This window comes from Aphis gossypii, chromosome 2, assembly GCF_020184175.1.
Source record: "Aphis gossypii isolate Hap1 chromosome 2, ASM2018417v2, whole genome shotgun sequence".
Taxonomy (NCBI): Eukaryota; Metazoa; Arthropoda; class Insecta; order Hemiptera; family Aphididae; genus Aphis; species Aphis gossypii.
Window position 1 is genome coordinate 49,655,569 of NC_065531.1, and position 72,089 is coordinate 49,727,657.

Genomic DNA, 72,089 nt, shown 5'->3' on the forward strand with positions numbered 1-72,089 from the left:
ACTCATACTTTTTACTTTTTACACTGTTCATCGGCGTAACACGCTTATGACAGTTTATTTTATGAAATAATTGTTTTTTTTTTACTTAAACAATAAATTGTTTTACTTTATATTATAATAATACGTGTGAAATATTCAATTATTACCTATCTTTCTCGACTCAACATCTCAAGACTGACGACAAACGTGCTACGTCGTTTAAATAATTAATTGTAATATTGTGTTCAACGTGTCCTGCACGGCGATCACTACAAAGCCAAAAACGTTCAATACAATGTTTGGCTTGTCTTTGATAATACTTTTTAGAAAATGTTCTGTTATTTTAAAGTGGATCTCGAGGAAAAGGACCCATAGGTCTACATGATTGGGAAGATATTATATTTTTTTTCAAATCATCAGTTAATATTGTATCTTAAAAATTACCTAAATCAGTATTTTTTTAATATACGATTGAGAATCAGATGTTAAGGGTATATCTATTTCTACTTCTATCACACAAGTAATTGTAGTTTCATTTGTAGTATTTTCAGAATTTTTACACGGGTTATTTATATTTTATGAAACTAAAAAATTTGTAATTTTAGGAAGGTTTAGCGTTTGATTCCGCAATTTCTTTTTGTTTTCGTTTTTTAGCTGCCCCACTAGTACTGCTCAACATTTTTAGTCTAAAATATAATACCTATAATAAATATTTATAATTATGTACGCGCAATTTATATATAAATTATAATATGAACAAATGTAGGTAATTTCAAAAACGGTTATTGCAATAAATACGTAAATTTAATGACTAAAATAAACTACCTATAAATTATAATTATATTAAATAATTATACTTACAATATTTTTAATAATTAATTGTAAAACAATAATTTTTAAAATATTATTATTATTAATTAACATAACTCACGTCTTACAAGTAATAGTACAAACATAATGTACCGTAGTATCATATTATAAAGTGATGGTATGGGATTCCGCAATGAACTGTACAATAATATAATATTAAATTCCTATAATATACTAACATTATACAAAACGTATAATCATCAATCAAGATATTTACGATATGCCGATAAATGATATAATATGTTCTAATTCTAATGACAATATTTCTACCTGTTTCATGGACAATTTATTTTTATACTCTTTGTAATATAAAATTTTATAGTTTTATCGTAGTATATAATTTATTATAAAACAGTTTAAAATTATAAACAACATTTACAATTTTAAACAAAATATTAAAATTCTAGGGCCCCTTTTGGACCTTCTAGGCCCCGGGCCCCGGTGCAATGTACACCTATGCAACCATGGTAATTACGCCACTGCTTTAACATCAATTAAACAAAATATACATGATGAACCCATTTGGGTTTTTATTGACGAGTCGACTGATGCAGATGGTAGATATGTGGGTAATATTATTGTTGGTAAACTTAGTTCTGAGCCTGGTAATTCGTTTTTCTTAAATTGTGTGCAGTTAGATAAATGGAATCATAAAACCATTGCTAAGTTGTTTAATGATTCAATGAATTTATTATGGCCCCAAGGAATAAAATATGAAAATGTATTTTTATTTTTGTCCGATGCCGCTCCATATATGTGTAAATCAGGTAATGTTCTGAATGCATTTTTCCCTAAACTAATTCATGTCACTTGTTTAGCACATGGTTTTCATCGGGTGGCAGAAACAATAAGATCAAGTTACCCTGACCAATTAATAACAACGGTTAAGAAAATATTTCTTAAAGTACCAAGTCGAGTTTTAAAATTTAAAGAATTGTACCCCGATCTCAATCTATCTCCAGAGCCTATTTTAACAGGATGAGGTACGTGGTTAGAAGCCGCTCTGTACCTATTATTGTGAAAATTTTGAAAAAATTAAAAATATAATTTCAAATCTAAATACTGAAACTACCACCGCTATCGATAAAGCAAATAATTTGATGGAAAATAATAATTCAAAAAATTATTTAATATACATTTCTGCTAATTTTGGTTTTTTGATTTATACTATAAAACAACTGGAAACTAGAAATATGCCCTTATCATAAATTTTATGCATGAAGAATCGCAAAAGAAATTAGAAAATGTCAAGGTCGCATAGGAAATGTAGTTAGTGAAAAATGTAAATATGTGATAGACAAAAATCAAGGACTGAAAGTCTGAAAAATTTAAAAATAATTAGAGATAAGTAAATATAAGTATATTGGTACTTGGAGTACCAAGGACTAAATCCAACAGAATTATTGAACGTCGAACTCACACCACTAGGTATAGTTAATATGAAGTATGCTAGCATTACATCAGTCGATGTGGAACGTTCATTCAATCAATATAAAAACATTTTATGTCCAAATCGCCGCCATTTTACATTTATAAATCTTACAGAATATGTAGTTTCACATTGTTTTATGAATTAGATAAGAGATGATTTTTTTATATATATATTGTTATTTGTATTCATTTTTTTGTTAAGCGGTTATTTTATATTTTAATTTTTTTATTACAATAAAATCCGTTCCTATTAGTGATTAGTTTTTAAAAACTGGTTTTGCGTAAAAATTTCCATTTTTTCGTCACTTTTTTGTTTGTTTTTTTTTTTCATTTTTTTGGTAAACTACTGAAAAATGTTTGCTTTTGATCTTTATTCCGCACTAAGGCTATTCACTTTACCATCGGAAACCACTCCCCAAGTTTGAAATTGAAGCATTATTTCGACAAGTTATACCTACTGTAGGTACACAGACAAAAAAAAACCGAAAGTACATAATCATGATTTTCACAAACCATAAATTAATTTTCCATAGCATTTTGGAATTTATAGTAGTATAATTGTATTAAATAATAACCAATCAAATTATTCAATTAAAACGTTTATAGGTAATACAATGTATAATGTATATAAATATTATAAATAAATTGTTGTTCTACAAAATGGGACTGGCAGAATTATTGTCCGCGGTAATAAATATGTTGTAAATGTTTTACGAGTAAGTTTGAAAAGTAAATTAAAACTCCAAAAGAATAGGAAATCAAACTTACGTAAACATCGAAGTGTTGACGAAACTTAGTTGGTCATCTTTTATGTCAAAATGTGCAGTAACCACATCGCTACCACCAAGAACAGCTTTCTTCGTCCGTTTTCATTGCATTTTCAATTGAAGATATTGAGATATTTTATGCAAACAAGCTGAATGAAACGGAATATGCGTTTAAAATGTTATATACAGTAAAGAGCTATTTAACAACTTTTACGTCTATTTTTTTCTGCATTGAAATTATTACAGCCATTAATCATCACCGACGAATGGCGATGATTGATGGTTACCATAGATGAAAGATATTTTAATATGATAAAATATCTGCAGACCATATACTATAATATTATTATATTGTTGCGATATTATTATTGGCCAGATTTAACTAGTAACTAATAAGTAAATTATTTTAAAACAAATCGCATTTATTATCTAGTAAACAGCTTATAATTAATCTACATAATATTTTGAATACATTTCGCTGTTGATGGTAAATAATAATACATGAGATTTTGTCTTCGTGTAATATTTTTGGAATAACTTATAATGAAATAGTTTACTATAGTTGTTTTTTGTATACATTTTTGTCTATATTTGAATTTGGTATGTATCAATATAGGTAGTATATGTGTTGTATAAATTGTGCAAATATAATTTTGATATTTTCAAATAGCAATAAAAACCACTTATGAGGAATTTTATATGAAATCGCTAATATTTTTCTCAGAAATAAGTCTTATTATATAATGTGTAAATTGAATATGAGTAGAATTATAATAGTGTATTGTTTTACAAATTCGTACTTTAGGAAACGTGTAAGCATAGTTCGGCGTATAGTTTAGGCAATATTTTTACATAACTGCAGTGTTGTAGGTTGTCGGTATTTATTTTATCCATACATAATATTTTTGTTCATCGTAATGTACATTGTACAGTGTACACACTACACACAGCTAATAATGCAAATAACTAATAATTGAACTAATTGAAGACAAATTTGTTTTATTATTATTGCTGTTTTCAAGTTCATAATGATTAATAATGTTTAATAAGTCACTTAAATTCCTAGTATTTTTAAATTAATCGGGAAAAACAAAGAAAAAATTAAATAAAAACGGGAATTTTTACGCAAGACTAGTTTTTTTTAAATTCAAACATATTTATTTGCTGTACCCAACTTAAAACAAACAACTTTAATTATTAAAAATTTAAAAAAATTATTTAATATACTATATCTTATAAGAAATATAATTTTCAAAATATTTTTACTGACTATTGACATCTGAGATTTGAAATATATTTTTTTTTCCTATAAATAATATTAAAAATGTATTAATAAATTAAAATTCTTGAAAATTTAATACAAGATTTCACATTAGTTGTTATTGTATCTGTGTAAAAAATATAAAGTTCCTTTTGATTGACTAATTGTATATGCATTTAATTTGAAGTTCGAATGCTTACAACATTTTTAAATATCAAAAAAATTACAAACTACAAGTATTTGGTAGTAAAACAGTTATAAAATTTTTTAATTTTAAAATTAAGGTTTTAAAATGTAATATAATGTTCCATATAAGTATCTCATACTACCATAACTAATAAATCTAAACAATTATACAAACATATTTTTTTTTGGATTTTTGAAGTAGTTCAAATTTGAAAAAAATCACGTATTTAAAAAAAATGAATAATCAAGTTAATTATTTTGTTGTAATTTAAAAATATATTCGTGAGAACTAAAAACATAAACGTAAATTATAAATTTTCATATGGTTGTGCTATGACATTTTCAAAATGTGTATATTAATTTTGATTATATTTTTCTGCATTTTATTTTTGTTTTATAGTTTTATAAAACATAGCATATTATATAGGCTTCAAGTTCAGTAGAGTGTAGTTAATAGATTGAGTCAACCTGATTGTGACATATTATACAAGACTATATAGTATATAGTCTATATAGATTATAGTACTGCAGGATTATCGATAAAACTAGATATTATTTATTTATTTTCATTTCAATGTTGTTTTGGATAGTGGTCTAGAGTATATTGTTTTCTTTAGTACCTACTTTATGCGTATAACAAATTTCAGAAAATACTTGCATAATGTAATATGGTTGCAAGATCGTACAAATAAAATCCCATCACACGTTTTCAATCTACATATTTTTTTAACATAAATTAAATCGAATAGTAAATAAATTTTTGATTAAAATTAATTAGTGATAAGTGGTTAAAAAGATATTGAAAATTATTTTTATTTTTATCATTGAAAAACCAACTAGGTATCAACTCACATAATATTAATATTTCAACACTAAGATTAAAGTTAAATAGAATGGTTTTTAACATAAAAACAAAATACATTTATTTAATTATGTAAAAGTGAATAGTAATTCCTACAGAGGGAGGCTAAGTAGTATGCTATTTTGTTATTAATGTATGTTATTATAAACACTTATATTTTATTAAGTATAATAACATGTTTAATATAGTACTAAAATATCTAATAAACATAAATCAAATTATCCTGTACTATAAGATATTAGATTATATTGAATTTAAAAATTCAAATATTATTTGCCTACATCAATAAATTAATTACATGAATAAATTAGTATTGAACATTTTGTATGAGAGCATAAGTAACGAAAGTAGTGCACACAATCAGAATTACTACTACGAAGAATAATTAATAACATAAATAGTAATAATAATAACTTATGTATTTTGTTTGAACCATACCCTTAACAACAATTAAAAAATAAAATAACTAGAAGGGATTTTTAAGAGAATTCCTTTTTAAAGAAACCAACTTTGTTCTTTATTTATTTCACTCAACTGAAAGATGTTATAGTAGGTATGTAATTTAGCATAGTTTGGTAAGAAAAAAATAAATACAATGGTTCGAGTTTAATGATTTTCTTTAATTTTAAATTCAAAAGAGAAAATAATAATCATAATCATACGATAAAATGAGAATACTTAAAACAATGAATTTAAACAAAAATAATAAAACATAATATTATGCAATACATATTATTTGTTTAAAAAAATCTTATTTTGACTAGTTTTACACAAATTTTAATAAGAACAAATTTGTATTCAATTAATATTTAATACAAAACGTATAAAAGTTAACTTACATTGGCTTATATGTTTATACAATATACAAAAAAAAAAAAAAAAAATAAAATAAAATATAATAATAATTAAGTCTATGTATTACAATGATAAATGATAATACATATTTTAACTAAATTTAATTTTGAATTTTGCTAGATTCAATGTACATATACAAAAAAAAATAAAAATAAAACAAAAACGTCTATATAAATAAATTGGTTGCTTTGTTCAAGATAAATCAATGTATTTTTTTTTCAAATAACAAACGTTAAAGTTTTATGTTTTGAGCAATTTATCACATTTTCTCATATAATAATCATTATTCATTTGGAATTATAAATTATTACACATACAAATATATAGAGTATATATATATTATTATAAAGAGTAGTTAATTTAAATTAAAAAAAAATTACAAGGAAAAAAAACATTCATATGTGCAGATAGTTTTCAAAAATCAGTTCATATTATAAATACAACGCTGACACGACAATATCATAAATCATAATTTGAATTCGAAAAAAAAAATGAAAATAAAATATTAATAATTATAATAAATACGTTTATATAAGATACACACGGTGATAGTGTGAAGAGACTACAACTGTATATAGAACGTCTTGGGGGTAGAGGGAGGAAATAGACGAAGAATCGCATATATAATATAATACATCTCATACAAACGTATTACGTTCAACATGTTGTTATAATATTTTAATAGTTAACGGGCAGGCTAAAACGCGTATAATTATCGAGTTTCGAGCACGACGGAGGTCGTCCAGAGTCGAAACCAATTCGCAGCTCGTCCGTCGACGAAGTGAAGGAGAAAGACGTCGCCGGCGGCGACGGCGGCGAAAAAGATGATAACAGTAATAATATTAGTAAAATAATAAGAAAAATAACCGTGTGATAATAATAATAATAATAATAATAATAATAACAATAAGGTCGTTGCTGCGGACTAGATGCGACGGCGGCGGCGGAGTTGGCGGGCCGTCAAAACAGGTCGGAAGTCGACAGCGGAGACGACGACGACGACTTGTCCATCACCGTTTGGGCGGCGGGCCCGGCTCGGTGAACCTGGAGTTTTCGTATCCGCGACTGGACCGTCTCGCACTTGAGTTCGCTGCACCTGGCGTATCGGCCGCTGCCGCCGTTGGCCTTGATCTCGCGTATCACCACCACGTTGCCGTTTCGCTCGCGCATCAGTTCCAGTCCCACGCACCGGTTGTCCCGGGGTCCGGACGCGGCCGCGGCCACGCTGGACTTGTCGTCGAACACCCTGAGTCGGGCGGCCGGCCGACAGTCGCCGCACCCGTTAGCGAACTGCGACATTGCCCGGGCCACGGCGCCGCTGCACTCTTTTGGCCATTTCCTGCGATCGCCACCGGAAGTGTCCCAGACATTGAAGCACGACGCGGACATCTTGCCCAGTCTCCGGGTCTGATGTAACAGGTCGGCGGACGTGGGCGATCGACACCACGATGACGAGGAGGAAGAGGAAGAGGAAGACGATGATGACGGTTGGTCCAACGAGTCTTCCAGCGATATGATGCTGGACCGGTCGCTGCTCGAATCGATGGAGAACTCGCTGACGGTGTCGCTGCTGCAGTCGCTCACGGACGAGGTGTCGGCGCTGCTGCTGTTCGGTGTCGACGAAGTTGACGGAGCCCTAGGCCGGTGGTGGTAATCCGGGTGGTGGAGCAGCTGTGACGACGGCGAAGGAGGCGGCGACGGTTCGTCCACCACGTACACCCTGCGAAAGGTGAACGGCATCATATCGCGACCGTTGACGCGAGCCAGTCCTCCGACGGGCATCGTCTGCGTGCCGTTGGCCCGACTCAGCGTCCGACACGACGGTGCGGCGGCGGTGGTGGCGTTCTGCGTAGGCGATGGATTTGACATCCGTTGGCAGCTGTCGGCCAGTTCGCGGTCGAGCCGCCGGACCAGCGTCTCCATGTTGTCTTTGAACGACTTGCGCCGAGATGCGCTCATCGCCGGCACGGGCGAGTTGTCGCAGCTCTTGGACAGGGCGGCAAACTTTTTATGTTGCTGCTGCTGTGCTTGTTGTTGTTGTTGTTGTTGGTGTAGGTGGTGGTGTGGTTTTTGTTGGTGTTGTTGGTGATTTTGCTGTTGATGTTGCTGGTGCTTGATGACTGACGTCGTCACCGGGGTGGTGGTTCCGGCAGTGACGTGGTCCACGACGTCCGAGAGGGTGTTGGTCACCACCGCGCAGATGGACGAATCGGACGCATTGCTGCTGCTGCTGCCACCGTCTTGTCCGTTGAATATTCTCGAAGGCGTAGTACACGCCACCGAAGTCATCGTCTGAGTTCTATGAAACCAACCGTGTTCCAAACAGTCCTTGGCAGTGAGGCGATCCCTGCGAATCGTAATAACATCATAAATTAGGCGGTGCGTTACATTGTAGAATTTGCATTGTTTTTGGGTTTATGCGGGGATGAGAAGTATACGAAAATTAGTTTTACGGGTTTTTTTTTCGAAACGTTTTCCCTTTAATGTTTAAACGACCTGTTTAGATATAATATATATTGTAGGCGGTTGAAGTTGTTATACACTACAAGTTAATTGAAAACGAAAATGGTCGATATTTCAAATCGATAATACATAGATGTCAGGACAGGAATATTAAAGTAAAATAAAATACGACCGATGATTTCAAGGAAATAACATGATATAATAGAGGGACAATTTTTAAAACAAAGAGTTGTGTGTTACCTATATGTAATTCCAATAATATAAAAATAATTAATATTTAATGATAGATATTACATTTAATATTCCAACGAATTTCCACGATTTAATTTAAGAAACCGAGTAATAATGATTTGAAATATTAATTTACTTTTGTGAAAAAAGTAAAATATAGCAATATATGTGTGAGCCTATAATATAATATTATCACATTGAATGATTCAAAATAAGAACAAAAATTGGATTTTTTAAACCAATTAAGATGTCATTTTAAAAGTCAATTTTGACAATTCCCCATAAAAACAAAAATAATAACTTGTAAATGTCATGTCAAGTCGATTCTATATATTGAGAGGAAATTCTGTCGGAACAAATCGATGACTTCACTGTTTCGTAACGTATTATTTTATTCCAATTAGATGCTTTTTTAATTGGTCAATTATCCATAAAATGTTGTATTTCTGTTGCAATTGGGTTAAAACAGCTTTTACACGGAGTACAAGAACAAAGTGTACCTACTCCAAATCATATTACAAAAAAACAATTTTCAATTAAAACATTGCACGTATTGATAGTTACATAACCTCTCAGAGTAAACTATATGTATAATTGTATAATATATAACCGAATATACGTGAATGGATACTAATAATTACGTGTATCTATCTGCTTCAAATATTATATTAGGTCGAGAGTACGAGTATATCATCGAAACTAAGGACGGGTGTACCTGTGTATGTGTGTGTTATGGAAGAGTTCATCGCGGGTTAATAATGTTAATATATAATAATATTATGGGCGTGTTATGGTATGTATATATATCTACGAGAGACGACCAGAATGTTTTTTCTTCTCGAATCGACAATATTATTGCTTAGGTATTCTCCGTATGTTATTATCTATTATTTTTTTTTTACTTTCTAGGCACATCGTGTCGATTAACAATATTGATCACAACACATTTATATTTTATACAATATGTATATATTCACTCCAGACAACTAACCTGGGGTTTTTCACCATCAGCTTCTTCATGAGATCAATAGCATCCTCAGATATATCCTGAAATAGATCTTCAGGAAAATCGAGTTTACATTGTGATATGTTGCAGAACGTCTCCTGTTTGGTGTCACCGCCGAACGGCGAACACCCGGTTAACAGGACGTACAGTAGGACTCCAATGGACCTGCGATGAAATTCAATAAATTATAGCGGACTGTCGATAAATCATAAAGTTTTCATACTATTATCGCGTAGTAGCTTCTAAATATTATATAATACTATATGATAAATGCAATAGCATGTATTCCTTACCACATGTCGGTTTGCACGTCGATTGGTTCGTAGTTTAACACTTCGGGGGCAACGTAGTCGGGTGTGCCAAGTATTTCTCGTACATCGGCCCCTTCGCTCAGGTACCTGGATATGCCAAAGTCACATAGTTTTACATCACAGTTTGGGAAGTCGGCAGTCAGTACAAGATTTTGTGGCTGTAACACATAATTATACAGTTAAAGTTAAGATAGTTAAGATTATTACATTATATTTTAATATTCAATAAGCAATTGATAGCAACAAATAATTACATTTTTAAAAGAATAATACATTCTCAATCATCTGGGAGATATGAACTTATTACCTACTTAAAAAAATTATTTGAACACAAGGGATGGTTACAAAAGCCGATAAATACAATTCTTCACTTTTCTACTCAACTACACTTCTTTGAAACACTTATAACCGACTAACATAAAATCGTATATATTTTTTAATTTTTAGGGCGGAGGACCTGCTTACATTTTCATGTTTCATCGATTATACTCGCAAACCATTACTCACATAGCCAAACCTGACGGTTAATGGTTATTCTTACAGATTATATTCAACGAAATTATTAAATTGTTTAGAATAAACATTGTATACTAATTAGGAGTATTACTGTAAACAATATATTATATATGTTTGTATATCAGACACACTCGAACGAGACAGAAATCACGTTGTGTAAGACAGATGACGATTAAAATATAAATTACATAATTAACCTGCGTGAGATTTACACGATGCGAATCGTTAAACAATGGACATTTATACATACGATCGTCACGTTAAAAATAGATTCGTTTATGAAGAACTAGAAAAGGCAAACTTATCTGGTATGAGAAAAAAATGAACCGTCAACACGGTAATCGTTCGAAGATGAACGCCGTTCGATTTATCTTGTCGGAAAATGCGACTCCTACGGCCTACGTTAGCGACGGTCGGTCGTTGTTTTTGTTATTACTTATTAAGTCGGATACTTAACACATGACGAGTGAAACAAATCGAACGAGTTTTTACCAATTTATTTCCGAAGCAATTTACTGCATACGGTCAATACACGATAACTGTAAAGTATCTTAATTTTCGTTTCTTGCGTGAGCATCGCAACTAGGAACCTATATTGCGTTTTGAAACGCATTATGCACAGCCGCACAGAGTCATCTACCGAAGCCATCTTTACTTGCGTGTAAATAACCGACCGAACGAGGAAATCTACGACGAGAGCTCGTCGTAAACATATTATAGCATTGATGAGCATTCTGCGGATGGGAAATTGCGATTATCAAGATAATTACGACATTATGCAAATGCCTGAAAATAGCTGCACAGAATCACGGGTTTTTGTTTTCTTTTTGTTTGATCGTACAAAAATATGATATACATTTTATATCGTAGTAATGGTGAGTGGTCGGAAGGCCAAAGGCGGTTGTTATTGACAGCTTTTGTCATTTTAATTAATAAGACCAAAATAAATAAATTAATAAATCAAACGGGTACAGCCACTTACTGTCGAAAATAAAATAAACACAGTTTCAATGAAAATATAATTAATATTTGTATGTAAAATACATTAGCTTAATATCTGATATGTTTTTAAATCACGCAAGTTGTGATTTGAATATGTTGAAACTTGAAACGTCAAGATTTCCGTGTGTTATGATATCTGAATATGTACCTACTCGAATACTTACATACATTAAGCAATGGTTCGACGACATCTGGGAAAGTTTACATATAAGGATGGAGACGCCGTTATACAGACTATATAATATTATATTGCAGTATTGTACTAGTGACACTTGTACAGTACGTATACTGTAGTTTTCTAGCGATCCAGTCCGAATTCCAGACATCACCGCGCAAACCTGTCGTCGGCGCTCGAGTTATTGTTTTAATTGCTTTCTCGGACGAAAAAACCCATCGAAGCGTGAATATTAAAACATGAGAACCAGGATGCGTCATTAATGGGCAGTACTTCCATCGTGAACATATATATAAATTCTAACCCCGACAACAATGCCTATATAATATACCAATCGTTTGCCTGCACATCAAATTATTATATTAACATAGCTGCGTCGCAGGACAGAGCTCATATCCTGCCACAGTTCTCATCGGTACTGAAGGTATATATTATATGTATATAAGAATAGGAAAGGAATAGGAGAAAATACAACGCTCCGGTTTTCGACTGATTTTTTTCACTAAAATATGCCCTTGTACACGTCAACGATACAGTTTAATATTAACACAGAAGACTGCTGTAATAAACTGTGTAATGAATTGGGATTTAATTTTTTCCGTGACTATACGTCAAACTAATTCGTTTACACCGTTTATTTCTTTGGAAGTCCCGAATAATCACTAGTCTTATTAGAGTTAAATAAAAACTATAATACATCGTTCGTATAAACACAATCACTTCTATTGAGTGAGAACTCGAACAAATTGTCCATTATCTGCGAAGATACGGTGAAAGATTTTTATATTTATGCGGGGTTATAATGATAATGTATTCATGTTATAATGAAGTTGTACGGGGGGAATTCGTTTACAGCGGCACAGGTCTCTCGCGTGCGGTTAATTAACAAAACAAATAACGGGCGACTAACGCGACTTGACAACTAAAACGTCGACCGAACCAGCTGCACTGCGGACGTTAAACTATATACAAGTAATTTTGATCGTCTATAGCAGAAGGAGGAAAACTATATTATTATACTATGCCTATAATAATAATTAGAAAGAAGACAACTAAAAAATTAGTACATTATTATATTAAGCTATTACGTAAATAATATATTAATTATTACGGTATTCGAACAATTCTAAAAACATAAAAGTTGATACCTATTTAATCGGCGGAAAAGAGATTATATAGAAGTTTAAAAGTTTTTGTCAGTCAGATAGACGTTAATTAGAGCATAATGGTCTTGGGAATATAAACGTCTGTAATTAATGACTATTAAAATTACGAGTATTCTCTCGATATAAATTTCCCAGGAAATACTAATTGATTTGTTGTGTTCATTTGAAAAGTATTAGAAACGAATAGTTTCCCATACAAATCACCCGATAAAATAATAATTATATAAAACAAAAGTAAAGTACCATAAAATATAATGACAATTAAAAGTCTAGTATATATACATTCTTTACATTTCTTTTAGGTACGTATTTTAAAAATGGGATGCATTTAATATTGCATTCATTCAATATTACGACGCAGCTGCAGTCATTTGTGCGCGTGAGATAGTATGACATGTTCAAATAATGTCCAGTTTTGACCCATTTCCGGTAATAATAATATTTTCAGTCAAAAACTGAGTTTTATACGTATAAATACATAATATTATTTAAAACACCATATTGTCTCTGGCTGCGAGGTTTATGGATGTCGTTTGTACACTTATACACAAACGTGCACTTTACAATACTCATTTCAACATCCTCATTCATCACCAGTCCCACACATATTGTAATAAGAATATTACATTAATACAAACAAAAGAGAAGGGGGGGAGAATAATATTTATCAGCTGACAAGACGTCCGGTGGCGATATAGTTGTAGAGGGGGTGGGGAGAAGAGCGACGCACTAGAGTTTTACAGTCGTTCGTATCGCTCTTATAGTTTAACGGATCCTGTGGTTTAACGATTTTATTATAGTGAAATAAAAATAAAAAAACAAACCAACACGCATAAACAACCTATACGGTGAACCTAAATGTACAATATATTTAAATAATAATGATTTTAGTAGCTATTATGTTACGGTAGATTATATGTATGTAAAGAACGGCAATCATGGGTGAGGGTATATTATTATTAGAAAACGTAGTTCCAAGGAAATAATTTTGTCGTCTTATTATTATTATTTTTTATAGTCGACTTTACCTTGATGTCTAGATGTGCGACGTTTATGGTGTGCAAGTAGTGCAACCCATCAAGTATTTGTCGCATAAGTCGGGCCACCTCTGGTTCAGACGGTACTTCGTCCCTGTCTAAGACCATTTGTAGCTCACCACCAGGCGCTCTGAAAAACGAATGAAAAAAAATATTAATAACAAAGATATGGTATATAATAATTTTAGATATAAATTCAAAAAAAAAATATATCGTCCTAAACTCGGGAGTTAAAATTTAATATTGTGTTCAAATTACATTATTAATATTATATTATTTAATTAAAATTTCTTTATTGAAAGTGCTATAATTTAAATTGAAATATATATTATATACAATATAAAACGAATTTAGAATAAGTGGTTTTGTTTAGAGTTTTAAACTATTAGACGAGTTCGTGTATAATATTTTCACTGGAAATCTCGTAAAATAATTTTAACCATTATTCACACATTAAACCACGCCATTATATTAAATACACCCAGTTTTTAGATTTTTACCAACCTTTTTAAACCTATTTTTCAAAAATATATAATATGCATAATATATGCTGTGGGTATGTACTATGCGCACATAAAATATACAACATAAAACAGACAATAAGCGCAATTAAAAAGTAGACCAACGCGGTTGTTGTGTAAAAAATTTGTACGTATTAAATATCATTTTTTTCTAAAGAATTTAAAAAATATATTCACTAAAAAATTATTTTGTATCATTAGATGATAATAATAATTTATAGGATAATGGTCATTGGTGATGTGACTTATCATTGCAATTTGTAGTAATACTGCGGCGCAGAATAGGCAATATAATGTATTTTAAAATGATGATCTTATATTTTATGATAAATATATATAGCAACAATAAGGCGATAATAAAGGACAAATAATAATAACATAATATTTTGTCGACTTGTAGTTGACATAAAAAAATACAATAATAATAGTACGAAAAAATGATGTGTCCGAATCTGAACCAAACAATACAATAGTCACGTACTTATGGGTTTATATATGAATATAGTATACGTACGAATCACGTAAGTATAATATAATATACTGTAATGCAATATTAGAAAACTTTTTGGTATTCGACTAGTAGTTGCGGTGTTTATATAATAGATCGGATATAATTGGATTTTTTAGATCGGTATAAATATTGACATACAGGCATGAGCATAAGAAGTTTAGTCTAAAAGACTAATTTATTGTTTTTCAACCATATCATTTTTTTAGACTTATACACATCAAAATAGTCAAAATCGAGAATATTTAATATGCAGAATTATTTTAGGTTTAGATTTTTAGTTATAGGATGGTACGTTTTGAAAATTCCATAAACAAAAGTGAGAGATTATTCTAAGGTTTGATAAATAAATGGTTTGTACTATTATTATATTAGAGTGTGTACTTACAGTTCTAGTAATAATATCATTTCGGTACTGGTTTCGAACACTTTGTATAGGTTGACGATGCGGCTGTTGTATGTGCACGCTTCCAGCACGGCTACCTCGTGTAGGATTTCGGGTCGCAGGTCGGCGTTCCGCCGGCGTTTCCGCAGGAACTTGGCTGCATACTGTTTGCCGGTTTGTTTGTCTCGACACCTCCTGACCGTCGCATATTTGCCCCTGAGTAACGAAAAAAAATCATGAACGTTAGTTTACAGTATTAATAATATATTATTTTCCATAGTTATATGATAATTTAACACGCCAGTGCGCTAATTTCTCTCTAAACGATTAATCAAAAACCCAAAATCAACAAAACGTTGAGCATAGGTACCAACATTATATTAAGGTAGGTACTTATAGTTTTAGGTAATTGCGTATTTCGTCAGTAATAGGAAACACAGGTGATAACCTACAAAAGTTTAATTATAATAATACATAATGTTGTTATACTCGATTCGTATATAATAGTTATTATAAAAATATATACCACAATAATGTTCACGCCCGCCCAAACATTATTGAGCGCCCCCGACCGGATGTCGATTTCGTCATTGTTGTTTAACTTTGAAATAATACAAAAAAACCGTAATAAAGTACCTATAGAAGTAAGATAGCGGGCGATTTGCACAAGTCACAGCGAAAACGCGATTCGGACGAGAGATATACACAATATATTGTAATATACAGTCGCGACGACAGGAAGTTTTCGCGCGGGACATAATGAAGGGGCCGTGGCCATATGTAATAGTATATAATAATGTGGCACACACACCTTTTTAAGACAATGATTGCTGGAGAAAACGCTCGCAAATTTAAATTGGACGTTTCGATTGCAAACCTCGGACGCGCCTAGCCCAGTCGTTTGGCGTTATTTACACCGCAGCTACACCTCAGAAACGTATGTACATAATAATATTATGATATTACAAATCATACGATATTCGACGATTTTCACAGCGATTCAATCATTCGATCACGCATATGTACCTATAATCTATATATAGATCTTTTCATATACGTTATTTTACGACGTTAATTAGGATACGACGGCGCAATGGTTTAAAACGGGAAAACTCGTATACAAAGAAACGCCACTCACGCGCGAGTCAATCCGATTTCCGCGGACGTGCGTATAATACCAGTTATACATACATAATGTATATGTGCCTAATGTTTCGTCGCCATCCTACTCGTCCAGTTTATCTTTCGAAACTCGCACACATCGTTCGTAAACGGTGGCGGTTTATGCGCAACGGTGAACGTAAAATAATAACAATAAATTAATAAATCGGAATTTGCGAAATTTCTCGAGCGACGAGTGCAGCAAAACGTCCGCGGCATTGCGACACGTATATCAACGCACCGATGGCGCCAATCAAGGACGCTTTACGAACATCCTACTACACACACACGCATATATGCGTGTGATACAATAAGTAATACAAATATAGGAACAGGATATGAGTACACTCGACGACGATAAAAGTTGGCCACTTTTGGAAAAATGCCAGTCACCACAAACTTTACGTAAAAACGCGTAATAATAAACGGTATATCGGCTTGTTAAATGTAGCATAGTCATTCATGTATGCTATTTTTGATCGATTTAATTTTTTTTTTTCATTTATTTGATAAGATAATCGATAAATTATTTTATGTACCCTGCTGGTTTGAAATAACACAGTTTAAGAATATCTTTTAAATAAAAAAAAAAAAAATCTTCAACGAGTTCTACAGAAATATATGTAGCACTGCCCGTTTATTCTCTTCTCCAGAATCTAAATCTCAGATATTACTGTAAGTATAAGTGGTCGTTGTAAATTGTCCAAGACGATAGTCGTGAAAAATATATCATAATAATAGCAGTCATAATATATAATATATACAAAGACGATGTGATAACCGCTACTGCTCGTCCAGCAAACATAGTTTGTGTATTATTTTGTTATCGCAAATCGTGATTTTTATTTTTCCGCACGATATTGAAACGGTACATCGACGAATGAATTCTCAGGAAAATTCCTTTTGCTAATATGTACAAGAGGTAGGTACGTGTCGTCATAATATATACATGCCTATGGTGCGGCAGTATATACGAAAACGCGTTATTGTCAGCGTTATAAAGTTGAAATATGGACTTTTTCACACGTCGGAGTAAAGGTAGATACTACCTATAGGTAATTACTCGTTGCCGTTTCGTCACGCGTTAACCCCGTTTTACCATTGGAACGAAGTCTTCAATTTTTATATAGATATATAGTCATAGTATATCATTTTGCCTCAGACACATCGCGGCACATGGAAAACGAGCATAATACATTAGGTGTATATAATGTATAGGTAATAGGTATATATAATAATAATAATAATAATAAAACGGAATCACTTATCCGCACTGAAGACATGATTGGACCCAGCGATATTAAACATATAGGATCGACGAGATGAGAGGAAATCTCTTCGCGATTTATAACCTTCGCGGTATCGGTACAAACGCGCTTGAAAGTCGTAAAACGATCGATGCGACAAATTTATTTTTTACCTCGACACATGTCAAGGTTGAATTTGTTGTTAAGTACACCACCGTTGTATAGACGTAAAATGGCATGCATTGCCATTATAATTTTATCTATATTTATTAAATATGATATTTAATAGGTAAACGACACTAATAACTACAGATAGGTACTGCAGACAAAAAGGCACACGAGAGAAACTGAACAACATCAAGCACTTTATGACCCAGGTTTAGGAAATAATAAAAAATAATAAAAATTCTTCTCGTTTATATTGACGCAGGAAATGCGTACGTCGTTGCACCTATATTATAATTTATGAAACTGAATGCACACTCGTTTTTCGATTTAATTTATACTAGAATATAGATGCGCCTGAATAATATCCGTTGATAATACCGAGTGGTGTCCCTGCAGTGGTTATATTATACGTTAAAAATATTTTTTATTTACAACAATAGCTGGACCACGGACGCGTAGAAAACGTACTTTTGGTCTTTGGTTGAAAGTTGACTTGTATATATCGTTTTTAACTTTCTATTTGACCCGCAAGCATAATATATTATATATACATAATTATGTTATAAACACCTCGGCGAACCGAACCGACCGTGTCGCAGATTGATATCGCCTCCTATTATAAGACAATAAAATAATGTGTTAACGTGTGTATAAATGTTATTAGGCAGAAATGCAGAATAGTAAAATCGAATGCAGGCGTATACTTATATATGCATAGGCATAACAGTTATATTCAAACAAGTATCGTTGTTGAGAAAATAATATAATCACAATGTACATATATATACATTAAACACTCACAAATCAAAAGCGTATTTTTTTAACACTACATAGTACATATGTTATTATAAAATATGTGCGATGGAAACAATCGCTAACGAAAATACTTGGTTGCATACGCACTTACATATTATACATTACATACACATATATATAGATATACTTGCAGCATTATAATAGCTGCGTCTCTGCAAGCGCCGCAGTGAAGATTGGCCGCACAAAACAAATTTATATGATGATCGAATAATAATAATAACACACGTACCCGGCCAAATTTCTATAGAACACACATAATACACGCGTACGTATATTATATAGAAAACGGTTTATTGTGCAACGTTGCATTGTCACCGGATTTTAAACTGTATATATACACTTTCACTGATTCATAACGTTGCGTTGATAAAAGTACAAAAATTTGTTTTTGTTATCATCATGCAGGGTTTAGGTATAATATTATGTGTAGAGTGTATTCTTACACATGATAGTATACGTTTTTTTAATTGCTAAGTCGAAATCAAATCATTTATGCATTCACATATATACTGTACAAACACAAACATGTGTGTGTACAGAAGCGAAAAAAAAGTAATTTCAACGCAGTTGTGAATGCAACATGTTTTTAACAACGCCACCCGCATAAAATATTTTTGACTTGAAAACATATTGTTATTATAATATTTCGATTGGAATATTATAATGGATAAAACAACAATTTAGCCCCGGATATACCGACAGTAGAAACGACGTAGTTAATTACGACGACCATTGGGCGTATAAAACAGCATTAAACCGTATAATACACGAAAAGTAATTTTTAAGCACACATAATATTTACAAGAATGTAACGGGCGTGATCATAATACATGTATGTATAGGTACGGTTTACGTAATCGGTAGGATTCATGATGATTTATTTTTTATTTTTAACAATATAAAATCATGATTGGTATTACGCGTTTCTCCGAGCATATATTTATCATAATCAATTATGCAGAAACGAAGACGTGATATTAACGAAGAAAAAAACCGATTTGACGTGTTAATACTTAATACTATTGTGTAAAAATTTATCTCGATATTTATGCACAATATATACAATGTGTTTAAACCAATCATCGGACTAACGACGACTTAATCGATCGTTCCGATCGACACACTGCGTCGCCCCTGTCTACTATAATAATATTATAACCGGGTTAACTACAATCGAAAACTTTGACGGACAAGCTACGGCGTGCACGTCCGCCTGTGCAACGCGGAATTAGGTCTCGTCCGTATGGTTTTTATCGCTTCGTGTATACTTTCTAGACGAGAATGTCTCGGCGGGGCCGATAACGGATAAAGAATGACATGATGTATGGTTGCGATCGTGGTAGCTGGTATTATAATATTTTACTTATACTCAATAAAAACTATAAACGAAAGATGGCTGAGTGATCGAAAATTACTATATCTGCTGGTCGACCACTGAAAATCGAAGCGCTCAACATCAAATCGGTCATCTATGAGTAGGCACATCACTATATAGGCAAACTCGGTTTAAAAATGGGGTGGGCTTTATGTTTATATTACATTTTGTAACTTTATGTAGCATTATTTTATCTTATTTTAAATTCAATAATGGAAATACGATTAGGTATTTATATCCACAGATAACCTTTAATCCGGTCTAGATATAGTTATCACATAAGATTTTTATCGTCCAGGAAGACTTTTATTATTTTTGAGCGGCCTGTTTTCGGATATCCTATACATATCATATAGCGGCTGTGTCGTCTATTATAGTATACCTATATTTGCTGGCTCACAGACCGCGAGTTCGTGACAGTAATCATTAAAAAACGACCTTCCCAAGACGCGCGAACTATATAAACATATATCTATGTATTATTGTCATTGCTATTGCAGTGACCCTCCCTTTCCACTGTCTTGTACATATAGCAAACAGGAATACGCGCGACGACAAAACGGTAATGTTAACGCGCGTCCCGCATACGCAACTAGGCGATGAGGTCATTCAGCGTTTAGGTCTGTCCGAGAGGGAAAGAAAACGATTTATTATTATTAATATTATTATTATTATCGTCATAATATATTATTTACACACACGGCTGTTGACCGCGTTTCGTACGGCAAATTGAGTCGTCTGATGACGACAGTCACGTGTTATTTTATGTGCGCACTACTATATTAATAATACTGCTATAATATTTATTAATATTATCGACATTGTCCTTGCCCGGACGCGAAAAAAATATTTGTGTTCTATTTTTTTTTTTTTGCTCTACCCGCAACACCGGTGGTAAATAGAAATACAATAATTCTATCATTATATGCGACCGCCGACGCCAATCATTCAGTCCGATTGTGCAAACACTGTCATCGTCGTAGTTGATTTCGTTTCTTTTGTTGTTGTTATTATTATTTTAATCGCGACCGCCCACTCCTTTGCGCAATAGTATACTGACAGCACGACAGTAAATGAGGCGGGGTGCAAGTTGCACAGGGACGCTAGTAGCAAGTAGTATAGCTAGAGTCCAGAGACTTAAACGCACTCGACCGCAACGAATTATAAAAAAAACACCACGGGTAAATTTGTAGCTTTTTAATATTGTAATGTCTAGGTCTGGGAAAGGGAACTGAACGTGTGATCTAAATATTATAATACACAGAAGCCACATTCAAAGTCCAAACGATTTTATGTAATCTCCTGAACAATTAGATTTAGAAAATGCATAACTTACCTATGTATAATTTTTTATATATACTAAACCACTTATTAAAATGAGAAAAAATAATGTTATTTAAGCATAACATGTTCTTGTATTGAGGAACTCAAAATATAAAACTATATGCGTTCGAATTTGTTAAGTTATTTGTACATATCGATTAAGAATTTCGTTTATAATTAGTCATAAACATTGAATACGTAATAAATAGTAGACGCAAATACGTATGACCTGCCGAACACAATAAATACAATTTTAAATCTACATTAGGCATCAACACGCGTTAACCAAACGCTGCAATAACCACTATTTCATCATATCATATAGATTAAATTGTTAACATAAACGCTTAATGTACCTAATGTAGAAACACTAGTACATTTTCAATTTAATATTAACTGTTTTTACCGAACAAAAAGGTTATATAATGTTATGATAGTATACAAAACACGAGCATTATCCACATAAAGAGGTTAATGTTACATAGAAATTCTAAAAAAAATTAATGTTTTCTTCTTCTTGACCAAATATTTTAAGTCTCTAACCATCTCGAGGTCGCTATATTGTAGTACGAAAGGGTACCTACGATCCGGATGCGTTGTTGTGCTACATAACCCATAGTTGAAATCAGATTAGACACCTTAAATAGGTTGATATTATCATTATCGTGGTATATCCAGTGCATATATACAGACGGGACTAGAGGGCAGATTTTTATGTAATTACATATAGTTTTACTATTACTTGGGCGTATGTTACACTGCGCATGTCTGATAATTATTTTAGTTCCATATCGAACGCCACCATACAAAAATGTATTGATTTTTGTCTGAAGTGTTTGTAGGATGTTGACTTCATACATGAGAAATACAAAAGTACTTACATTATAATATACACACGTATATCATTAAATTTAATGCAAAAACAAATTAAGTTATTAAAGGACTCTGCGATTATTATATAGTCTCGGCCTGTCGGGTGCGTTTTTATATAACAGTACTATATATAATATATGTACTTACACGAAGTCTTAAAATAATTCTATAGTTAATTATTTCAATTCTATTCCTTGAACACGGAATTATATTGCATTAGTTGAACGATAATAATTAGATAATAAATGTTAAATATACCATAACGATTTTTAATTTAGTTGAGATATAAAATAATTGCGTTTAATACACACGACATGGCAATAACGGGAAACGGCTACAGCAAAAACCAAACGAGCCAATTTTAATAACAATAATGAAGATAATATATAATAATTGGTTAACGTTATACGATTATAGTTTCTCGCACGTGGACGCAGCAGATAAGGCAGGAATACAGTCGGCGCGAAAGGTCGTTGTGAAGTGGGTATTGTGTATGGAGAAAAAATATACAATTTTCATTTTTTTTTCAAATTGTAAGTCACCGTTGTGCACCCCCACAGATATATAAATGCATGTTTGCATTTACGCGAAAAATGCAGCGTTCGATTACAAGATTGTCACATTTCAGATTTTCGTGTAAACATTACAGTACATATATATATATTTATATCCTCACGTATTTTGCATTGTATAAGTGTGTATTGCTGTACGAAAAATACGTATACGCGTTAAAGAGAGAGAGAGAGAGAGAGAGAGATGACAGTTATTGTTCAATCATTCTGCACAGTGCACACACACACGAAGACTCTAGTTTGTACACGTAGATCGCAAATATATATATATATGTGTTTAAGAAAGAGACTTGCACGTCCGAAAGGACATCGGACCGTCTGTTGTCGGGTCAAGGACACTATATGCTGCTGCCGTTGCCGATGCGGTTTCCAATGGTCGCACATCGCCGCCGTCGCCACCAGGACGTTGACTTTACCCCCTGCTCCGCTACCACCACCACAGCAGCCACCGTCACACTTAAACTTAAGATACCCTCCCACTACCACCACCTGCTATTATTATTATTATAACGATTTTCGATCACAAACAATAATAATAACATATTTTATTAAATTATATATACATCACAGTCCTATACAATTTGTAATACAATCATAAATAATAATACTTATGTGTTATAGATACTACTGTGTACGAGATGTCGTATAAGAAATATCAACGAAGTCATCATTTTATATTATTAATTTATTATGTTGATGTGTTTTCGCCCACATGGGTTATTATTTTACAAAACGTATGAAGTTGGGATGTTTCTATATTCATGTGAGAGGATTAGATTACGACCATGCGCGCGTGCCGTACAGTCTAATTGAAATTAGTTGCGAGCACCGCCGCAGGACACAGCGAGATGCGCTACAGTCCGGAAACGGCAGCGGCGCGCATCTGAAAAATTCCCGGTCGCTGACATCACCCGCACTCACTATATTATGCATAAGCATCACTATTACCATAATAATAAAATATATAATATATCTCCCCCTACTACGCCGTAGTCATCAAACTGCGTACGAGCCATAATGTTTTAATTGCAATCACGTTAAAATTATACGTTATTTTATCTCGTTATTTGTTTCACCAAAACTGAAATGTTGTTTTGATATTGGAATGCTTGCGTCGTTGTTAAAATAATATATCATTAATTCGTCCAACTAAAGATGTATAGTCAAAATATTTAAATTCGTAAAAGAGAAGATAAGAAGTTTCTTAAACAATTTTAGAGCACAGCTGATACCATACCATAGTGTAATTTTCCGGAATTAAAATATTAAAAACTCAATGGTTCATATTATAGTTTTAATATTATTGTTTATACAGGTAGGATGTAACATTATTTTGATCCATCGCTTCTATTTCAGTAGTCGTTAACGAAAAATTCCGAGTGCTAGGTTAACAAGCGCAGCTAGATTATTAAATTTGAATCACACTACATTACTACTACTACTACTGGTATTTTACTATAAATATGTATTATACAATATAATACAATATTTATTGATCTGATCTCCCTTTTTTTAATGAGCAATATGTATACTAAGACATAGGCGTGGGCTGTGAAATGTTTTGTTAATGATAAGTGGGTCACGTCTTATATGAACAATTTGTGAACCACTGAACACTAATGTATACTATTTATTGAATTATAAGAAATTGTATATACACAACATCCTAAACAAAATTGTTTAAATAATTGATGGTTTTTCATACAATTTGTAATAAGCATAATAAATATGATGTATATATATATTTATATGATGATACCTATAGGTGATGTACATTTTTTCCACTCTGATAATGAATTATGGTATTTAAACATTTATATATACATATATTTGCTTGTATATTGCACATAGGCTTATTTCTTGACACTTGAATATTATAATTTGGATGTAAATGATGTAATAACAATTCAATTACGGTAATTATTTAAATGTAAAAAATGGTAAATCGCAAAACATGATACACTTGTTTTGCTTGCTCTTGACAAATATTAATATTATAACTCGTAGATGATAACCGAATAAATATATATGTAATGCAATGTTTTGAAAGACAAATGCAGTTTGTTAATAAATAATATATACACGTCACATATATACATACATGTCCAGTGTGCGTATCTGCATAACCCGTATATCCATCGCTGTTTAGCATAATGGATAACAACGACAATTATTACATTATCTTTCAGTAATCGCATTCACATAATTTTATTGCATAGGTATTACGTATTATCATATTATAAAAAAAAACGCATCATCATAGAACCATATGTATTTTGTTCTTTTATTTCATACTTTACAACAATGTGTATTTTTATTTTATCGAGATCTCGATCACATATACACACACGCTGCACATAGTATTATGTATATACGTCTAGTACTCAAGTGTATACACATACAAGTAAATACACATATGCAGCACGTATAATATACTCATACACAAGGGCATGGGATCATTTTCCATAGGAACGCTGCAATTTTTAATGTTTCAAATACATACTCGTACAATTTATTTAACGAACCAATTACGTAACGTAGATCTTACGTGAATGTACGTGTTCAAAATATTAATAAAAATAATAAAAACAATCCTGAAAAAACATTTCAAAACTTGGCCATTGGAAGAAAGCCTGTAACGTATACTATATACGTAACAAAGCAAAACAAATCGAAGTGTAATGAAGATGCAACTCTAGCAGCAAATTCCATTGTTCAATAACACGAATAACAAACAACTTGTACATGTATAGCTATTTTTCAAACCTAAAAAAATAAAAGTAATGTAATTTTTACCATAAGAAAAATTGAAACATACTATTTGCATATACAATAACATTATTTGTATAGACACATGGAGTATACTATTAGTTACCATTTAACGATTATCTAAAATATTAATATTATAATTTGATTTATTCCTGATTTTCATGATAAAACACGGACAATATACGAATACACTCGAATAGGTGTGTTTCACATAATAAATATTATAATATACCTACTATTGAATTGACCATTTTTTTACACATTAAACTGAATGTATTATGAATTATGATAATATACAACTTTATCATCGACTACACACGCATAAACAATATAGTACCATCTTCGAAACCGCGAATTATCAATTTAACTTATATTATTCATATAGAATTGCACGTGAGTAAATAACTAAAAACAAAACCGAATATTTAAATGGCATAATGTAGTTTATACAAAAACAGACTAGTTTTAATAAGGGGTTTCTCAAAAACGAACGTCACATAGGACTCCCGCGAGTATTAAACCCCGAAACGAACCTTATAAACTCTTATTTTTTTTAATCATTATATTTTTTCTCGTTTATTCGAACCCTGAAGCAGACGGTGGCGATAAGAAATAACCCTACCTTCCCCCAACATGCGCAGCCGTTGCAATGTCGTATAATAGAATACAACAATATATATATATATATAACGACAATGACATTTCTACCGACAAGAGATGACTGTAGCGTCGAACCAGTTGGCGTGGGCGACAGTGTGACACACACACACACACAGGAGGTGCATACATACGTGTTTAATGAATAATTAATAGCACATACAATCGTCGTTCGTGTTCGCAATGGATATATAGATTTTTTTTAAATACACATAATATAATATATTTCTTCTCCTCGTCCGGTGTTATCGTAAAACATGAGCGACCGTCGAGACCCACAACTCACGCGCGCATAGAAGTGTTATTAATAGATCCGGGGCGCAAATGAACCGCGGAGGGGAACGAAGAAAAACAACGAGACATTATAATATAAAATTATAATGTCACGGCCGGACGACAAACGGCCGCAGGTATAATAATAATAATAGTAATAATGTGCTGTAGAGAAGAGAATAAACCTGTTATGGACACGGGGTATCGATAGCGGGTATAGAGGGCAAAACAAAAACTTTCCTGCTAAATTCAAAAATAATAATAATGTAACGGCTGCACCACGGATGCATTATCATCCAGGACGGATAATTGGATGTATATAATTTTTTTATGGAAACCGAAATTTAGTGCAGACCTATAGATTGGGGCTTCTACAGTTGTTATACAGGATATGATAATAAATATAATAATTATAAATTATAATTATGCGTTTGTGCTGTAATCGAGGTTCTAACAGCCAAAACGACGACGGATGGACATACGATTTCCTGCGGGAAACTTCTGATGCTGCAGCGATGATACGTATACATGATATTACGTAATAATGTAAGGAAGAGGCGAAGTCCAAGACAAACCCGTCCAACGGCGTGTACTTGAATTTCGATTGCCGGCCAAACGTCAATAAGATTATACCAATATTACGTCTATAATGTTTCGTATTACGTAAAATCCTTTCCAAAAACTGGGAATTCATTTAGAACGCCGCCTATTGCGCCTCCGTAACTGCCTCATAATATAATATACTATGATTCTTACCACAAAATCAATCCCACGATTAATCCTTAAAAACAATAAACTAGTGCTTTTTTACAAATGTTGATGTACATAATATAATATATACGTATTAATCGTATTTTAGGTACACGTGTAAGGTATTCATGCGGAAAATAATACATTTTCTTCAATTTCCAGACTGCAATGTTAAAGTATAATTTTATTATATTGGTATGTACTACTCAATACTCACACAGCAATGAGCGACATGTTGAAATGCAACAGATTAGGTTTGTACTAAATATTTAAGTATAAACGATAATAATGATAAAATAGTGAAAATGGTGCAGCGGTAGTCGCAATGATCACACAGATCAATTAATAATACTAAATTACGGTTATCTAATATCTAAGTAAAGCACACCGACAAAAGTATATTGCTCTCATCGAGTTGCACGTTGTTTTATAAACAATTTAAAATATTAACCAGTTGTTTTATCAAATCGAGTAAATAGTTATAGGATGAATTAGATAGAATAAAAATAATATTGTTCATTCGATTATATTTATGCATATGACTTTATGTTATGTATACAAATACTTAAAAATCATATGTTTTCTTCATACAATCAAAATAGGTCAATAAATATTTTGTTTGTACATTATGAATGTTATGATTATAAATACAATAAATACAATAAATATACCTAATAATAATACATTATACGTATTTATTCAAACAAAAGATACAAGAAAAAATCAAACAGACCCAAAGAGAAATTGCGGGCATTTTGCATTGATTAGTGAATCAAAGTAAACGTATTTACGTATATAAATAATTAACCACTGGTTATTTCAATACTTGTATATTAATGTTTGCGACCAGCATAAACACTGACCCCGCGGAAAATAACAACTTCATTGATAAACCACTAGTTTAAACTTTCTAATTATTTGTATGGATATGTATTATATTATTATTATTATTATTATTATAAACGTACTTTTAACTTTTAACGCGTAACGAATAATTATTTCTGTACATTACGTACACATAAAAACGAAAAACGTGGATTCAAAAACAATAAAACTATAAAGGTAGGTAACTACTTGAATATTATCCAATATGAAAAAAAAATAAATTTAATAAAACAGTTATAAAATTATACTTGGTAATATAACGAAAAAAATACTTATTGAATCAATGTATACAATAGTTGAACATAACAACAATTATTATATTACAAAAGATAAAAGATAATATTATTAAACACGTTAAATATAAGACGAGTTGTCGTACACGTATAAATACACTGTATTATACAGGTGTTTATAGTTTACGGCCGGATATTATTAACTGCCGTAATCAATTTATTTAAAAAAAATGTATAAATATTATTTTTTTTAAAACACGGTTTTTGTGAATTGCATCAAAAACAATAGAACATATATTATATTTTATGTATATATATTATAAAAATATAATATATAATAATGATATTGTTGACTAGGCAAGGTCGTTCCGGCTGTGTGTGATCCAACGTTTTCGCAATGTCGTCTGGCTAACCGTATAAGGTGTCAGCAGCAACAACCGGGAATTACAACCAGTTGACCGATACGCAAAAAAATTAATAAATTATCATCGTGTTAATAATATTACAATAATATGATCGACAACAATAAAATATACGCGCACTATTATAATAGAGGTGTTATTAGTTGGCACACGCCGCTTTTATTTATCGTTCGTCATTTGAATAATAATTAAATTTTAATTTATTATTTTTAAAAAAACGTATACCGGTTGATATGGGTGTAAGCTGCAATACGTATTATATATAACATTATACAGTATTATCTTATATTTTCGGCTAGTATGAAACAGACCAGGCCTGCTGCTGGTTCCACATCTGTGGACTCACACCTGCGACAGATGGGCTGGTTTCTGAAGAAACACGACTATATCCTGTGATGTTTGCGGTGTTTTGACCTAACGGTTTTTGAAAATTAATTAAACGAATACACAACAATCAAGTTTCATTTTGTTCGAATATTATTTTGAAGATATACTATCCATTTTCATATAATAAATTACATTACTTATGATGTATTTTAGTGTTTATATAGTTCAGCAAAATTTATCATGTGATTTATTATACACTAAATTGATACTCACTAATTTGTTTTCAATAAATACATACTACCTATAATTTGAAAAATTATAGTCTCTAGATGAGCAATAATTACAAATTTGATTATTTAAATATTAAATAGAAGTTTGTTCATTTTTAAAATTGTTTAGTCATTAAATCATTTATGACTAAGATCTGAATAACAGAAAAAGGAAAAATATTAAACGTTATTGTCCAACCAGAGCCTCGTACGAGAAATGATACAGGTGCATTAGCGTAGACGATGACATAATAAAAATAGTTCGATTTTCGAGTGGGTTCTGCAGCCCACGTGGAATGTCGAATTTCATAGTTTGGTTGGTTGTGAATTTTTGAAACAAAGTGGTCATGCACACATTTTGACGACATACGTGCAACTTAAAGTTGGAACAAAACAAAAAAAAAAAGGCTTGAAAAAAAATAACACTTCTTTCTTTTTAAAACATCGTTAATTTGTTCAGTGATATTATATTCACTTGATGTATTTTAAATGTAATAGGTAATTCAATTCCTCATGATGGTTTACGAGGTAATATTTCAGTCGTTGAATAACGACTTATGACACTGTATTTGAAGAATATCATTATTCTTGAAAAATAGGAATGATCGCGAATATAGGTACGATAAAACAATCGCGGTTGTCATTCATTTATTGAACTGTTTTTACCGGTATTTTGAAGGCATACATAACAAGGACGTCTCACAGCCATCCAAAACAAATATTCAATATGACCCACATGTGTATAGTGCAGTAAACCGATAAGTATAGCGTTTTTTCTATTTTGAGGCCGAACGCTCGTGTAACCTTTAGACTATATATTTTATCTAAATAATAACGAATGATAATACAACTAGAACAAAATATTGAAGCATTGTTATTTATATAATATATATATACTACAATCTTAATCACTTTATTATCAAGTCAGTTTTCAGTTTTGAAAGAACCGTACCAACAGCGCAATGATCCACACCATACATGCAGTTGATTGTATTTTCTCGGAGAAGATTTGGTAAAGCTGAATTATACTGAATAATATATAAGGTAAACACTTTAGATGACGTTTCTTTGAAATTTGAAAAGATTAACTTTGATACCTATGTTTATTTTTGGTAACTTCCATTCTACTTAATATATAGTGCTTATAAAAGTTTAGACATTTCGAACAAAACTTTCAAAATTACTTTTAAACTAATCTGTTACAACTAACTTAAACTATTTCAAGAAATTTAATACTTTGGGAAAGTGATTTTATACAACGTTATCTTTACACTAAACTATAAAGTCAAATAATAGTATTATTAATTAAAATTTTCATTGAAAAACTGATGGAACGTTTGTTAAAATAATTGTTTAAATATTACAAAGTAGGCCTAATATGCCAATAGATTTATTTTAATATCTATTATAGGATCCCCGAAGATTGACACGATGACAGGATATCCCAAGACTTAATATTTAATTATGGTACAAGAGGAAGATGATCGTGAGAATTTTCTACACTATTTGTCAGAATATATATGTTTCTGCCCACGGTTCCATTATAAACTAACTGTTTAGGTAAAACTGTTACACACGTCTTCTATGCCAATAACAAACTTGCTTGATGTTGGTTATTAGACGCGATAACCCATTGAGGTACTCCATCACACGACTGCATATAATATATACATATATACACTCACGGCTGGCCACATCTCGGCTGCCGTTTCCGATTTCTCCGCAGTTCAGTGACTTTCTTTCCCCTTCCCATCTGTCACCCTATTTCCAGATGAGCAAATCTGGTTTTTGCTGAAGGTCATACCATTTTATCGGATCACTAGGACACGATACGAATACAATAAAAAAAATCTACGATAATATTCAATAAAAAATAAAAGACTGCAGTACATATTTTACTGCACTTGTACAGGTAACGAGTATAAATAAGAAGTTACTACTAGTGATAATTAATTAAAATTTTGATTAGAAAATAATAAACTTTTACAAGCAATATTAAGTGTTGAATTTAAAAATATCTTTTATAAAGTAGAAAAAACATTGCCTTATAGTTTATGAAAACAATTAGTCTTAGGAAACAAAAATACAATTTATAAAACGTTTTATAATTGAGAAATGTTATTTATTTCACTTCAAACTTATTTGAAGTTAAGTATTACATTGCAATAGTAATAATTATGTGACATGAATATTTATTCAATAAATTCAAATTACGTGGGATACAATATAGAAATATTAAACGTTTATGTTTCATTATGAAATAAAATTTGCTTAGAAGTAACAGCAAACTAATTGTACTATTATTCATCATAATAAATATATTTTGCACATGATTAATTGTATAATAATTCACCGTATAATGTTATAGCTGTATAAATAATTATAAATATAAGTATTTAAATAATGAAAATCCCTTTACATAAATAAAAAAAAATTATAGTTTATTTTTGAAGATAAATATACGTAACCATTATTATGAAAATATTAGTAAGACATGCTCGTAGATAGGTTTTGTACTGAACATAGAAGTAAAACATTTATAATTTTATGCCTTTATATGTTTCAAATCTAGGACAAGATAAGTATTTAATATGTATTTTTTAATTTAAATTTTTTACTAATAATCTTAATAATAGTTATGCAAAAAGTTAATGTTCTATATGAACGAGGGCAAACATGTAGCAACTTTGTACAGGAGTTTAGAACGATTAAAACTTATATGTCTTCTTAGCTATAACTATTTAGACATATATATATATATGAATATTTATATTTAACATAATGTTTATGACGTTGTCATCATAACTGTCATAAACAACCCTTACAAATTCAGAAGAATCGTAAGTACGATTTTTCTTTATAATATGATTAGGTTAATGTCACTATGACAAAGAACGGGCGACGACCAGGAGTTTTATATTTCAAATAAAATAGATTTCACAATAACAACATTCATGTGTTATACATTAACATTATTATTATACCACTACCTATACTATTCACTAGTTATCGAATTGATCGATTTCGTGTTGGCTCAATGCAGCAATAAATATACATTACGACATCCGAGGTTAGTATCGTGATCTATCATCGTTTTGGAGAAAAGTCGCTCATCTTTATAGTTCTACATCAAGTAAATTATAGTAAGAGTTTGTGATCAACTGATCTGTTTTTAAGCGAAATAATATCGCAACGATTATATAAAAATAAAATGTAATTTAACTTTGTGGTGCAGTTATGCAACGGTAATATAGTAACACATGTATCGTGCTATATAATATAAACATGTTTGCTAAAAAATAAATAAATAAAAGAAGACCTTCGACCCCTGTGTCGATGCAAACTGCACACTCCGTCATAATACCTATTATCTATACATTATGCAGTAATAGCAATGTAAAAATGACAATGTATTTACTGTTTAGGTATAATTGTCGTGACAACAAAAACACCAACAAAATTTACATTGTATTTATTTAAGCGATAGGCCATATAGGTAACCCGCGGTATGTTCATAAAAATAGTACACCATATAAAAGTTATGTAATCCCAGTAGGTATATGTATATAAAATTGTGTTTATAATATGTATACATAATATCGCTCGCGTAACTCAGTAATGATGATTTATCTCTATAGCGCGGTTTTTTGCTAAAGTGTTATACATTACACATATACATAAAGCGTATAAATGTGGTCGTTGCGACATCATCTTTAATGTAGCTCGAATATAAATACCACCACATTTCAGATATTGTAAGCAATAGCAGGTTTTTTATACATTTAAATTAAAAACCTATATTGAAATTACTTTAAAAAAATTATGGAAAAAATTGTAATCCTTAAAACTAAATAGGTCCGAATATATATATAAAAAAAAATTCTATGATAATAATAACACATCTTCGATATACCTATTGTAATGACTAATGGCCTTATTAGATGTGCAGTCATCGATTTAGTTGTAAACTTTTTTCAACCTATAAGGATATAAAAAACTTACAATAAAAGAATAACGTACATAGCTTTAGTTATGATTAGGTATGAATAAATACATTTCGATTATATAGATACTTACGAGGTAAACGAGTATATATGATACTATATAATATTATATTATAGGGTAAGAAAGTATTATCTTGTAAATTTTTCTTGTACTTAAGGATACGGGTGTTGGAGTACATCAAAGAAGAAAATGCCGAATCACGATTTTAGCACATACATATATATTTAACTAGCTGATCGAGTCAAGGTCTAATTCCGAGCAATGAAGATTTCGTCACTGTTTTCTAAAGCATTAAACGATTAACTGACAGTTCAACGACTAGGAAACATTACATTGGAAGATATTATACGCAGAACATGCGCATAATATAATGTTTCAAGCGAAAGACAATAGAGTACAAATAACACAAAATTATTAGATAATATAGATTTCATCACACAGACAGTTCATAATATAACCATATACACAAGTTCACATGTGCACGAGTAATAAAAGAACTACCATAATATAGTCTTAATAAACTATAGAAAGAGCTACCATATAGTTTCAGTATATATTTATAATATATACTAGGTCAAAATTTTCCTTGGTGCGTTCATCTGATATAATACCTAGTACTCGATTTGAAAATTCTCAATAGAAACAACACTATATCGTGACATTAATAATACACGATCGGAATGAAAATCTCAGTTTTATATAAATTTATTAACACAGAATAACACGCATAAGATAATTAGCAGGGCCACTGAAGTTTAACTTACAAAAACAAAACGCAAAAGAAGACACGTATACATAGTACAATGATAACGATTTATCTGCAGATCTGTCTAAACACTTAGTTAAAAATATTAAAGGAAATTAAAAATCGAAATAAGTTTTTAATTACAAAATGCGTGTATATACATAAATAGGTATGTAATATGTATATATAATTTTTTGTATTTCTACTTAAATCAAGTTATTTTATACCCACGCATTGTTATTTTTTTCTCACGGATAAGATTCAAAGAGGGATTCAATTACAGTTTAATTATTCAGTTATGTCGATGTCACAGCAATTGTACACTTGTACATACATGTTCATATATGTATGTACTGATAGAAAAGGCTAAAACGTATACGTGAGGAATACATTGTGTATATTTTATGCATTATAACTATATAATTATCACTATTTATCGAATTAACGATGACAATGGAATAGTATATAGATTGAATAATCAGAAATTTCACAATAAAATTATGCTGCACACACATTGAAAAACAATAAAGTCTAAACCGTACGAAAAAAACATGAGTAATAATATTATATAAACCAAATAATTAAAAAATAGAAATATCATATTAATTTTACGAAAGAATATTATAAACAATGTCCATATGATACGAGTATATATATTAAGTATGCAATAAAAGTCGTGTACTACGTCGACCGAGATATGAATGTTTATTAAAAATTATTGTACAACTACATTATAGATTAAATATATTTAACCTATGCCTATACATTTCTTTCGTGATAAGTAATAACGAAATGTTTTACAAATTCGCCTATAAAAAAAAAATTTAAAAATGAACTATAAAATTAGCCGGGTGCGCGCGAAGATTTACAGGTTTTTCAACTTTGGGTGCGACGGCGTTCACGCCCAGAACAAGCGGGTAAGACTCTGGATAAGACTATAATAGAAGGCATATAATATCTATGTAATATCATCATTCATCATATATGACTATAAACGGGATGCGGAAATGGACTGTCGATCGGGATGGTTGTACAGAAACACTATATATTATTTTATACACTACAATGGGCCGTTTATACCGTTAGCGGCACTGCAGATTAGGGCCACACGATATAATATTATTATAACCGCCGCCGGAAGCCAATCCGCAGCTAGTACTTCTCCTTCACTGAGCGCCCGAAACGGGACCCGAAATTATTATCAATGTTTCCCGCAAAGTGGCACACACAAACGTACGTAATATTATAGGTAGGTATACACATCCGGACACGAAGAGCGCAACGCGGTCAAACGACGAAGTGATAAATCTCCATTGCAGCTTCGCTGCGGTAGCTCTCCCCTACTCTGACAAGTCATCGGCATCATCGGTATTATATTATTATATTATTGTCTCTTTTCATTCGACTTGCACTCTCATTGCTCATTCGACAAACAACGCGTAAATATGTTTATTTATTTTGTTTACGCATAGGAAATTATTTAGAAGGAAATAATATTTATTAAAAACTGATATGGATAAATGTCATACATCCAAACAGTCTTAATACAACTAAACTATTCATACAACATACGCCATACATAGTTTATAGACACCACATTCGAATAAATAGGCAGTGTCTAGATTAAACGAGGGCCACATCATGAATAACTCGATCGTTTTTGTATCACTTTTAACTTCTGTTTATTCGATTTAAAAACTATGTAGATTACTCTGTTATAAGTAGGTATACAGCTCTTCGTCGTATGATATATTATTTCATTTATGTAATTTAATCACCACGATCGTCAGATTTAACATAATTTATTACTTAATCGTGTAAAGCTACAGCAATAAAACAAAACATTTAAATGTTAATTTGTTTTATCTTAAATGCCGAGTGATATTAAATAAAAATAAATTGATTTAAAGATTTCATTATCACTTTATAATAGGTTCTATTACGAAATATTATCTCAATTGTTAACAAGGCATTTGAAGTATGTAATTTAATATATAGATGGATTTTAACTCAATGAATAATTTTTAAAACAGTTACGCACATTAATAGTTGACAATGCCTATTTATCGGTCAAATTTCCGAACAAATTATGATTTAAAGTGTATTGTTTTTAGCAAGAGTAAACTAAATTTTGACAAAAAGACATGTTTATTATAACCTGGAATACCATTAAATATATGGGTAACATATTATATGTATGATAATACAATACATAATTTATAATGTTTTACGAGTGTCAACGACCCCTGTAAATGTTATCTTACTTTGTTTGCCGTTTCCAGGTGTTCACCGTTTATACAGGATTATAATATTATACTATTTAATATGATTGTACTCACTCGTCGAAGTAGTACACTACTTGTAAAACTTAACACGTAACTGATATTTTGAACAATTTTAGTTACCTGTAACAAACAAAACAATACATAAATATTAGAATGCTCGTATATATAGGTATATATATCTAAAAAAATATGGATTATTTTTAAAAAAACGCATACACGATATGTATAGACAAATTAGGACACGTGTGACCCTTTGGAGCGATTAGTAACAACTGCAATTGCATAGGAAATACAGGAATGTATGAATAAGTGGGAGTACCTATATAACATACTATAGGTACTATTGCAGCGTCTAAAAGTGATTAAGTAAAGAATTCTATAATGTTTACGTGACATTCGGAAGTAATTCATGTGGCAAACATGGAGGGATACATTTTTATAATATAATTTCTTATCCAAAATAAATCGATGGTGAGCAGGAGGTATCTATTTTTATTTTTAGTAGTTAAGAATTGGTAGTATAACGACGAAGATATTATTTAACTATTACATCTATTACATCCCGTGGTTATTACTCAGTGGCGTAGCCAGAAGATTATTATTATTATTATTACTGTTTTTTTTTGGGGGGGAGGGTTAAATTTTCATTATAAACAAATAAATACTTATGTCTTAAAATGCTTGTATGTTGTACAATACAAGAGATATTTAGGAGGGAGGGGGGGGCATAACCCGTTAACCCCCTGGCTACGTCACTGATTATACTTTAAAAATAGTTCTTAATTCAAATTACAGATAACCTAGTTCATCAAAATGTAATTTAAAAAATGCAAGAACTACCCATAACATATTATAATGTATATCTAGTGAAAAAATGTTTTATTGATCATTAACTTATTATGTATTTATTAGATACTTATTTGTAATCAAATGGTAATACCGGACTAAAGAGGCTTATAAATTATAAATTATCTAGTAGGTATCCATTTCCTTTTTTTAAAGGGGTCATTTTAATTGAAAACAAATAATAAAATGTAAGGTATCTCTAATTATCTTAATGATGTATTATATAATTGAGTTTTTTCAGTAATCTATAGTAGACATCGACTTTGTTATTATTATTATTATAATTCAAATGAATAGACGGTTATTATGATTTGTGTATTGGTATTTTACACAAGTGGGTGACGTACTGCCCGGGGTCGAAAAAAATACAGTAGTCACGATGTATTGCCAACCTGTATCAGTAGAACGAGATAATGTTTGCAGCAGCCCTCTCCGCATACCCATAAACATAATATTAGTGCATACACGAAGTATGTGAATAACAAAAATCTGGGTCGACTCGCCGGGAAGCCGTTTCGAAATTAATTGCTCTAACACAATTATTATAAAATACATATAAGTACCTACTAATATAAAATATAATACATTGAAAAACTACAAATTTGTGGGTATCGGTTACATGCCACCAACCTGTTATTAATATATAAGAGAACAATAATAAGTAGTAGAGAAAATATTAATCTGTGCCCTCAGGTTGAAAATATATATATGTGTGTGTAGGGCCTTTACAATAGGGAGAATGGTATCGTAGGGTTTTCGGGTGATGGTAGTACGCAAATATTTAATGACATCTGCTGCAACTTGATGAAAACTCGCAAAATAAACACATTTTGTTGTTTTACCATAAATTTTAACTTCCTTTGGCTACTTCCATTTTTGTAAACATTATTACTATGGATTCTTTTATGGTGTCAGAATTCAATGACATTAATATATTCCGATGGCTTCAACATAATCTTATATACATAAAATATATATCTATATAGTGTTTGCAGAACAGAAATATCATTGCGATTCAAACCATAAAAGTTCGGCAAAATGTGCTAACACTAGAATTCACACATCAACATTAAACTTATGCTCAATACATTAATAGATTCAATACTGTAATACTGTCTTAAAGAACAGATACTTTAATACTGAAAAAAATAATGAGCATTAAATTTAATTAAGTAAATGAAGAAATATCGATATTACAAATTACACTCAATACACTCAGATTTCAATGTAAATTCATTCAACGCAGATTTTACAAATCAAAACAAAGTATAAGAAATAAACTATAAGTAAGATTGAAAAATTGAATTCATTTATTAATGAACGTGTATAATTTATATAGGTACAATCAAAACCACAGTGGTAATAATGTGTGTAGGTGAAAATATTTTCTATTTGAACTAAAAACATTGATTAATAATGAACTATTTTAGATTACTAAACATATATTATATTAAATTAATGACACATTAACTTTGAGTAGATTGTTTCAAGTTATTCTATTTTTTTTTTTTTTTAATTTCTTGTCTGCATGGTTATAACATCTGTGAAAATTACCAACGATTTATGGTCTAGTCGATGCATTATTATAATCACACAAACTTATACACATACATATATATTCTTTATGGATCATATACCTGTGAGTTGACTCTTGTCAAATGAGGAAAGAAAAAAATAAATGTACACTGCAACTAAACCGGACACACATTGCTAAGGGCAATAGTTCAGGGCCGGCATTCATCTCAATTTTGCGGGTCACGGGTATATTGACGCGTCTATAGGGAATGCAGAAAATTAAAAGTAATAAAAAATGCATTAGAATTTTTTTAATGAGAGTACACATTTTTCGTAGCAGAAAACAGAACCTAGGATTATAATAAATACCGTTGGTTGAGGTGAACACACTTCGATTACACTAAAATACATATTGTACATTTTGTCAGTGTTTCTTATGAATGCACATATACAATAGGTATACACATTATACATACACCATATTCACTTTAGGTACCTATAACCTGTACAATGATATTTATTTACTCTACTTGCAAATTAAATTTGAATGCGAATATTATAGTTACATTAAAGTATTCTAAATTGAAAAGATGTTAAATTTGTTTAAATGTTTTAGAAACGTATTTCTTTCAGAGTTATAGGTTTTGATACGATCGTATTATGGAGTATAATAGTATATATTATTATATTTACATGAAATAACTCTCAATTTCTTTAACTTCTCAAAAATTATACTATTATATTATTAATATATAAATACTTTTGTGATATACATCAAAATAATAGTAATACGTAACAATATACCCAAAACATAGGTATAATAATAATAATAGTAAAAAAAAAAAAACATGAAAAAAACGCTTTAATGCTAGGAGCGCATATGAATTCGTTATGCGATAGAACCACCTTGGCAAGGTCGTTGCCGCTGAGTAATCATTATATACTGCTGTGTTATTAGGGTACCAACAAAATACTGTGAGCCACACATAAAGTGATATTATTATGTCGTCATATATAACTATCCGCCGGGGCTGTTGGCGAACACACAAAAGAATTATGGATTCCAGCAGGCATCTCCCGTGAGGCATTCGTTGTACCTGTATAGGTATTAATGTGATACAGTATATATTGTATGAATATAGTATATATGTACCTATTATACGTAAAATCGTTGAATTTTCTCGCTGTCCCTCGAACTTGACAGTTTGAAAAAAATTAGATAAATCTTAAATTGAAATAGACTAAAATTATGTAAAACGACTATATAGATATAGTGAACATCTATTTACGAATATCAGTATAGAAAGACTATAAAGTGACAATTTTTAACTAAAAAATAACGTGGGAATATGGGTACCTTTTTTAACCTCCTGAAGATATATTTTCGACACTAAGAAATGCCGAGGTAAGAGTATAATATAAACAAACAACGAAATGACCGACATAACACAATAGAAAATAAAATATATAAAACCTAATGCCTTATTGTTAATAGGTTTATTGTAAGCAAAAAAAATATTCTTGAATATTATGAATATATTTTTTGAGGTTAATTACTATAAATTATATAACTTTAAGTAGTTACACTAACATTAGGTAGGCTCACTACTCTATTTCTCACGTTAAAATTTAAGTATATAATTACAAGCGCGTATACAATTAATTTAACAAATCCTGTATCAATTACGCGTACATATAAATAATATAATATACCTGGCATATTATAATTAGGTCCTCATTCTTCGTTAATTTGTATTTTTATCAGATGTTTAAGTTTAAATGTCTTAAAAAGATTCTTTTATAATCGAAGAATCGGATTTCATAAAAGACGATACTTAAATTTATGTAATTTAAGGTCTATAGTCTCTAATCTATACGATATAGATAATAAAGGAAAGCGAATATTTTAATAAACTTTGTATTTTTCGTAAAATGTTTTTGACTTAAATTGCAGATTAATATTATAATTCCTACAAAAAGATATTATTTCTCAAGCATACAAAATAATCTATCATCTTGCTAAAATATAAAAAAAATACTTGTACGTATAGGTCGATTCCGATAAAAATATATGACTGCCTACATTATCGCGAATATATGTATAATGTATAATATACTATATATTATGTATATACGTATTATAAAATAATTTAGATCTCTGGTGAATAATAGAACATTAATCAATATGATACAGAATATAATGTGATGATAAGAAATAAGATTGATAATACTATACTACCTACTTAAGTGTCTAGATTACACATGCAGGTGGTAATCTTATAATTTATAACACACATAAAGCAAATAAGTCGATTGTTTCACCTTAATAAAAAAATCAAATTAAACGTAAATTTAAACTAACAATGAAACATCATAAAAATCATAAAATTAAAACCAACAATACATTTTGTGGGGTTTCAAATATACTAATGTGGTTTAATGGTTTAAATACACGACCAAATTTACCAATCTGTAGAACCTATTTATGAAAAAAAAATCAAGTCAACAAACGTTGATTGTTGTCGTCAATGATTTATTCCGTTCTAAATTTTTACGTAGAAAAGGACAAAACAGACTAAACATGAGTACCGACTGCGTCGAGAAACAAAACGTATTATCTGGAAAGAAGGATGGCTCTATAGCAGTCGCATCGCAGTGTGGTGTGTCGTGTCGTGTACTCGTGTGTATTTTAACTATTTTCCGTAGGCTGACTGCCGATTGCCCCGTGGGTGGTTATATAATATAGGCGGTCGGCGTGTTCCTATAATATACACGTATAAAATCGAATCCCTTATTTTTCAGAAAAATCCTTAACGTTTAACAACGGAATTCCGCAGCATCCCTTTAGGCGGTGCGGCTACCCCCTGCAGCTACGACCAGACTGTGACTAGAATAGACCGGCGGAGTCCCTGCGGGAGGTTTGTTAGTTTCTGCCGACAACGACCGTTGTCATAAGACGTTTATATAATGCATACGTATTGTGTACATGATATATGTGTGTGTATGACTAACAAGATAGACTTTATAACCGTATAACGTACGAACAATATTATTGTGATATGTAAAGAGAAAATGAATATATATTTACACGTCTAGAAATAAACCTTATCGTTTTGAAGTTATGGTTATGACTACATACAAAAAAGAGGATTGATGTATATCAAACTAAAAACAACTAAAAATATGTACTTATTTTAAAAACTAAAATAAAAGATTAATACATTATGGAATCTTGGCACGATATCGATACTATACTTTAGTTTTGAGGCAATTAAAATGACATTATTCAAACCACTGCTACGGCAAAATAAAAAAAGGGATTATATGGTAAATATAAATATATTTATTATATTCGTATATAATATGGACTATAAATACAAGTATAAATTTCGTCTTCTATAATGAAAACAAGTATTTTTTTTGACAAAAGGCTATAGGACAACAGATCAGGGTAGTGTAGTTCTATAATTTCATTTGTTTATCGTCCAAATTCTTTTTAATTAACGAGACATAAACATTAATTGAAATAATTAATATTTTGTTAAACGCACGCTTACTGGAAAATTTTGTAAAGTGATGAATATAACACACCTAATTGTTTAAAGTAAAAATAATGAATTTCATCAAATTTTAAGACATTCATGAGTCGTTTTACTCAAATTATATATATACACAAACTGCATCTGCGATGATTGTCATTGGCAAACAATTTTCTAAACAGATTATGTATAATATATTGGTACTACATATTCAGTACTATATTTTATTATTACACGTTGATAATATTATATATTAATTAAAATAGTTTCTTTGGTAGCGATTAGTTTGGTTGACTAACAAGGTGTAATAACGTTATAAAAACACATCGTATGATAAAAATGGATGAATTTCACCACTAATGAATGAAGAACCATACTATACTGGTTTACGTGTACATCGCCGGTAGTGTAGAATTTATCAATTCGTAAATTATTTTTAAAATAACTAAATAGTCGTCTTTGAAAGTAATCACTTGTTAAAAAAAAAAAATAGCATTCATTACAGCGCCATTTGGTAAGTACAGATTCATCAGCCTATAGCATACCCACGTTGAAACTTCGAATTTATGAATCAGATAACTACAATAAATCGTTAAATATGGCAATCGCTAAAAACTGGTTTGCTAAATAACAATAGGTTTTAGATAAAACGTATGCTGACCCACAGAAAAGAGAGTGGTAACTGGTAACTACAGCATTCAATGAACTTGATCATTTTTAACGTGTAAAACTCTCCCAAAAACAAATAAAATTATATATTTATACACTAAAAATGACGTGAAACAGAGAGAAAATTTGATAACCAGACTTAATTTATTGGTATATGAATAACTAGTAAATTTTAACATTAAGTTATACTATCATTACCCGTAATAGTAAATACAAACTAAAATCAAGAAGATCATAGTATAAGTATTTAAGTATTACAGATAATATTATACTAATTAAATTCTAGATAAAAAAACTGTCAAATATATTTTTACTTAGTATACTATATTACCGAGTACTTACTATCTACTATATGCTTGAAATATTATGTTATGAGTGTATAATACAAATAACATACAATTCGATACAATTACACAAAAATATAATAGATACCTCATAACATCATATTTTAGGGAAAGTATAATTACTTAATATATTATATTATGTTGATATTAATATGATTAAAGGTTAAAATTACTTTATTTATCAAAGAAAAGTAAACGGAACCAAAGTTATACTCTCTGTTTTACTAATAAGTATAAATACAAACTCGTGTTTTTCTAGTAATAAAAATATATTACCAAAACAAATTTTAATCGACTAAAAACGAATGTGAAACAATTTCCAATAACCTAAAAGTAAGGTTATTGGTTAATGACATGAAAGGTGAGAATATATGAATTTCATAGTCGAAATTTAACGAGAAAGGATTTCATTTCCAGTATACATCTATAGCGAATTTTAATCTGTGCCTCAAGGGCTGTAGCAAATGACCCACATTTTATGGTTAATCAGAAGTATCTGAGTCTATCACGATTCTTAACTGCCGAAAAAAATAGTTGGTACCATAATATGTATATAACTAATATATCTAATATAATATGATATATTAGCTGGGTGAACACGCATATAGCGCTGCAAAGTTTTTTAAGAGGTTGATTACCAATGCCCTTAGGTTTATAGTCAGCAGAAAAGGATACAAGAATTCAGTCTAAGCAGCTTCGTTTAGTTTGTGATACTTTACAATTAAAACGATGTTCAATTCGCATAATTTCACTTTGAACACAATGCATGTAAATTGTATACAAAATATCCCAAAACAAACACCTTCATAACAACAAATAAATCATTAATCATGATTTAGTAGCCCACTGCTACCAAGTAAATTATGTATTTTAGACCAAACAGACGTTACCTATTTAAAACATGATATAGCCTTTATCACCAAGGTCACTACTATTGTTTTTGCATATTGAAGGCAACAATTTTAATAAACATTGACCGAAAGAGGTCGATAGAGTGGTAGCAAAATTTAATGCGTTAAAAAAAAAGTTGTTATTCTATAAATTTGTTAATTTATGTTTATCGTACACAACTATACTTTAAGAGTCCAAACTATCACACTGCTTTTACTTATTTCTAACTTGATACTTCTTTAAGCTTAAATTATTTTATAAATAAATAATAACAAAACTAATATTGTTTTAATTTAAAACGTTAAAAAAAATAATTAGTTTTTGTGTTTCACGCACAATTGTTATGATAGGTAATTGATACGATTCAATTTTTGTACCTATTCCATAAAAAATTGTTTAGAAACGTGGTAAAATAATTTAAAAACAAGTTTCTAAAATTATACAAAAATCAATTAATACCATATAAGATTCCTATGTAATATAATATGATATATAGGTAAGTAGTAGAAAACCCTTTTATTTCTATTTATTTACAATTATGGAGATTAGCGTTTACATTAATACCTCAATTTCGTAATAACTCAAATAATTTAATTTAATAACATCATAGTAAGCAGTAAACATAGAAGCTTACTTACTTTTTATAATAGCATACAAGTCCATAATATATCTTACGGTAGAGTATATCAAAAAAAGTAAATCTGGAGCGTCTCCCCCTACTCTTATTGCAGAAACGGTACAGTCGTTGTCGTCATAATCACGTGGTATATTCCTCTACATTATGATTTTTTTTCTCATGCACCATTGTTACCACGTCCGGTCCACACACAAGCGATACATAAATCACTTCGAACTGGCAGCATATATACATACATAACACTACGCCGTGACTGAAATTAGCTATACACGATAGTAAGTTTTTCTCTTCTCTTAATTCCCTCCTCCCTCCCACCCATTGACCCTACGACCATACAATTTATACTATGCACCTATAGCTCAACTTGCACACATCCACGACTTATAACGGAGTCTCTTCTCAAGAAACGGATCCAAGTGCAAAGTAGATAATGGTATAAGCCCATCAGATTTACCCCAATACAGCACATACCATTTGCAGTACCTACCAGATGATGATACATATACCACATATTATTAATATGTATTATAATTGTCATACAAACATAATTATGCAGCATACGTTATGAAATACTGTTTATTAATTGAACCCAGCAACAAAGAAAAATAATTTACAGATTTTTTAAGGTACAGAATGGTCATTGGGCGATAACGAAAAAAATACGTCATAGGTAATATCCCGATTATAATATGTATTATGTGTAAGTAACAACGAAGAAGACTGCAGAACCACTCGAGATTGGCCGACCATGTCACGCGGCCACGACATTATACATGCGATTATTCCGTAACGACGATGATGAAGAATATTTAACCATACTTTTATTTCCGATAGCGATTTCTAATTATTACGACACACGTTTATTATTAATTCTGTATAACATTAAAGGTAACAAAACGATCGTTCTGTTCAATGGTAGACCGTTATTAAATTATTGATATTATTTTTACGTATAACATTGTTGTGTACAATATTATAATAGCAGAACTATCAAGTATGATAATATGCGTTGTAAATTTTTGTGGCAAAAATCACCTGTGGTTCTCAAAAGAGTTTACAGGTTTTTGAAGATTTAACATAGCGATAATAATAATATAATATAATAGTTCTAACATGTAATACTTGGATAAGTTAGGTTAGAAAACGAAATGAGCAATACATACAAATAATTATTGGTATTAATCGTATCTATAAATTCTGTATTAAGAGAAATGCAGATTATCCAGTTTTCAAACTATGATTTTCATTTTAAACGTTTAGTTGACTGTTTTTATACGAGCTAATTGCAAATCATTATGTTTTTGATATTTTTCTTTTATGTTTCAGTGTATTGAACCGGTTACACAAATTAATGATAGACACAAGTACTCGTGAAAACGAGTCGAAATTCATCAATATAAATTCCCAATAATATATTATTAATGGAATAGTTGATAATTATTTTACTTAATGTAAAATCCATTAACTATTAATTTGAAACTTATAACGGTTGATATAGGTAAACCGTATCATATGTTCATATTGTGTCGGTGTATGGTTTTTTCTTTTAGAGATAAATGCTTTAAGTAGGTACTAAATATTTTCCTAAATATTTATTAGATTGTTACTTATCAATAAATATAAATATAAATACATTAGCTAGTTTTCATTCATGATTAGAGGTTTTTCATTATAATACCTATACATATATATATATACATATAATTACATATAAAATTATAAAAGTACATCTACTAAGAGAAAGTTTATTTTTAGTTAAGCTAAATAAAAGAATAAATATATATGCTTATATATTCAACCCACTTTAAATTAAACAAAAATCAAGTATTCATATCAAAGACAAAAATACGTAAGTACTAAAAATTACATAATGGTGGTTAGGAATAAGTAAGTATGTGGGAGAACTATCTATGAATTATAAGTTACAGTTTTGCATTTTCTCATGTAAAATGACTTGAGCATGAATTTCCGGTGATTACGAGTTTTAAATTTTATATGTTATACCACATGTCCCAACAACAAATGTATGTCAACTGATTTTTCATGCATTTTTTTTTTTTTGGCAACCACTAGACCTGAGGCGGTACCTAACTGAATGCGAAACGATTTTCAAAAGACCCGCGCAGTGAATGTTGAGAATACGAAATTAAGTTCAGCATATCTCAGTCTATTGTGACTCATTCCGCACATCTGTGCGATGATTTCTTTTCACATCATTAATTATCTAATAGCGATCCGAATAAATTAAATTTTGTTTCATACGTGATAAATATTGCCTAGGTACTAGTAATACCTACTATATAATGCCTAGGTAGTATTACCTATTTACTATATAATATGTAATATGTATAGGTAATGTTACACCATATTTATATTTTTCATATTGTTCTAAGACTAGAACGTATACATGAATAATATAATATTATAGTCAGATTTATTATGGCGATATTGTGGAGACGCAAGATCACGAGTTCCTATATTTTATTATATCTGTTACAGCTTTGATGGGTTAGCATTGACGAAGCGATACGTCTATAATCCTATATAGTATAGGAGGTCTTCGGCACATAAAAACCGGTTAGGTAAATTAATATCTTTTATTATTATTATTATTTTGGTCGTGTGTTTTAAACACCCAGGTTATACGGGTTTTTTACCCGTTGAATGGATAGACGGGTAGTGGTGGTTAAAGTGGTGGACTATTGGAGAAAAAAACATAATTTGCGTCGGTACATCTTTGACCACACAGTTTGTAACCCGAATATGTATGTATTCGGGTTACACAAACCGTATATGGAGGTCATCGGTTATTATAATCATAACGTTCCCCTTGGTTCTTCTTGTAATCAGCAGGTGACCACCGACTCACCGTTACTACACTAATAATAATAGTTACGGTAGGTGGTAAGGTCCAAAACGATTTATGTGACAATCTGTGGGAAGTAAAAATATCTATTAACCCGTAAATACAACCAATTATTAGGTATACAATTCCAAATCGCTCGGTGTTAAATAAATTTGAAATTTGAAATATTATTTTAAAATTTAAACTTGCTGCTAAATACTAAATACATAGTCATAATATATGGATTTTAATATTTCCAATATTGGTAGATATATTTTATCAATATTTACCAACAAGATATACGTACCCATACTATTATATACCATCTCATTTAAGTTAATTTCAAGGACTTATAAAAACCTGATTTACCAGAACAAAGAATTAAAATTGTTACATATATTTCCAAGTACCTAATTCATTTTTCTATTCAAGATAGTATATTATTATTTAATGATAAATTCCTTAAGGCGTCACGACACAATATTAATCGCATAATAAAATTCGTGGGTTACATATGATGAAAATTTAGGAAACTAAATTAATTAATAAACAAATAAATAAAAGTTACAAATAAAGCAATTTAGACTTTTACTTATGGTAAAAACCTTAAATTTATGTTTTCATTTCCTTCAACAAATTAACAGATATAAATTGTATGTAAATTGTGTTAAAATAATCTAAATATCTATTACAATATTACAAATTACAATTACCTATGTCGCGTCACTTGAAAAGTTATCCACAATCGTTTAATTTTAAATTAAAAAAAAAAAAGAAAAGATTTAGAATAAGACACAGTTATTTTACCGAAATGTTTCCAAAAACAATATATCTATGACCTAGGTAACTATAGTATACTTAAAAGTTTAAAACTAAGAGAAGAGAATAATGTCGTTTTGGACGGTTAAAACAAATAAGTTTAGACGGATTTGTCGACACGCGTGTTTAACACAGTTCACAACTATTATGTATTATTACTATTATTACAAAACTGTCTACTACTACTACAACTATAACTGTCAATTTGAACAACACGAATTATTTATATGTGGTATAAGCGGATTTTAAAACGTAACTACTAACTACTGCTTAATCCAATTTTGTCAGAGCATTAAAAATGTATTTATATACATCGTGTATAAACATGCAACACGATGACGTCAAGTACTTATTGTATAACAAATTAATACTTTATAAAATTTCTCTATAATATTCAAGGTTATTAAAAGTCATGACTCTTTCAATAGTTTCAATGAACATCATTTGCCCTCATTACATCAGTTTATTAGTTAAATATTTCTAGTTTAATAACCATATATAAAAAAGAAAACATTGGCGCACTAAGACTTGAATAAAGACGAGTTGTATAATTAAAATTGACTAATCAAAGTTTTGTGTTAAGAAACTCGGTAATTATAGACACATTACACATTTACACACGATTATCTAGTATCGAAAACATTATATTTAATATCTACTTTGATTTTAATTAAATCATTATTATGATATATTATTAAATTCAATACATTAGTGAAAAAAGACAGGGTAGATAAATATAATAATAGTATACCATTAATATTTAAATACTGACACTTAATGAATCATAATATTAATTGTATTATTTAATTTTATTATAACCACTAACACAATTGACATTGACGTTATACTATTTGGTTTACAAATGAAAGTATAGATACAAAATAATAAATTTTTTTTTTTTATTTTTCTATTATTATCTACGCTTTATACCTAAAATATGATCACCGTATGCACGTTACAACACTGTATATTAGCACTAAATACCTATATATAAACAATAGGTTAAATATTTGTCATTCACAATTATTACAGTACTTGTACGGAAAGGTGTACGGACACTAGTTGCGTAGGCGGAGAACTACAAGTTCGTAGAATAAGGAACAGTTCTCCAGTGACCTCTTCTCTTTATACGTATACTTATCTAAGAGGTGTGGGATAATGACCGTCACGGTCGAAAATACACTGGATTCCTTGGCACGATTCACGAATTTTTCTACCGTCCATCAACGATAGCGGGGAGAAGGCACATGGGATTTTAACTGTTTTTAAACACAGTTTAACATGTGTAAGTAAAAAAAATTAAATTTACCTAATATACTGCACATGATACACTATAATATACACACTATCTATACATGTAAACATTAAATCTAATAATCACTTGGTTTTGAATTTGAATTATTATTTTTAATTTCAATTTGATTGTTTTACCTAAAAATGTTTTGCATGACTAACTCTACTAAATGATATCATAAGATAGATACATAGTTTTTGTTTTATAAACTATTTATAGTATCTATATATTTTTAATTTCGATATGTAGAATATAAACTACGAGTAACACCTGCTTAAGGTATTTTATTAAGAAAAACGTTCATTTAATACTCCTCTTGAAATTAAATTACCCATTAAATTAAGTAGGTATATTAATTTATTTTCCTCCGAATAAAAAATAAAATTTAAATATTTTCAACACTAATGTGAAATGAATATCGTAAAAATTTAATAGTGACTTAATAGTAGTAATTGATTTGTAATTAATAAAAACTGACTCTCACAAAAACATCAAAATATAATGTCTAGTTTTTAATAATCTATGTACCTATAAATTGGTATTTTTTTTTTTTTTTGGAATTATTACAATAGTATTCGACCCTCTATCTTTATTTTAAAAAAATATAAACTATTCCGGTATCACGAGCATGTTACAAAAGATACATTATTCTTGGGTGTTCTTAATTGCTATCACCGTTGCCAAACAAAAGGACTACAAGCGAATGGCAATTCGACAAGCCACCGAACGGTATTCGTTTCCACGCGGACGCACACACAATTATCAGACAAATGATCAGATAATGATTGTTAATCGGTAAGTTTAAACAGTGATATAAACATGAGCGAACATATATACCTATATAATGCAAAGTCGTTGGAATGAGAAAAGGATAAAAACTCTTAACTATGAAACCAAAACTTGTTCTAAAAAATTAAAAGACGAAAAATATTTTATTTCACTATATACGCATACCTATACCTATATCTCAGTAACGTAACTGCGAGGATCAATAGATAAACGGTTTTAGACAATACAGCAAAACAATCCTTCTCGGGGCTATTTTAACAGTTAGAAAATACGTAGGACGAATAAAACGTAATTAATAATACCTACAGATGGTAATGGACAGATTAGGACCAACACTACAAGTTTCAACACAATTTTATTTTGTGAACACCTTCAACTCTATATAGGTACCTTTTACATGCATATTTATTTACATATCTAAATAGGTAAATGTAATTTTCATGCAATAGGTATTTCAATAGATATTTTAGATAATTACCATCAAAAGAGCTCGTGGTAGCTTGTAGTATTCGTTGAAATTTAAATTATATTAAAACAACAAAAATTATATAATAATTCACACAGTATTGTGATTGAAAATTAAACGTCATTTGAAGAACATTATATTATGAATTGATCACTATAAACTATAAAGTATAAACCGTACCTTTACACATAATACATATTTGATACATATAGATTTAAATTAATATATAACGCCCTCATTTCCAATCATTCTAGTTAATTGGTTTAATAACAATTATAGATAGGTAATAACTATGAACAAACTTTACAGATATACATAAAAATGTGGAACGATAAAAACTTAACAGTTTTTAGAATAATCTCTAGATAATTATCCAAAGTAAATTCCATAAACAAATTACATAAGTACTTAATTACTTAATTGTTGTAGTACCTTGTACCTATATATATATATAAGAAAATACATAGAAAAATACTATATACAAATAAATATTACGTTCATCGTTAATACATTTTTACGTTTTGTTTAAAAGACAGAATTTTCATATTGGTAAACTAATTATTTTTAAATATAAACTAAGCTAAAACTCACAACAGAATAGTATTTAAATCAGAATAACTAATAATATTTCTAAGTAAATGTGAATTAAGCCTCACCAGCTTTAAAAATCGTAAATGTTTGCTTTTCAGAGATTTTTCTATGCTTGGTTATCAATGTAAAAATGCATAGATTATTTTAGGGAATAATATTAGTTATTTAAGCAGCACATTTAATTTTTATGAATTAAACAGTTAATAACGTAACTTACACAAATCGTATAAGTATTATAATATACTATACTTGATTGTTATAGTCAAAATTATTGTTAATATTCTTGTTAATTCTATACAATTAATTGATAACAAAAATGACCTTATTCGACCACAATACCGCGTTACTCAAATATACACAGATTACGCCGGGTTTCCTTTAGCCGCATCTTATTGTCTAATTAGATACAGATCCAAAATGGATTTATCATCTGTCGTCAACCGTATCAATTTAACGGGGACGCGACTGATTTGCGTGGAAAAACTAGTGTACATAAAATGATAAAAATAAATGCATAAAACTGGGACACTAAAATTGAGTATATGTAATAATATATCCGTTATCTAAACGTTAAAAATATTGCAACAATGATTACAGAAACAATATTACACCATGGACGACTAATTAATAAATTTAAACAATATACCTACAATATATTTTAATATTGTACTTGTACAATAATGTTATAATTTACCATTTCTGGGAATTTATGGAATAAAATGTAAGTACTAATATATTTTACTTAGGAGTAAATTATACGTATACAACAGTATATACTTAATATAATCGCAACATACATATTATGGAGAACATAAATGTTCATTAACTAAAAAATATATTTTATACGAACGTTATATTATTCAATTATTCTAGGTCATAGAAGAAAAACTCGGCATTTCGACGATGATAAGCCGCAACTTCAATAAAAATATATTGTTTTACATATATTGTTCTTTTTCTATTCGTCTTGTAACGATTTGTATAATGATAAGTTAGTATATGTACATGGGGATGAGAGTCATTGGTTAAAAAAAGTTCCAAGCGAACATCTGCTGAATTTCCGTTTACCGGAAATGCCGTGAGGGGGAGTCAACAAGGTTATGAATGAATTGCCTATACAACATCACTGGATTTGCTGGTATACACACTAAAACGCATACTGCAGGCACACATTCAAAATTGATAGTTATTATCGTTATAGATATTATAATGTTTGCAATATGTAAAACACGAGGTAAAATATAAGTATATCAAAGGAAATTTTATATAATTATCAGTTATCAGCATAAAAAACGAGTTTAAACTGCAAGATAAAAGTGCACGCTGCTACACAGGTTACTGTTTGATGTCCTGACTAACTGTGTTGGCCGGCGGCCTAAATTGTTGACCGGAAGTTTTTGTTTTTGAAAGCGGGTTTCTGCATTATTTAAGTACACCGCGGGCTTATACATAATTTTACGATAACATTTTGTTAGGCATAAAAGTACAGTTTATTTTGAACGAAAATACCAAGGAAATTTACCAGCAACAGATATCCTAAAATACTATAAGTGGTAGTTACTGTTGTATCCGGCGATACTACTAGCTGATCTCTAGAACACAGTTGGTGGCAAAAGAATTTATAAAATATGAATTTTTTCATAATATGATGATAATACTAGGAGTATTTTATTACTTGAGTAAATATCTAACTGACAAGTTATATCAAGTTCAAGTTATGGAAGTTTAACCCCTGCAGAGTTTAACTAACAAAGAGTGAGAAGTGTTTAAATACGATAATAATTATTAAAACGATGAGATCATATTTATCATCTATTTATTTATGTATGAATAATTCTGCTTTTCCATGTTTCACTTTTTAATATAAATATAACTCCTAAAAGAACAATATAATAGGTATGTGCCTACCTATAGCTAGGTATTTCTTAAATGTATGAAGACAAATAGTATTTAATAGGTATTAATTGTTTATATTTTATTACTCAATTTTCTACTGAAACAAACAATTAATAACATTGCTAAATATAATTTTGAAATTAATTTGAAAAAATGTTTGCATTTTATTTACAAGATCAATAAAAGGAAGACCCTGCGGCTACAAAATTCGTTAACACATAGAAATTAATAAAAAAAGAAAACAGAATGCGGTCGGAAGAGAGTTTAGAAAGTCACACTGATTTTAGTATTGTCAATTGCAACGGAGGCAGTGAGACGTTTTTATTTAATCAAAGACACGATCAGAATTGGGAATCTTCCAAAAACGCGATAGATCGTATTATGTTGTTGACAAAGAATGCGAATTATGCAACTTTGAGACCAAATATAATAATACAATAATGTAAGCGTGTATAATATAATAGCACCGACAACGCGCTATAGATACCTTTTATACAATAATAATGTGTTATAAGGCAACTAATTAAATGTTTAACACATGACGCCACAATAATTGCATAACATTTGTTACATTTGTTTTGGAACTCATTCCGATCACTGCGATATAAATTGCAATGTTTTTAGTAGATAATATGAATGTGATATGTAAGTTCACAAATTTCACGCGAGTAGTATGATCTGTCCACAAGGCTTGTCGTCGTTGAATTCACGGTTCATAGTTAAGTGTATAAGCAATCCTCTATATGGATGGCGCCACGGTGGTCTCGAAAACCACACAAATGATGATGATGATATTCAAGTTAAATAATTTAAGATGGAAAAATAATAGGTTAACAAAAACTGATGTGGCAACCTATATAGGTATACATATGTATATATAGATACACAAGAGTAGGTACTTATAATAATTCGCGAATGCCTAAGGACGGATTCGCGGAGCAGTGATAGGAGGAGGGTTCAAAGATGGTGAAACGAAGTCGTTATATAGCATCCAGTTTTTTCTTCCCTTTTTTTTTGTCTCCGCGGTGCATATAATAATAATATATACGCGCGGCGCGTGTGCTTTCACCGAGCGGACCGCATTCCTCATGTTGCTAAGTCGATCTGCGCGTAGGAAACACGCACACACACACGGTACAAATATACGAGCAGCCACGTACAAATAAATACACACGACGACGGATGGCATTCCGTCGTACACATCTCTCCCACCAACGGCGACACGAAGAGTTGGCAGAAAATAATATGCAATGCGGCTATATAGCTGCTGTGGCGGCGTCTGACGGGGGGGATCGAACGGCATCGGTGGCGGAGTGCGCCCGCGCCGGGGTGTCCTCCTCTAACTCGGTGTGCACAGCGGCGACCTTGCCAAGGACGGACGTTACGCGACGCAAGATGCACGCCGCACGAATCCAATCGATACCATTATTGTTTGGAAAAAAAAATACTCGTCTACTCTTCGTGTGTGATACCTATACAATATTATGTGTATACAATACCTCGTACAGAGTGAAAACAAATGTTTTTATAACACGAATATGGATGCGTTAAATAATAGGATAATCATTAATAGTATAATTCTTGGGGAGGCAAAAATAGATACATGAAATAAAATAAAACGACGAAACTCGTATATAATGCATGTATTTAAAGTACTACCTTATAAACGACCAACATCTAAACACACTGAACGTATAGTAAGTTGTTTAAATTCCCGTGTGGATAACGAACAATATTTAATAAAAATTACCTATAAACTGCAGATTTTACAGCAGTTCATGGTTTCCAACTAGAAGGCAAGCAGAATTATTTTGAAAAACAAAACCAATATAACTATAATACGCATCTATTATAGCTACCATCTAGTTACAACTTGTAGTACTCTTGGTTAATAGTGCACTTGCAATCAGCGTTAGTCTATGCGTTAGTGGTTAGTCAATAACTTGTTTTAATGCAAAACTAATAAACTAATTACCATTTAAACATCGATTGTTACTATTCATGAAATAAAAAACATTTTATGAACTCGCAAACAAATTAAAAAAACTTCAAATGATGTCGAAATGGCATTCAGATAGTATTTACTATATTATTAACTATTATTATACATAGAAGTCAATTTATTGATAAATAAAGTTTAATAGTTAAATAAGATACATAGGTATATCTATAATCTATATATTTATAAATACCTATTTAAGATTTTTATATGCTTCCACCTCATTTTTAAAATATGAAAGCTAATTGAACAATAGAACACTCGTGTATATTACATTATCTTTAAATAATTTAGTTAACACGAACAACTAATTAATTATTTTACGTAAAAAGTAGGAATGCTTTAGAAGCATAGTAGTGAATATATTTTATGAATATAGAAAATAATTGAAAAATCGTGATGAAAATTCAAGTATAAATACACAAAATGTAAATTTTATTCAAATATCATTTAAATAAGTATCCATTCAAAAAGTTCAAAATCGTGATAATACAAAATAACCAGAACAATGACTGTATTAAGACAAATTTTAACCCAAAGTCATGACACTATACAAATGCATTTATTATGCTAACGTCAAATAAAATAATAGCTTAAAATAAACTAATTGGTTTATTTTGTTTTTTCAAACTACATATCGTACACTATGAATACAATGTTACATTTGTTATTGTAAACTTTATATACCTAATATAGTAATATCACCTAATATATTGTTACCTATTACAATAAATATTTCTGATATTATTGTACTTACCTAGTATAAATTATGCATTTATGCCGCCCAATAAAATACAAATGAATAATACCTAATTTAAAATAATTTCAGTTTTATAAATTTGAAGTTTGAACTCTAATAAAATTGTCTAATATGCATCATTATTAGGTATATTAAAATAAAATACGACATTTTATTTTATAATATGTAAAACATAGATATTATTATTGGTAAGTATGAACCTGCTGTTCGATTTGCAGTAAATACTACTAAGTATGTCGAATTCTACAATTTATTCTAAAATGCTTACTACTCACGGGTCAATCACATGCTATAATCGTTTTAAACCTACAAGAGCACTTGAAAACAATAAGGAATACCAATCGAATTAGACATTTAATTCGGAACTCATAACACCAAATCATAAATTATGTATTATACTATTATTATATACAAACTGTTTCACGATCACACGCCGGCCACCCACCCTTTTATTCATTTTTTGTAATGGCGGTTATATAAAAATTCCGAAGAAGATTTACGAGAACCAATTATAGGGGGCCGCTTGATATACCAATACACACATAACATAACGTCGTATACAACAAGGCATACAATGAAATAAAATATAAATGCCGACGGAAAAAAACAAACAAGTTTAACATAAATTGAATTCAAAAATATATTACCCGTATTTATATAATATATATAAAATATACGTATGTGTGTATGTTTAAGTATTGTGCATACCGGAGTTTGTACCTACATATTTATTTATATGAAATTCGAATTCTGAGGTTTTAATTAACCACCCCAAGACGTGTAGGTAGAGCACGCATACGACGATAAAATGTGCAACGTTTCATCGTCAAAATAACCGTTTTTTTTCTCCCCTCCTACATACATAACACCGAAGGTAGTAGTAATACCTACACTATTATATTATTATCCCAAACGCGATAAAGACACACCGCCGCCGCACTGTACCTGCCGGACCAGTGCATGAGTAAATCAGTATGAGTCATAAGCATAACGTACAACAGCAGTTGTAGCGTTGCAATAGGTGTATATATATACGGTACAACAGAATGAATGGGCTAAACCTCATCAATTTTATTACAAACATGTATAGTACCTACCACTAAAACGCACATAGGTGTAGTATATGCGTGTGTTTCGAATCCACTCACGCGATATTAGAATAGTAAAAAAAACAAATTCGCATTAATCTTACAAAAGGAACGTTACGTTCAAGGCTATATATTATGTATGTGATGCAGATATTATATCACTGAAAAAGTACCCCACACCATGAAACAACGCGTAATTCACACCGAAAAATATTATAAAATGAGCCGGTCCGGTATAGATTGTGGTATATCTGGTCACATAGCAGTAAATCATTCCAAGTCGCCGGAAACGACAGTTACCTATTATTGTTATTGGATTTTGATATGTGTAGGGACGCACGTGTGCAAAAAAAACGGTTTCTCACCCAATCGACGGCGATAGGTAGGAAGGTACAAAAGAACCTATATAATATTATAGACTATTGTAATACTATAAAGGCCTTATACGGAGGTTTTTTAGTTGGAAATATTCATTACTATAATATTAATATGATATAAGATTCACACATAGAGTTGACTAACAGTTGACATCGACGCACTATTTTTAAAATCTCAAAAAATGTTTTTCGATGTACAATAGTAATGAGTATTAGGTTAAAATATAATTCACATCTAACCTGGCAAAAGGTTCGGTTTCTACGTCGTAATCCTTGTCAATGGGATCTTTGCTGATGAGTCTGTCTATCTGTTCGGCCGTCAGGTCCAAGTATCCTGGTTGTTTAGCCCTTATCAGCTGCGGCTGGGGCGGCGGCGACGGGTTAACGGACACCACCTCCTTCATGCCGGCACACGGTTGTGGGAAACGCGCACAATGCGGGTGCGGGTGACGCCACCCGTGAGGTAAATGAGAAAAAAATTTTTTAAAAAAATAACTCGCACACAAATTACCACTACTCCGTCGGCGGTTTTGACCGAAAAAAAAATATGCGTAACACCCGCCGCAAATCGAAGCGGAATTATCAAATGTTAATGTAAATTTTATTTTCCGTTATCAATTTTAATGAAATACAAAAATAAAATTTCGAGAATCGCATAATATACCTTTACGGGGTAACACAACTACGATAACGATGTGATTACAGCGAACGGATATAGATTGTCGTCGACCGAAGATCGGGTAGTAGGTAGTACGGATGAGAAAAACGGACGGTATAACACAATTATTTAACCAGCGCAATGAAATCAAAAATCTTTCGCGTTATCAAAAACGAACGATAATATAATTTATATCGACACAAAAAAAAAACAAATAATAATATTACGAATATTCGCGTCGCACTCGATGAGGACTGCACACGCACGTACGTACACACACACACGACACGAACAACCGGTACCGCCGACTACGCATCCGCAAATGGCCGCCGCGACTGGTCTGTGCTCCGTGGAGCGGAGGTCCTCGCGCCGGTCGCTCGAAAACGTCCGCCGCGAACCACGCGGTGTCGGTGTTACCAGCAGTGGCGTTGCGACGTCGGCGGAGTGGGGGACCGCCGCACAGCTGGCGCCCGCAACGGTTTTTTCCTCGTTACCCCCGCCACCGCTCGCCGACCGCGTAAGCGGACGGTACAATATTATTATCGTCGCGCCATAATTATTGTACGCTATCGGCAGTAAAATAAAATAAAATTTCCCCCTTACGCATAGATGCGCCTTACTCATTCACGCCCTTGATGTGGTCTTGCTCCGGTCTCCCCTCACAACCACATTCTGATGTAATTTTTTGGCTTTTTAATAGTACAATATTATATTATCATCACACCGCGATTGCAGTAAAAAAAAAAAAAAAAAATTCCCCCTCATACTTACTACGTATAGTTACTTAACACTCATTCGATCACTTGATGTCCCTCCGGCCGCCCACTATACTGATACATTTTGATATTTTCTCCCCTTCAGAAGTAACACCTATTTCAGACCTCTTATCGGATTGAAACAAAGTTCAACACCGCGCGACACTGCATTACTGCAAGTGAATAATTGCGAATTATAACTTATGATTTATAATAATATAATTAGTATAGTATATAAAACTGTACTACTACTAATACTTATTGATGTAGAACTCAAAATTACGTATTTTGTTTTCAAAACAAATAATAAGAATTAATAAGATGGCGTGCTTATCAATAGTTTAATTTATTGTTATTTGCCTCATCAGTATAATATAATTTCTATAATATCACAACTTAATTTTTTTCTATTAAGTCTCTTGGTAATAAAATGGTTAACGATGTTTCATGTTGATAAATATTTTTTTAATGTATTGTATAATGGTTTACAGTAATATAGGACATTAGTCGTGAATAATACCATAGAAAATGTTGAGACAGAAATACCAGAAATTTAAACGAATTCACAGTTACCATTCTAATACAGAGATACTATATAATAAATTATAATCATTTAATTTATGACGTATAACTACTAAACTAGTGAACTAGATACCAACCGGAATTATCAAAAAATATAAATTATGTTTAATTTCTTACATTACCTAACAAAATAACAATAGTGTTTAGATTTTAATTCTTATACTCAACACATGCAAAATTATAGACAGAATATAAATTAAAGTGTTAATTTGGACTATTAACTATTCATACATATTATATACAAAAATATATTTATATTGAATAAATACAATTAGAACCTTTTGTTTGTATACGAAAACATATTATAATTATTATGCCATAATAATCCATTTATATAAGATATAACTAATAAGTCAATAAAAAAAATTATAGGGTCAATAAAATTTAACTAAAAGAATTATTGTAGAGACTATTTAATAAAATTAAAAACAAAATATTTTTAGAAGGTCAAGAATTTATATAATAAGAATTGCCTCTAGTCTTGGTAACCTCTGTGGCTCTATATTGCTATATACGTAATATGATTCTCAAAAATAAAAACGATATAATCTAAACCTATAGCTATAGTTTTTAAATTATAGTCGCATTAAATTATTCGCTAGCGAACCTACTAACACAATATTTTAAAAACTTGAAAAATAGCCTTTTAAAATTAAATAATTTTGATACTTAAGTATATATATTATAATAGCTTCTGGTTTTATTTGATTTGATTTTGTCAAATTTGATTCTAATTTTTAAAAAGCAATCCACTCATCATTTTTAGTCGTGTGGCCATCAGTTCAAATGAAAAATTCAAGTTTCATTTAGGTCAAAATTGGCGGAAGAAAATTCAAACAGTTGGTTTAGGTCAAGAATTCAAAAAAAAATTCAGATATAATAAGTATTAACCTACTTAAATATTTTTTTAGTCTAACATTTTTTAAATCAGATGAAGTGGAGGATTGTTTTACACATTTTCATTTTAATTACTTCTAATTGTATATCAATGATAAAAATCAATATTTTTGACCTATGATAATCATAATTTGCTATTGACAATCCTAATTCTGTTAGTTTGTATTAAATCTAAAACTATTGAAACGATAATAATATATTATAATATTATACTGCAGGTATTTGTCGAGCTAAACCCAAGTGTCCCATTCAGTTTAAGTACTTTCTTACTTTTATTTTTACATCTTATCAATAATAATATGTCTCTTACAATTATTAAAAATGCCCTCTAATTTCTTGAGCAGTAAAGTGCAACATTTACCTCTATTCTTCTTAGCGCCATAAAGGTGTTATAGGTTTCTGTGATTAAGTTTATTACCAAAAACCCACGATGATTACGAGATGTACAAGTTATCTTCAAGTAATATTAATATAATTATTAATACCTGTATAATATCGTTAATCAAGTATAAATTACAATAGTACACTTTTTGATTGTTTTTGAAAATGTATTTATTGTTTTTATTGTAATATTGAAACTGGTTTTCTAACTCGCCACTTTCTCCATATGAATTTGTTGAAGAACATACTATACACATGTCATTTGATTAATTATTTTTTAAATTGATAATAAAATTTAAAATACCTATAAACATATTTATCAGTGTATTGCATTTATAATATATTATACAGATAATTAATAATATGTATACCTATTAGTTATACTACATAGTACATATACAGCGCAAGGCAGAGCGCTTCGACTGCCATAATATACCTTTAAAATCACTTACATTATAGTGTATAGTACTGTATTTATAGAAAATACTCAATAGATTGACATTGGAAATCATCGGATGACTAAATATGACATTGTCTGTGAAGTACAGCACACATGTGTTATCATGAAAAAACACACAAAAAAAAATTACACTAAAATAATTTTCGGTTCTCACAAAATATATTAAATAATATATGCATCTGCATTTTGTATATAGACAGTCTTGACAGTTTGATGCAGCTCATAGAAATTGGCTTGTGTAGTTGTGTACCCATTCAAAAAAACTATACCTATATTTTTTTATGTATAACAATTTTATTAAGCAATTATTTTTTAATAATGTAACATCATTTTAAGAGGTATTCATCATTAAAATAATTTTTTTTTTTTTAAGATATTAAAAAAGTATTTTGAATATTATATAATGTATTTAATATTGTATATATATATATATATATATGTATATATATATGTGTGTGTGTGTAAAATAGTTTATTTCAAAGAGTTTGTGACTGATATTGCAACAGTATTCTAAGTGACACTAGACTAAGTTGACACCTAACGTTAATTTTTAGAGTTGAACAGTCACCGTAACACTTGAAAAATATGGTTTTCAAATAGTATCATTAAACGAATAAAATTACATTCTACAATGATTACTGATAATTATTGTCAATAACGTGGATACGTTATTTTTTTTTTTTTTATGACATTCCTCTATTTTTCTTGTTATTCTTATAAATAATCTACACATTTAGTATTTACATAACTATAAGCTAAGCTCAACTATTAAATTAAATAGGGTTTTAAAATTCCTGGGTGGTATAATATATAGATAATTAAACATATAAGTATTTGACATTAAAATATTTGATGTTCTTGTACTTTTAATTCGAGTTACAAAATGGTGATGGAACAAGTATGTATATAATCTATCAAGTTATTTGCTAACAAAACGATCTTAATCCGAACGATGACCATGTATTATTTACTGTGTTTTTTAATGTACACGCAGACGTATGGTTGTTTAATGTTGTATCCTTCTAACTGGTTCGTTTCTTCCGGCATTGCGTGAATTTTCACTGTCGGAGTACTTTACTATTGGCACATTAAAGATTTTAACCACATTAGCAAAACTCTAGAAAACCACAAAAAATATTTATAAATATACTTATTACATATTAGATTTCAAGTGTATTAAATAAAATTGCGAACAGGCGTTTCACTTTCAGTAATATTATAGCACTGGGTCCATAGAGTCTAGTTTAGACAATTTAAATTATTTTATTATTATCAAATTCAGCTATCTATCTAATATAATATGTACTATAGATGTATTGTATAATGAATTAAAAAATTTCTAGTTTGTAAATATTTAAATTTAAAAATTATTGTATATATAACTATAATTGCACATGTAATATTGTAACAACTTACATGACGATTGTATTAGGAAGTAGATTGATTTATTTAAATATGATTCCTCACTCACCCAACTCAATGTCGATTAAAACGAGATCGTTCCCACGATCTTCTGCGCTAAGTCACCCTCACAACATTCAAATCTTCATATCACTGCATATGCGCTTCTTTAAAAGCATTCTTATACACATCATCACTCTGCAGTTATACTTATAATTTATAGTTATTAAATTACTGTAAATACTATTATTACTTCTGTATAACTTAAACTATCAATTTATCTTATTGTACTTATGTAAAAATATTTATAACCATCACGTTACGTAGGTAATCTGTTAAAACTACTGTAAATTGTTTACCTATTCGAATTTTAAATTTTAATAATATCGATTATATAGCCTATAGGGATGAAAAAAACAAATATTTTAGCACATACAATATTTTATACCTGCACATAATTCATAACTTTATTATACATACCTATTAAAAGTGGTGTAGATTTATATTATAAAAATATTTAAGTATATAGGTACAATTCATCTTCTGTCACGTAACCACGTATGTACCTATGGTGTTTTGTATATAGAAACACTGGAGTGACGGACTAGTCCAAACCTGATATTATATACTTACATTCACAATAATAATGATAATACAATATTATAATAATACTTGTAATATATAAACAGACGGATCTCCTTGTGCAAACGATCCATCCGTTCATAAAGTTGAATTTCACCCCGAAATAATAATAGATACACGCGAGTGCAATCCGTTCGCAATACCTGAGTCACGTGCTCACGCAGCAAACGATAAAACGGTAATGAAATTTTAAAATACCCCACTTCATCCATTCGGTACAAACGTTCAGTATATATGTATACTGAATAATATCATAATAGACAGTAAATGATATATTATACGGTACAAATGAGTGTGATACGTGAATAACAAATTAAAAATAAAAAAAAAAATCAGAAATATATATTATACATTGTATGAATAATGGTGCGATGGTGTTGTTCAAACGACGATGAGATGTGTGTCAGATGTATAGATCGATTTTATTTTATTTTATTCTTAGCGAAATAGATAAAATATAATAATGCATAATACTATGTTATATGTTATACTTATTGCACATCTTGTTGCAATTAAGCGTTAATTTTTGTTTTCCCCGTCGTGATCACTTGTCTTGTTTGTCATCAGATTTCCAAGTACCTACCCAAAAGTTTGCTATCACATTACCTTATACGCATAGAGTGGAAATATTTTTATCCCTATATTCAGAATATAATATATATATGTATATAATTATGTATATATTATATCCTCTACCATTTAAAGAAGTAATTGTTTTATTTCATTTTAATTGATTTCCCTGTGACCTAATGACAATGTAAGGAAAAACTATCGACGAATTGCGAAAAATATTAACTAATTTACGGTATATCGTCTAATTTCTGTAATCAGTTTTACTATTATTTTGTTGTAATTCAGTACATACACATAATCCTAAATAATATATAATTCATTTAAGTAGTATCAGAAATTATCCATTTGGATTTTTAAATCATATAGAAATAAAATTTGCTAATGATATTTCTTCTCTTTACCATTTTGAATGTGTGATAGACAGAACTGTAAAAACAATAACTATAAAGTCAAATTTTGTTTAAATGTACAGTTTAATATTAAAAAATTGAATACAAATAGATAGTACTAAAATGAGAATAATATTATACTGTCTACACTCTACACACATACATATATAATATAGGTATATTCTACTTAAAGAATTTAGCCACGTAGATAAAATGCCAATATGTGCAAACATTTTCTTGAAACAAGTTACTTTTTTACTATAAAATATGTACTTATAATGTTCGATGTATGTTATGTGGGTTCTTTTAAAGTATATTATATTATGTCCACACATCGCGTGGGATATATTGCTGAAACCTTTTTTGTCGATAAGTCATTAAGTTCAAATCAAAGTAAATGCATCCTGCACCTATTGTTTTACATTATACATTCTTAATAACACCCATTAACATATTTATTTTGAGTATAGTTATCCAAAGAATAACGAAGACCAATATTGTAATAGTTTAATTTTTACAACAATATACAGGCGCCTAAATTAAAAAAAAATTAACAAGCATAATAAAAACTTCCGTGTGGGATCTTGTTGATATATTATATTCATATTATTCAGGCTAATATAATAACGATTGATTGATTGCTTAAGAACAATTAATCATATTGTGTTTTAAAAAGATAATTTAGTCATTGACATCTAGTCATAGAAAATAAGTAAAACAAGAATTTTAAAAACTAATTTTTGTTAGATGATCGAAACGCATATAATTACTGTCTTACTTTTACTATAAAATATATTTTTGGTGTGCATAATAAATGGTTATGGAGTCGTTACTCCATAGTATTTAAACTATATTGTTTTATTCAACGGTTTTACAATTTATCACAGTTTTTTTACATAACCTATGTTTTTAAGTGCAACAATAATGAGCACCGTAAGTAAAGGATGTTTACGGCGTAAGAAATGCACATTCTGTGTAATATGTAAATTCAAAACGTATATAGTGTTGAAACAAAAACAATAAAATTTAATGTATTATTTTAGTTTTAACTTTTAACTCTTGTTTTCCAGCATAGGTATATACACATACTATACAAAATAATGGTAAACTAAAACACTTTCTTAATAGGTAAACGATAAGAACATATTATATATAGGTATATTATAAGATCATGATAAATGCACTTTTTGTTCATGGAAAACAATCACATTTGTAGGTATATAAATGCTATTGTCTATTAAAGTACATATGCATAATATAATATTTTATATGTAAAACATTATTCATTAAACAACTTATACTTAACTTACGCTTTGGCCTGTGATAAGACTACAAGTTTTTTTTTTGTTTCAATTAATTTTCTTTGCATAAAGTTATATAATATATGTAATAGCTCCAAAAACTTAGTTGATTTATTATTATTATTATTATTATTTTATTTTTTAATCAATAAACTACTTAAAAGACCAAAATATTATTATTGTACATTTATATTAATATAATATACCACATAAATGTATAATTTTGTATAATTCCAAAATATAATTAGGTATGACATTAGGTTGTATGTAAAATATGCAATATGACTATCGGATAATTTCTTTAAATTGTTGGTGAATAATCCGTAAGGACGTGATTGTTTTTCGATTATCGTAAAATATGTAATATAATTATAATTGCGGTGACCCCATAATAATCTAATATAAGTTAGCCTTCATTGTGGTATATACATATTATGTTTGACTAGTGGCGCCAATCCTTATCATTAGGCGTAGCAGCCGAAACATCTTTTAAAATAAATATTAAGTATATTTACATAATATACGTAGAGTGGTACATATATTCGAAGGAAAAATGTGGACCATGGGTGTAATAGTTATATCGATATAGGTGGGTGGGTCCTATTGCTACACCATTTAATTTAGACTTATGTGTTATGTGCCACTGCATTTGACAATTATTATAATATGCACGATAAAGAATTTTTAGTTTGTACTTTATATGACCACCAAAAGATTGGAAGACATAAATTTAGTGGAAACATTAAACTTGATATTTTTCCCATTCAAACGTTAATCGATACATTCCTGTACCCCGAAAAACATAATATATCGATACCCATTTACTACCCACTCGTGAGTCGTTCGTGATAACCAGTATGGCATAATATGTTATTAAGTATTTATTATTAAAATGGATCCTGAGGTAATAACCTCATAAGTTTTTTATAAAATCAAAAACTAGTTTTTTTTTATATATAGCACGTATAACTTAAGTCATATCAAACGGCGCGCATATAAGTATATTATAATTTTTTTTTTAAACAAAATTAATTAAAGAAATAAAAATAAACATTTGATATAGATTCAGATCAGTCGCATCAAGTGGAGAACATAAAAACTTATTTCGTCACCTATATTACCTTCCTCTGTAGTTACATCGCACACACTTTCAGTTATCCCAGTTAACCCCGTGTAGTCAGGAAACTTTCATAGCAACTCTTTCTAAGCACATTCTAAACTCTGTTTTTGCACGAACAATGTCAAAATCTCTTATAACAAAGCATATGCGATAGATGATAAACTACAAATAATTATTACTTTTTACTCGCATTATATGTGTTAGATACATTTTCACGTTTTTATATTAGCCTTAACATTGTTTTTTTTTTTTTTGGATTATCTTCTTGATGATCTTTATATACAAGACTATAGTAAACGTAAATTATTTTATAGCATATAATACGTATACGTTTAGTTAGATGAGTAATTTTTTTCTCTAGTATATAAAATATAATACATAATATCAGTTACTAAATAATATAATACAAACACAATGGATATTATAAACAAATGTTTTGATAATTACTACACATACCACTCATATGCTTATAATAAATAATAAATACTTAAAACAATTACATTGTATAATTTATTATTATTTTTTTTTTATGTATACCTACGTGGCTCCTTCAAAATAATGAATGTACTTTGAAGATATTATGCAGTACCTAAATATATATTATACATTTATACCTGGATGGCAATGATTCATGATTTATGGAGATGATGAAAATTCATGTGACACTTACATATAGCTTCACATATTTAGATATACTTTCTTCGTCCACGTAACTGTATGGACTGATTACAATAATTATGACATATTAAAATAAGTTAAAATTGGTGAAGATTTTTTGTTTATTTTCTTAGTAAAAAAAGTCATTTAAATCATTATATAGAAAAAAATTCCATATTATAGTCTAAGTACTAAAGTACCTACTGCAGGTTGAATTCCTTTACCAACGAAAACTTAATTGTTCTTCTATAGATTATAAATTAATATTTATGTACACAAAATTGTGGGCATCATACAAACATCACATTTTATTTTTATTGTTATATTTCGTTTTATTTAAATATAATAATAATAACAATTTTGGGAACTAATTTTAAAAGAGGATTTTTACTTTATTTGAAGCACGAAACAATAAAAGAAATAACTTGTATTATAAATTTATAAATTGGTATAACAATAATTGCTTAATACATTATTTTTCAATATTAAAATCAAAAAATTCTTTTTTCTCTTGTATTTTTAATTCTTAGTAAAATAAGTTAGCTACTCTCTTTAAGCGTTTCTGTCTAAAAACATACTAGAGTACATATTTTTCATTCACATGTAGGTATACAGACTACGTGTTAAGTATACATTAATTTAATGTTTCAATCAAAACTTCTAATTATATATTATATATTTTATAATATTCCAACCTTTTTAGATGAATGTTTATAAGAAAAAAAATGTTCATTGCAATGCACTTTATCTTCTTGTTTATTTCCACATGTATGTATATCAGTAAATTGTGTTTTATTTTCGAGTATCGCAGTCTTAGACGAACAATCGGTAATAAAAATGTAAAAATAATATATACAGTATACACATAGATATACACATAATGAAGTCATAATGTTTAACAATTTAATGCCAAGGAGTTATTAATTTTTAAATACTAAAGTTTACGAAGGATTTTATCACCTCACATGGGTTTAAAATACATTATGGAACTTAGTTGTTTTCTAAATTTAATCTATACACAGCTTACTAGGGTTATATAGTTTTTTTTTTATTACTTTTTAGTTATCGCTTTCCGCAATCAGGACATGCCTATTATAAATTATTGTAAACTCTTATTATTATAACTTCAAATGAAAACAATTACTAAATATTGAGCTATATATAAACTCATATTATAGTAATATATATACTGAATTGAATCTATAGGCGTTTAATAATATAATATATACGCTGTTCTACTTGTCAGTTGCTTGCTTCATTTTGAATTCTAAATCGTTCATATTTGCACCGTTTAATACAACCAATATTATGACATACAGTCAATGTTTTGGCCCAGCGCACCCTTAAACCTATCAGTGAAAATTGGTTTATACGAAATTGGATTGTTACCGCGATTTAATTGACTGTGCGTTAGACGTACGCCCACGACTACTGCAAATGACGACGGCGAACGGATTGAATGCAGACTTTCAAAATTCCGAGCACATTTCATACGACGATGACTTTTCGAAAAGAACTCGCGGAAACAAATACCTAAATACGAAACGTTTCCCCCGTCAAACGTATGCGCGTATTATAATATATTCGTATACATTGTATATAATATACGAAATTAATCGATTGAACCGATCTATGTGTAGGTACCTACAAGTGGCTTTATTTTTGTGAGCAGCTCGTGACTCACGATTCGGTTACATTTTTTAGCAGACATATGGGCACGTGAGAGCGACGCTTTATTATTATTATTTTTCAATAAATCATTATACGTTGCACCGTTGCAGACCATCACACCTCATAATATTTCAGCCAGGACACGTTTTTTTACTGCAAAGACGAATCATACACACACACACACATACACACACATATATTTAAGGTAAAATTCATGCTGCGTTAGCGGTGTGTATACGTATTTTGGGTGATTACCGGCTACTATAATATGCACATATGGTATAGTACTCGTATAAGCTTCATTGCATTGCCGTGAACAACCTCGGGAATTATGGCAAGGAACCCGCCCACCAGTGTGAGAATATAATAAATTATTATTTTTATTATTATTATAGTTTAATGAGAACGGTATTATAGTGTAATATTTATAATAATGACGAAGTTATTAGATTAGCCCAGTGCAGAACATGCACTGTGGCGGCAGAAAAGCAGACATGGTTTGCAAAACAATTATTTGACATTTGCATATTATTATGCTCGCTGCGAGGCTCTAATTATCCGGTTATAATAACAAATTTTTTAAATTCTTTTCGTAATTGAATTTTTTCGTCCCCCTTTCGAAATCGCCCTATTTTTATTTCTGTTTTTATGCTTTATACATTCGACCGCAATCCAAACCATCGTTTACCACGATTGCTTGTCCATAGTAATATTATGGTGTCGTCGTAAATCCATTATCATCCCATCTTCGCTACCTTATTATTATTTCATGGATGAACATCGCTCGAGATCAATAAGATTTAGCCAGCCGGTCATCTTGGTCGGTAACGGTGGTGAAACGAAAATAATATAATATAGAAACTTAAATAAAGTATATACTTCTAGTATATTATAAGCACAATGATGAGGTAGAATTTCGTCGACGACGTGCAACGAAGACTGATTGTCATCATCACTGTGCAATTTGTTTTCCTTCTCGGAAATCGTTTATATTGGCCATGTAATATCCACAGCGCATTATCTCTGTGGACGTGCGAATTATTGTATGTTTTATCGATTAATATAATGATATAATGTATAATATGCTACTGTTACTGTTATAATACTATTAACTATTTGTTACTTACAACTACAGAATCGAATTAAGTACTGTTTGGTGTGTATATATATATATATATATTTAGATATTTTATTGACCTAGTTGAAAGATTTGTGAGAGATAAAGTACGAATACAGGACATAGTGTTGTTGTACTGTAAATAGATTGGTTGGAAATTTAAATTTGAAATTTATACGGTACGTACAAAACATGTTCAATCTAATCACATGTAGTATGATTATTTTAATGACGCTATTTAGTATTAACACTGATACGACGAAGCTTGTTAAAAAAAAAAATAATTTATACTTGCATTTCAAAACGTTAAATTGGTTTTGGTTCCTCCGAAAAAATATAATATAGGTAACTAAGTATGTATTTCAGTATTTTAAATAATCGATAAAAAAAAATGTAAATAATAAATAAACTATTTACAATATACAACGATAATATGAAAATATTTTTAATTAAGATCACAGAGATTCAATGTTTACAAAAGCTAAAGGCTTACAAGTTATTACCAATTGTTTCAGTTTTCACGTTGTGAAAAATTGTATTCCTTTTCACACTTCTCGTTATTGACACATCAGTGCTTCAATCACAAATCACGGTAAATTTCATGATAAATAAAGTAATGAGTTTGGGGCCTCTAGCTATCAAGTTAAATGTAAAAATATTTTTGAAAAAATTGCAGTTTTCGTATTTACTAATTCAAGTAATGTTATCTGAAAACATATTAAGTCAACCCTCACCTGTTAGCCTTGAATAAAATGTGGGTTAATAGATTTTAAGTGTGTTAATTAGCTGGTTATAAACTAATATAACTTAATATTTATCGATAAATATTCAACAAATAATAATAATAATGTGTAGTAATATTTACAATAGAACATTCAACACGGCATATAAGTATGCAATTGTGATGTTTAAAGTTAATTCGGTATACAATGATTGAAAACCTAGTATTTTGTAGAAAATTGGCATATTACTTATCAAACAATACAATTTTTCTATACAAAAGTATATAAAATGCGCGATCATAAATCTCTAAACTAGAAGAAAACCTATAGATAAATCGTTCTACACACTGTTTTAAAAAATAGTTCTTTATTTTTTGTTTATTACTTAAGATATTATGTAGCTATAATATTTGTACTAAAAATGTAATAGAAACATTAATACATCATTTTATAGATGACAGTATAAAATTACTCATAAATGAAAAAAAAAATTGTTATAGAATTGATCATTATTCACTAAATATCATTGAAAGAAAAAGGAAACATACTTTTAAATTAATTTTGCACAACATCCGGTCTTTATTTATGTGTTCAAAATGAATTAATATTTTTTTTGTTTTGCTTATTTGTTTGTTTGTTTTTTTTTAACGTCAGTAAAATTTCTACGAATAACTCAATAAACTGCATCAGCGGCATAACTGCATTTGTTTA

At 30.1% G+C, this 72,089-nt stretch overlaps 1 protein-coding gene across 1 annotated transcript; it reads right to left on the reverse strand.

The window, feature by feature from the left end:
• Window positions 1–5,955: 5,955 nt before the first annotated feature.
• LOC114125048 (death-associated protein kinase related-like) lies at window positions 5,956–59,073 on the reverse strand. Its single transcript, XM_027988523.2, has 6 exons — window positions 58,293–59,073; window positions 15,536–15,748; window positions 14,110–14,248; window positions 10,205–10,380; window positions 9,897–10,076; window positions 5,956–8,558 (listed from the first exon to the last, which is right to left on the reverse strand). Exons 1-6 carry the CDS (start codon window positions 58,454–58,456, stop codon window positions 7,172–7,174), a joined length of 2,259 nt encoding a protein of 752 aa, XP_027844324.2. The 5' UTR covers window positions 58,457–59,073; the 3' UTR covers window positions 5,956–7,171.
• Between the last annotated feature and the right edge of the window lie 13,016 nt (window positions 59,074–72,089).

Excerpts from the sequence above, each read along its gene's own strand:
- LOC114125048 (XM_027988523.2), bottom strand. The coding sequence starts at position 58,456 with ATGAAGGAGGTGGTGTCCGTTAACCCGTCGCCGCCGCCCCAGCCGCAG. Across the intron at positions 14,249-15,535 it reads ATGATATTATTACTAGAACT|AGCGCCTGGTGGTGAGCTAC; the intron begins GTAAGTACACAC and ends TTCGTTTTTCAG. Across the intron at positions 8,559-9,896 it reads CTGATGGTGAAAAACCCCAG|GGATCGCCTCACTGCCAAGG; the intron begins GTTAGTTGTCTG and ends TACGATTCGCAG.